Raw genomic sequence first — 72089 nt, 5'->3', positions numbered from 1 at the left:
ATGCTGGGTATCTAAAAGGTGATGCCTGGCAAGCCTGTGGGTGGAGATGCAGAGTGTCATGATTGCAGGTTAAGGGAACACAAAAGCAAGGACAGCACCTGCAGCAGAAGAGCTGCACTGTGTGATGCCAGGAGGGCAGTTCTAAAAGGTGCCAGCATTCAGTGGGGCAACGGACTGCCGGCTGCTGGCTGAGAAAACACAAAGAGCAAGCAGTAAAATGAGAGGGCATTGCAAGAAAGCTGATCTCAGCCAGAAGTTCCTTGACCTGTGTCTTGGAGGCGAATCAGACAGGATGAAACTGCAAGTGGTAAACATCCAGCATAGCAAAAATGTGGAACTGCAGCATGGGGAGAAAGTCATTTGCTGCAGAGGCTGATAGCACAGAAAGGCACATGGTTTGTCACAGACATGCAAAGACTACTAGAAAACAGCCACTGCTTGATGAGCTGTTTTGCCAGCACCTCTTGTTTGAAATGCTTTCAAGTTACAGCTGCACTTGAAGGCAGATCTGAGCTCCACTGTGCCACAGAAAAAATACGGAGAAAGAGCTGTGAGCAGGATCCATGGCACAGAGCACTCGGCTGTGCCAGGCAGCTGATGCTCACAGCACCATGCTAAGAACAACAACAGTTAAAGCTTCCTCTTTCAGAAACGTCTGCTTTTTCAGGAAAAAAAAAGAAAAGAAAAAAGAAATAAATGCTCCGTGTTGTTGCATTTCATCCCTCTGACCTTCTCAGCAGAATGGATGTGGCTGAATTTTTCCTGTCTCCTCTGCAGCCGTGCTTGCCTGGGATGCAGGCAGTCGGGCTCAGCTGTGTGGCTCCACTGCCTGCCATCCCTGAACGCTTGTGCTTTGCTGCTTCACCAAGGTGCAGTAAGTCAATGCAGGAAGACAAAGGGGCTTTGCACCTGTTTTGTATCAAGCCCCTAGCACCAACAACTAGTTCCACGTGGAAAGGACTGCCAGATACAGACCCAGGATTGTTACAGAGAGCACCTCTGTCACTGAAAAAGTCCCACACCCCTGCAATGCCATGCTCTGCATTCATTTCTGCCCTGTGAGATGTGTCCTACCAAATTCCCAGCAGCAAACCCAGCTGTGTGAGCATCAATGTGTTGGAGTGGCTCTGGAGGGGAGGTCAGGCTGAGGAATAGGATGGAGCCACACTGGCCAGAAAGGAGAAAGACTGGGGTCATGAGAGCTGGAAAGGAGGAGAGCAAGAGGGAGAAAAGTGGTCAGTGACGTACAGAGGGGGCAGGAGGCTATGTGAGGAGAAACCCCAGAGATGAGCCGTGGGAAGGAGAAGGACGCATCCCATGGCATCTAGTCAATCCGATCCTTGGGAACACTGACAGCCAGGGATCCCCTGGGAGATGTGGCTGTCTCCAGAGGGAGCCTGCGCACGTGCTGAGCAGCCTTGCTGCTTGGTGAGGGAGGCCAATTAGAACTGAAGGCAGTGCCCCCGGGCTTTGGGGCAATGCACTGGGACCACTGGAGGAGCTGTGCCGAGCACAGGCCTTCAGCACCAGCCTTCTGCTCGGCACATCCCTAACCATCTCTATTACCCTGTGCTTGAGATCCACAGTGGAGAATCACTTATGTTCTCTCTGACTAACATAAGCTAAAAATAGTGCTAATATTGCAAGGATGAGCGATAAATTTGCAAAGTAGAGCAAGAAAGCCCAGAAGCCCCTCATCGTCTTTATATTCTCCCACAGCTCTTGGCTGTGCTTGTCAACAGCAAATGCTCTTGCAGTTTGTTAGGGAAAGAAGAAAATTGACTGAGACAGTGGAAGGCATCGTATGGGAGTGATTTATTTCTAGCCTCTCTCCTTTTAACACACCCCAGTGCTCTCCACCTTGCAACACTGCTTTCTTCAGCCCCCTTCTCCCAGTGGGTTTAGCTGCTAGCAGGCACACACAGTGCATCTGGTAAGGCACCACATCAGACCTTGCACTGGGAAAGAACAGGCTGATAATCTGCCATTTTCTAAGTCAGCAAGGACCTACAAAGAAGCTTTTCTTCCTTGCCAGAGTCAGACACTGCCAACAACACCCACAGGCTCTTTGGGCTGACCCTGGGTTGTAATTTCTGACCAGTGTGAGGGCCTGTCACTTCTGATGTGGGCTCATTAGCAGATCAAACTTTAAATAAGCTCTACAAATCTGGTATATCTTTAAGCACTTTTTGTTAAATGAAAAGCAGAACCACAGGAGAGGAAACAGCCAAGAGCTCAGGCTACCAAATTAGCTAGATCCCTGGTGCAGCTCAGCTTCAGACGAGGAGCACAGAAAAAGACTTGCACCACACCAAACCAGTGGCCTATATGCCTCTCCCAAGCTACAGGAGCTCTGAGCTTAACAAAAAGGTCACTTTCTCTCAGGAGGTCAGCCGTTCGAATCCAGAGACCAGGGCAACAGGTGGACTGCTCGCAGCCATCTTGCACCCATGCTGGTCCTGCTCAGCGCACTGTACTGTACAGGCACTAAGCAATCCCTGCCCCTCTGAGAGGCTAATGCAAAGGAAACTGGACAGTTTAAACTCTCTAAATAATTCTGGGGGCTTTTGGGGATACTTATCTCTCCTGTTCTAATAGGTAGGGGCTCCAGGGAAGTTACTTTGGAGCGTGAGCTGCATCCAGAGTGACAGGCAGCTGATGCAAAACAGGCTCAAAGGCAGTTTGGGAAAAATAACTTGGGTAGCGAGAGGGCTCACCCGCCCATAGCCACAATAAAACGTTTGATGTTTCCCTCCCCTGCACTTCATCACGTTCCCACTGCCTCTGTGATTCCTATTATGCAACCGATTGACTTTGCAAGATATGAGAACAAAGTGTCTGCTTGTCTGTTCCCTGATGTGCGTTAAGTGTGTTGGACTGGAAGGCTGAAGCAGAAATCAAAACAAGCCCCCCAAGCCTGGTTCTCTGCTCATCCCTGTGCTCACACCCTTGTGACGCTGAGAGACTCAGCACGGCAGTCATCTCAAGGCAGCGTCCCAGGCATGCTTTCATTGGTCTGCAGTGCTGTTCTGTGCGCTGATGCTTTCTGTATCAAGCAAAAATGTCTTCCAACAGGATTTTTCTCTTTGAAGATTAATGAACAACTCCTGAAGCTGCCTCTGACCAACTAGATGTGAACTTAGCCAGGAGGCAGAGGCAGCTACACTCTTATCAAACAAAAGTAAAAAAAAAAATAGTCACGGGGAATCATGGACTGCAACCACGGGCATCCCCTGCTCAAACAGGGCCATAACCCCTGAGAGTGTGGCTCGGGCAAGGTATCTCCCATGAAATCTCAGCCTGCTTCTGCTCAAGAACTCATTGCCCTAGGGTCACCGCATTCCATTTCGGTGTCTTCTGGCCAGTGACACATCCCTAGGGTTGTTCTGTCAAAAGGACATTGTGTCATGATGCTCGTACTGAAAGGGTACAGGTACCGCCAACAGATGACACCCACATCATGTATGTTCATAGACAGGGTACATCAATATGACAGCACTAAACTCAGATGTTTTATTCCACAGGTATTGACTGGAGAGGGTTTTGCTCCTGTTTTATTTCCATTTTCCTGTATCCAACTGTGGATTGCCTTTATATATAGCTCCTGGATAATACAGGCTGAGTCCTGCTGTGCTGTCCGACTGTTCTTTAAACTCTCTAATTCATGCACACCTGGTCCAAAAACCACCAGTCCAGTAGGAGAGGCAGGTTGGACTCTATCAGCAGCAGAGACCAAAGTGGGCTCAAATTTTAAGGACATTAGCTCTAAAATCAGTTTGTCCTGTATGAGTCACACAAGGTAATGCGCAGTGAAGGCTGGAAGGGGAATGGGAACAGCTCTAAGAGGGGAACAATTTTTTTCTTCAGTTTCACTTTTGTATAGATTTGTTCATGAGAGGGAAAAATATGCTACCTGGAGCCTGAGATCAACAGAGCCTGACAGCAGATGCTGCAGTCTGTAACAGGAGGAAAATGGCCGTCAGTCTGTGCACTGAGAAGCAGCACTAGGACTATAGAGCCAAGAGCCTCATTAAGCTGTGACAATAGGGAGCAGCCCAAGGGACAGCAGGTAGCTGCGAGATAGTGACAGCCAGGGAGAAAAACAGGCAGCTGGGATGCAGCAGTGTGAAAGGTTTGCAAGAGCAACAAGAAAAAGGGAATGGACTGCATGGGAGGAGCAGCAGAGATCAAAGGAAAAAAAGAGCTGGAAGTACAGACAGGAGAACAGCAAGGACTGAGGCAGTCCAGTGTTGCTGGAGAAATGGAATGGAAAAGGTTCAGGAGGTGCAAAAACTAAGGCTTGTCAGCTTGAAGCTATAACAGCATCTTTCTGGCTACAAATAACATGGGCTAAACAATTCAGATCTGAGAAGTGTTTAGGACAGTAGATGCAGGAGAGAGGGCCTCTAGGTGCTGTAGAAAGCTATAGCCCATTGCCATCCTACAATCTGCTCATACAGTTCAACCGCAGTCAAGAAATATTTAGTTATTTAGAAACATCCCCAAACTGCTCTGAGACCTTACTCTCTTTTTCTATCTGAAGTATTATTCATGCTAGTGGGGGTTCATTCGTGCTGGCTGATACCAGATGTTTGCTAATAATACTAGACATTTCTCACTATGAGTAGAAATATTTGCACAATATATTTCAATGAGAGTTCTTCTGGGAGGAGAAGATGATAGTGGGGATTTTGAGTTGTTGTTTTTTTTTTTAAACCCTCAACAACAAGCTGATTTTACACACACACAATCCCACTCTTACAGGTTTCTTTCACCCAGACCCTTGCATCCTCAGAAGAACCATGTTGTGAGAGCCCAAGAGGCCTGGGTGAGATCAGCCACATGCAAAGCAGAAATCATTGGTTGTTAAGGAGTGGTTCTGTACCTCAGAAACACACCAACTTGCTTCCAGGCTACAGCCCACAGTCTGTATTTTCTGCTTTGGATATGTCTCTTTATTTGGTGGCCTGTCAGGAAAAGCAATGGCATGGGATTTGCTGCAAGCTCGTTGCCATCCTCTCAGCAGAATGTAGGATCTGCTGATGAATTGTCTGTGCTGTGATCTTATCAGGCAGGGCACAGGCCATAAACACATCCTCCAGTTTTACCAGGAATGGCATCCCAGGAACTGGGCCCTGGGATGGGAGCTCTTCATTATCACTACTGGCCATTCTTTCAAAATCCATTTGCTTATTTCTCTCAGTCTTACTCACACATTCAGCAGGAGGTTGCAAGACAGGTATTGCTCTTCAAGAGGGCTGTAGACTAACTGGAGAGAGTCCAGATCACAGATCTACAAGGAAGGATGGAAGAATGAGAATTTGTTCCATCTAGATGTGAGCAAACCAAAGGATCACGGGTTAATGATACATGAACTACCCAAATGTCACATCCATAAAAGGCTGCAGTAGCAAAGATGAAGACGATAAGCTGTTCACCATGTCCACGCTGGCTAGGACAAGAAATATTTGTCCTGAACAAGAAAGGATTAGACAGGAGACAAGATTTTCTAGCTGTAAGATCAGGAAGTACTGGACTGGATCAACTGGAGCTTGTAACAACCACGTAGGAAAACTCCTACTACAAGCGCACTTCATTTCTGTCCACCCTGGTGAGGCTCTGGGTGATGAAGCTCATTGCATTTCCTCAGCTATGGGTTATCAGGAGATGATAAAACAGAAGTATAAAGTCCAGCTTCAACACTCACGTTTAGGTTTTGGTTAAACATTGTATGCACAGGATCTCCTGCTCCTAACGACACTGCCTGGCTGTCGCAGAGACAAACACTAGGCTGCTGCTGGATAGCAGGAACTCGCTGGTTCTGAGCAACCTGCCTTCAGCTTGGAAGGTGCAGCTGCCCTTTGCAATTCAGACTGTTCCATTCGTACCAAGTTTTGTTGCTGTTTTGCCACTATCCTCAAACCTACCAACAGCCAGGTCACTCCCCGCTTGGGAGCTCTGTAAAGTTCTGCAGTGCCAAAGCTTCTCTGTGTAAGCCATGCTGGCCCAGGCACATTGGGGAAACTCTAGATATGATATTCCATTCATGAAGAGAACATGGTCTCTAACACTTCACATCCGTGTCTCCCCTATCCAACTTTTTATTACTGTTGTTATTATTTTTAGAGCTGAATATACTTCCAGGCACGCTGCACCCATGGGGAAATAGAATCTGATTTTCTGGCTCGAGAAAACAGTTCATAGTGACCAGTCTCAAGGGAAAAAATGAAATCAGTGTTTCTAAATTTCCAGTTAATTGTGTTTACTGAAGAAAACATAACATTAGAATGCCTTGAGCCTTGGCCAGGTTTGTAAAAGTAAATAAAGACAATTCCAGTCTAATGTTAGAAAACTGACCCTTGAATTATTTCTGAGCTCACTTATTCCAGCAGCTAGAACAAATTCTGATGCTTATGATGTTAAATAAGGAGCATCATACCCATACCTTGTTTTTTCAGCAAATAAACACATTCAGCTGCTATAGCTGGAAGGCAGCTCTCCTCCAGAAGAGGAGACCAGGCTGTGCTCTCAACTAAGAGGCACCATCCCACAAGGTCTGCGCAGGGCAGGCAGCCCAGAGAGCTACTGACAATCTATCTACAGCCCTAGGGATTCAGGAAAGCAGAGGACATCCAGAGAGGCCTGTCAGAAACAGCAGGAGATGGGCTTAGAGATAGACCTACAAACAAGAAAGCTCAGGAGAAGGGCTCCAAGACCCCAGTGTAAACACAGCTCCTGGTCCATGGGCAGGTGGAGGCAGGTGAGGCTGACTGGTGCAACTGTGCAGAGCTGCCTGCCTCAGAGAGGAGGACAGCCATCAGGTGCTGCCACGTCCTCTCTGATCCTTCCCAGAGCTTTACCTCTTTGCATTCTGCCTGGCCACATGGTATCAGCCGGGGACCTGCTGATTTCTCCTGTGCTCTCCAAACACATCTTGCAAATTGCTCACACCAATCCTAATACAGCCATTTCTGCCCAGTGGAGTCCCATTAACTAGCAGCTCTCTCTTCAGTCTCTAATGATTCAAAGCACAAAGCCATTTGTCATGACTACATCTTCGTTCCCAGGGAGTAAAAGTCAATTAGTGTTTTCAGTTTGGCTCTGAAAGAGCTCTGGCTCTCTTGTTTCTTCATGCTACCAGGAAACCATCTACAATAATGACTTGTTTGGATGTCTAGTGCTCTGTTAAAAATTTCCTTTCTGTGTAACAAACACCTTAAGTGGAAGGGACACTGGGTGTGCTTATCTTCATCCCTACTCAGCAATGGATCTACACATTTGCTTAAATTTCATTAAAGTTAATCAAATGTGGTTTTGAACCAGAATCTGAGAGGAAAGGCTGGAGAGGGGCACACAGAATGCGTACACTGAATGTGTACACCTTAGTCTCCTTTAGCAATAGCTGTTAGTCATCTGCTGATAACGGCTCTTATTTCTCAGCAAGACTACCAGACAATGACCAAAGTTCCCTGTGCTGGTACAATGTGACACAGATTTTGTTTTAATGCTGCCTCTACCTTTGCTCCTAAAAGAAAAAAATCCCATTTGGCTTTAAGGCTCTTGTCACCTCCATTTCTCTGTGGGCATCCCGCACTGAAATTGTTAGCAATCCTGCTCTGGAAGGAATTGCCCCTCCTGGGCAGTTTGTGCTGTATCACCTGCTTCAGATGGCCCACAGAGCAATTCCCGGCCTGTGGCTCATGCATGAGCAGAGATGTGAGCTGGTCTGATTTCCACTGCATGTTTTCTGGTACCTCATGGTGTAAACTGTGTGCAGTGCCAGGCCCTTAGTGCTCCAGTGAGCGCGTACTCCAGCACCCACTGCTCATGACTGTGCAGGACTTGTCTTGAGAAGTCAACATGGGAGGCACAATGCAGCCTGAATCAGTTTTTGGGAAAACAGCCACTATTTAGATGGGGCTGAACACGTGCACATTGAACTGTTTGTAGGAGATTTGCTCATCTCTGATTCAGCTGAGGAAGTAGCCTGCAAAACTCACCCAGCCTGGCTTCAGGCCCAGCTCACACAATTAGAAAAGTATTAGCTGAACTTAGTAGGAAAATCAACATTAAGCAGATAGGAGCTGCTGCTGTTGTTAAAGACAATGTAGTGTTTTTCCCTGGCAGAAACCCAGACTAATGGAGGGCTTCCAGCATCCAGAGCAGCCTCTGAATGAAGGCTTAATTGGCCTCAAAAGCCACTCATATAATTACAAATACTTGTAATGAAACATGAAAAATACAAGAGCTCAGGACTGCAACTTAGTGGGAAGAAATGGTCTCAACTGTCTTGGGAAATAAATCAAAGCTCTTTCACCCTTTCCCTTCCACTGAGCCAGCTCCTCTCTGGCCTGCAGGCTCCACTCTGCTGCTAGTTCACAGGGCAGCGCTGAGGCCAAGGGGCCACCTGGCCACTACCTGAGATCAGGAGAACAAGGCAAAGTGCATGCTTTCCCCTGGCAGCTGGGGACACTTTCCCACTCTGGGTGCAGCTGTGTGTTGGATATTGGGTTTAGACTGCCCACTGCTGGTATGCCACAAAACATCTGCCTTGGTGGATGTCTCATGTTTTGATTCTGCCCATCTTCAGCTAAATACTTCTCCATGATTTCTGTTGGACAAGAAGAACAGAACATAGTCTCTGTGTAGCTGCAGCCTGAAACATGCAACTCTGCCAATTGCTCAGATACAGCAGCAGCTGTAGCACCTCACCCTAGCAGAGACAGGTACTTCCCCCAGCCCTCATGCCAAGGACCTCCAGCTCCCAGTAAGGCCTGATGAGGAATCCAGGGTACGATTCCTGAAGCTGCTATGCTGGATTGAGACAAGGATCAATGAGATTTGAGCCATTTGTTGCTCTGCAAGTTTCTGGCTCACTGGAGACATCTCAATGGCTTGTTTGTGCTGGGGAAGTCTCTCAAGCTCTGCAGTGAGTTCAGAGTCACAGCCACTGAGGCTGCAAGGGAGCCAGGGCCCATCTAGTCCAACACTTACACAAAGCAGGGATAGCTTTGACATTTTCTGTGCACACTTTCTGTGAAGCAGATGGCACCTAGTCCCACTGAAAGGAAATTTCAACCAAGCATGCTAGGGAGCGCCTAGAAGGTTTTTAACTTTGGTCAGGAAGGATTCCTTGCCACAGATACCAGCAAGACAACTGTAACAGCACCACACCCAGCCTTATCCAATTAGCAATGCCATTACCCTGGCTAATTAGACAACTCAAAGCTTTGCAAGGCCACAGCATTATTGCTCATTCTTTCAATATCAGATGAAATGACACCAGGTCCATTCACCTTATGCTTTTTCAGATTGTTGGTCATTTAGGGGACAGAAACCATGCACATCTGTCACCCATGTCTCTGTTCCCATGTCTCACAGCTGCTAAGGTAGGGAGAAAAACAATCAGGAGGAATATCTCAGTTCCCTCCTAAGGGAAGTGAAGGCGTGGCACAGGGACTCTAGCCCCAGCAAGGAGGCAACATCCAGCTGGGTGCCTGCTGTGGGGCATGCATCACTTTTGTTTGGCCTGGTTTTCACCACAGTCTTGTGACTCGAAGTCTCACTTCTCTAGAGGCACCTTGGCCTCCTGGCCTTGACTGGTCTCTGATGCTCAGTTCTGTTGTGTGCACATACAAACCCACTGAGTCCTTCTGGGTAGGGACGAGATGTAATACATTTCCATTCTCTCCAAGAAACTCATTTTGGCTGGACTTTATTCAGCCTCCTGCTATCTCTGTGGCATTCGGTTGCAATTAAACACACTGAGGGATGAGCCTTGGTCACTGGAGGACCATTTGTTTTGTATGACTCATGTCTGTCAGCAACTTGATCGAAGAGAGTCCTGCATGAGCCAGATTGTGTCAAGATATACCATAGGACAGTTTCACGTTTAGCATGTGCAGCCTTACAGTGCAGCAGCTGGCTGCTGAAGCAGGCAGTATTCTAGCAAAGGGGGGAGCATCCTAACCCACCTAGAAAGATGGTGGTTAATGCAAACTGCAGCTTCCCAAGCACAATTTGGGCACAGCCAGTCCCAAAATCATGAGATTTTCCTTGCTTGCACTGAGTTTTGTATCGTTTTACAGCTTCAAATGCTAAAATCTGATCAGGTCACAATTAGCAAAAGCAAGACCTCGTGCAATCTTAATTGCCCCGAAGTGATGATAAGCAGGAGGTTCAGATAAAGAAGTCACCTGAAAATAAGCGTGTTTTGCAGGAGCTTGAGAGACTTTAGAGAGGATCACCTGTGTGCAAGAGCTTTTCCTCCACTTGCTGCAGGCTCAAGCCTGGTGTTTTACTTTGAAGAGCCTGCCCTGGCTCTGCCCTAGGGATGGGGCTAGGGCTCCTTGCTTTCAGCTCTGCTCAGATAACCATCGCTAAGTGTATACAGCACAGCAACCAGAGGCGGAGCAGTGACACATGTTTCTTCAACAGCCATAAAAGGAGCCCGCTCAAAGCCCATCTGTTTTTTGCAGCTGAGATTATGCAGGTTCCTGCACGCACTCAGTTACTTGAAAATGACCCCAGGTACAAACATCAGGAGCAGTCTGTGTGTTTTGCCACGTCTGCATGGTCCTGCCATGAAAGCAGCAGGAACAAAAAACAAACGGCGTGCGTGCCCTCAATGCAGGCAGGGATTATTATTGATGGGGCTGTCACTGGGAGAGGGTGACCAGGAGAGCTGTGCGTTATCAGAACCAAAATGTGCAGGTTGGGCAGGTGTTAGGGAAGAACACTCTGTCAATTCTCAGCAGGGACAGAAGGTTTCTGTAGTACGGATGATTCTTTCTGAGGTCTGAGCATGGCAATAACATCAGTGAACAAGGGTGTGAGAGGAAATACTGCACAGCAAGGAAATACCAGGAGATGGAGTCTTGATAGCCATCACATGGGGCAGAGCCACCCAGGCTGCCTTGTTGGGCTGGCAGCACGCTGGGAGCTGGAGTGCCCAGCAGAGCTGTCATGGTCTTTTCAATCAGCAGAAGGGACTGCTCGGTGCTGGCAGCACCCAGCATGGCACTGTGCTCCTGCCCATAAAATAACATGGTGGATTTGGGGCTCTCCTCATCCCTGGGCCTGCTGCCTTCCTCCCACAGCCTTTCCTGGAAATAAAGCAGCTCCTCTCATTGGAGTACTCACTCGGCAAAATATTCACCAGAGATCAGACTAAATAATTCAGTATTTTAGGTCTTTTGTGTACTGCTCTGTATTTCTGCTGTCAAAACAAAAACTCTCTGATGGGATCTGTCAGGCAAGCCCAGCACCAGACCAGAATAAAAGGAAGGAAAGCACCTGCCACTGAGGAGTGCACACTGCGCCCACAGGGCGCTTGGGCTTGAACAAAAGCGCTGTTACCCTCATAGGGCTGTCGGTGTCCGTTTTCTGAAGGACAAAGGACGTGGCAGAGTTGTTCCAACAGAGGGAGCACGGGGACAGCTGTGGCTGTTCCACTGCTTGCCCCTTCCCTGGGGGGCATCGCTGGCACTGAGCCCCTGCAGCTGTTCTCACCTCTCTTTTGGGGATCGAGGCATAATCTGGTCATCAGAACGCAAAGATGTTAAATGTAAAAAATTTAAAATTTAAAATAAGTCTTAAAATTTAAAATAAGTCTTACTTAGCCTCGGTGACAATCTATAAAGCTAGGAGCTGAAAGGCACACGTGGATGCAGTAAAGCAGTCTGCAGATCTTTGCTATGAATTACAAAAATAGTGTGTGGCCACTGTGAATAAGAATGGAAATTATTTCATAAATGCCACAAAGACGAGCTCCAGACTTAATAATTTCCATCCTCAGGCAGTTTTGGCCAATTTGGAACAGATACAGTATTTCAATTAGATTAGGGGGCTACAGAAATGGCAGAATTATTAAATACGTTTATCAAATTGACAGGGTAAACTGACAAATGCTCACCTCTTTTTCCTCAACAGAGTGACTGGAATAGCTTGCTTCCTGGTGTGCATACTGAAAGTATCACAGTTCCTCCATTTTGGGGAAGCATTTTTTGCAATCTTTGCAAAACTTACTTTTGCAATTACAGTTTTTCTAGATGTGGCAGGGAAACTCAGGCAAGCCAGGACCAGCAGACAGGACCAGATGAGAATCAAGTTTAGAAATTAACGTTGAAATAATAGGATGGCATGATCAACATTCAGAAAAGTTATGGACTGTGTTGTATCAAAACGGCAATAACGAAGCACACCCTGATGAGGGCTAAAAGCTAGACAGTGCCCAGGTGGTAAGGTCATTTGTCATGAACACGATGGCAAGGGTCAAAATGGGGAATCCATAAAGGACATACAGCTGCTAGAGTACAAGGTGAAGAGTGGTTGCTCATATCTACAACATACCAAAACATCTCAGATTTTACCCAAGATGACCATCTCCAATCCTACACAGCAAGTTCATCAGACAAAATCCATAATGTAGGAAATAAAACGGCACCAACTTACATTTTAGAATAAAGCCTTTCTTGGTCCTCAGAGAATAGCTGAACCTTCCTGAAAAGTTCCCCAGTCATTCTGAAGATTTGATACCCATGGAAATTTGACCTGGAATTAAGTTCTATCTAATAGCAACGGTGAATTTCTTTTGGGTAATTACTGAGGAGGAAAATCAAAGTAAATAGTAGCTTTAAAATCTTCAAATGCTGTCTTTTGAGAGAGAGAGATTTTGGAGCTCATTTTATATATTTTTAGAAATATGTTTTACAATATATCAGAATGGCTGAGAGATGCATTTTTTCATTTTTTGGCATTACTTTTTTACTGCTCTGATGAGCAATTCACTGTACTGCTTTTTAACCTTAGCACAATCAGCTAAATCAGGACATCAGAACAGTGCACTTTTAGGAAGAAGAAACGATTTGTATTGCAAAAATCTTAGCTGTGCATTAAATAAGCAAAATTCGGTATGTCTGTATCAGTGTGGACTGATACAGAGAGAGGGCTAATATGCTGAGGGAGCACACAACACAGCACTGCAACCATCAAGGGTGGCTTTACAATTAGACATCCTTCTCATTCCATCCTGAATACCTAAGCTATGACCTTCAGAACCCGTTTTGACTGCTCTCCCAGCCCTGCGGCAGCTCTCTTCCTTGCACAGCTGCTGTTTAAACATGAAATGCTCCTTACAGCCTCGCTAGTTCTGTGCTATGGACAATGCCTGGCTGAGTAGTTCCACCTGTGCTGCAGGCATCTTGCAGATATCTCCAAATCATCTGAGTGGGAAAGCAGTGAGATTTAGATTGGATATAAGGAAGAAGGTTTTTACAATAAGTGGGGTGAGGCACTGGCACAGACTGCCCAGAGAAGTGGTGGTACCCCATCTCTGCAGACAGCCAAGGTCAGGCTGGATGGGCTCTGAGCACTGATGGAGCTGCGGGTGTCCCTGTTCAGTGCAGGGAGTGGGACCAGATGGCCTTTAAGGGTCCCTTGCAACTCAAACCATTCTGTGACTCTAAGCCTAACCTCTAACATCTGAGGGCTCTGCTTGAGCCACACAGTAGTTTACTGATAGTGGACTCAAGTCTGAGAAAAGGGATTTTATTAGCTTGTCTGCTGTAGGGAATTTGATCTCATGACTTACTGTCTGTGGACCAGGACTCACTGCTTTCTAGCAGGAGGTTACTAAGCCATAGTTTCTCCATTCTGATTTCCCACACCTTTCACAGAAGGACCAGAAAATGCTCAGCCCAGTACATGCCATTGCCTGCACTGTTAGCGAGGGCTGACAAAATCTTTCCCTTGAAAAACAAGAAGGCTGTCACGTGGAGAATCCATCTGGGCTTGTGTAAGTAATGCCTAATTCTGGTCGGATATTTTGGGCAGGATTTAGAGTACATTCCCGCCTTCAGCGTTTCCTGTGGATGCACACCAGGAAAAAAAAACAACACATTTTAAAATGTGTTAGAGTGTCCAAGGTAAGCGCTTCCGGAAGCTAGGCATTAAAACGCAATTGTCTAATGAGTGCTGATGTCATTGCAATACACTTGTGGAAAGCTAGTTGTAAACACGGAGCGGTTCGGCTGGGAAACCAGCTTCCTGCAGATTAATTGTGACAGTGATGTATGCACAATGCAAACAGAACTAATCAGAGATGCAGGCCATATAGCCATGGGAAAGGCAGGAAATGAATGCTGCTGAGGACTCTGCAGACTCACTTTCTTATTTTGACCTTTCAAAATGAAATAATAAATTTAGTTCAGCACAGATGAGAACATTTTTCATAGCAGAAGTTGTGCTGGAGCAACAGAGATTCCCAAGTTGGCACCAAGTTCAATTTTTCATCGCAGATGCCTTACAAAATTCTTTGGAGAATCCTGTCTGACAGAGCACAAGTGCAAATCATTCTGCTTGTGTTTTCAGTGATGCATATCTACAGCAATGCAGCTTTGTTTCCTTCCTTTTAAACAGCAGCAACAAAAGGTTTTGTAATGTGAACTACGTGCGGATATAATGGCTCTCTTCCACTGACTCGGAAGTATCTCACATGCCAAATTCCTCCATCATGATGAATCTTTTAAGCGCACCAATAAAGATATTCACAGAAGTAGCAGACTGCAAGCTCCTCTACTTGAGGTGTACAATGAAGTTCTTTCCCTCCGGTATTGGATTATGAAGCATTTTTTTTTTTAATCTGAAGATAAATAAAACAACAATACATTGGATCGCAATGTTATTAAATTGCAGTTCCGAATAAGGTTTCCAAAAATAGGTAGGCATTAAATATTGATGAGTAATAAATGTTGAGGCATTTCAGAGGAGTCGCAGAATTATTTTTCAAATATTAGTTCACCCAAAAGATGTAACTTTCATTTTCCATTCTTTAAATACCATAGCAATAAGGAGAAATATGGAAGTACATTTTTACAGCCCATGTTCTTCAGTGAAGGTTCTTGCCATGCTTACCCTTCACAGGACAGTAAGGACGCTGTTGCTTTTTTTTTTTTTTTTGGCATAGAGATGGGTATCACTTCCCTTCAGCAGAAAATAAACACAACCCCACAGAAGGGATACAGCTGGTGGAAGGGGATTGAGTAAGAACGATGGCAGAGCTTGGTTTTGGAGAAGCCTGGGCAGTGCTGGAACATGAGCATGGATGTGAAGGTGGCAAGGTTTGCAAGTACTGGGCCAGAAATAAAATGTGTTTGAAGAAAGATACGGGGCAGTCGCTTAGAAAGAAGCACTTCTGGTTGTGTTCTAGTTCCTAGTGCTCAGCTGAGCTCAGTTAGGACTTCACTTGTTTTCAGCTGAACTGAAAGTCTGAATTATTCAGAGCTCCCCTTTAGAAAAAAAAATAATTACATATTCAATGTATAATACAAAGTCTCTATAGCTAATGCTATCAGTAAATATTTCTCTCACAGAGAGTAGTTCTCAGTTCTATCTAACTCAAGCATGACTTTATCATCAGCTGAGCTGGATCCCTACCAAATCCTGACAGCAGCCTGTGCAGAGACATTTCAGCTGAGGAGCAGGCCCAAAGAGATCAGTGCTTCCCATCTTGCACTTTGTGATCTATTCAATTCTGCTGTTTGTGTCAAGTAAAGGTACTTTCAAAAATACATATTCTATTCTACTATCTGTGAAAGGTTTGCGAATGTATTTCAGAGGTCAGATGAGTGGTTGCTAATTAAGACATCAGTTCTCATCCTGAATTTCTTCAGAGCTTTCTAGGGCTGTAGTCATGTCATCAACATAATATTCTGGGTCTGTTTTTTCTGGCTTAAAATAACATACTCGCTTTTCTAGCTCGTCATCTTGCAGTATATAAACCAGCCCAGAAGCATTTACAGGGTCATTAATACCGTTGCTATAACAACTGCAGCCTGCAGTGCAAAACAGAAATGCTTATTAGCACCAGCACCATCGCTGACAGAACACAGGCTGACTTTAATGTAATTTGGCTACTTCAGGGACAGGGCTTAATGTTAGCTTTCTTTTAATGGAAAAATAATAAAAAAAAAAAAGAGAGAGAGAGAGAAAGACTGATTGCAATGATTCTGTATTTTCTTTCAAAATGTCTAAATAAATTCTCAGGAGATGCATACCACAGTGCTCTGTTTGGATTGATACCACTGTCACACTATAGAGCAGTCGTATTTCAAGAAACATCGTTTGCTTTGGAGTCATGTGAGAATGGACTGGACAAGCCCTCCAGGCATATGCTGACAGATCAACACTTAGGATTACAGAGCTGTAAAAGCTGAAAAAAAGCTTTCATGTGATGATCTCTGCTACAGAAAAGTGAAATAAAATAATGCATTCTCTGTTTATTTTTTACTGACTGGTAAAAGGCAGAATATGTTATTAAAGGCAGCTGTGGTTAAAGAGTTCTCAATAAGCAGGATATGATACATAAGCCTACTCTGAAACTGAAAAGGTAGTTTAAAACCATGACCCTTCTTCTCAGAGGTCCTCAGGCTACAAAAAGCAGTTTTGCACTGAATATTTTCCATTCAGTCTGATTTTAAAATGTGTGTCACACAGGTAAGACAGAGTACTTTTCCTCTTCTCCTTTTTAAGAAAACAAGATCAGTGTATATATATATATATAGAGAGAGAGAGGTAATATTTCAGGAATTTGGAGTTGCAGCAGAAGATTTTTTAAATTCGTTGGACTTTGAGTACTTCCCCTCCTCCTTAGCTCTGCAGCCACAAGGAAGGGGCCATGGTAGGACGGGAATTTAGCAGCATGTCAGTAAGTGCACAGAACTGGCCAACACTGTGGGAAGGGGATGAGGTCATGCCTTCTCCTCAAGGCCAGGTATCTTATGTGGGTTATCAAAATGAGTCACTGGCATCAAAAAGAGGAAGACTCAATGAACTACGGTATCACTTAACTCGAGCAAGGAGACTTTCTCTGGGACCATCATGCCAGTTGCTCTTTTCCAACCTCTTATTCAACTAACAGTGGTTTCTTTGGTAGATTTCTTTTGGTAGATTCTAGAATGAGAAATTTAGCTGAGAATGAGATTGTATGTTAAGAGCTAATTTGTGACAATTTGCCTAAGAAATTAGTGCATTTAAGTTATGCAAACTGAAGTAAGAAATTTTTGGCTATTCACTGTCAAAATGAGAAGAAATCTTTTCATGTGTGTGTGTTGAAAGACTTTTTATCCAGGCAGGGACACTGTAAGTGAAAATAAATCCATAGATACAAAAGATAAATGAGAAACTGTAAGTGGAGAAGCTTGAAATTAGAAGTAGGTGTTCGCCACTTCTGCAAAATGGTGCAAAAATCAAAATTTCTGCTTACAAAAATATTTTATCAACCAGTGCTTCACCAGGTTCTTACAGAACAGACTCAGAAATGTTGATCTTCCAGTTAGCATATTGTAGGTAGTGCTAATTTTGTATTCAGCATATTGCATCTGAGACTGTGGAAGGCAATTTAAGGTCAGCTGGAAATTCTTCTGAGAGCTTAAGGGTAACGTTACCCATTTTGTAATACAAAGTAATTCTCATTAAAGTTCATTTTAGAGGAGCTATGCACACTCCTCACACATTTCTGGGAGAAGATGATGGCATCATCCTAATTATTCTAGAACGTGGAGTTCCACAAGTACAAAACCAGGAGTCGCTCTGCTAAAAGCTGCATTTGTCTGCGTGAGCAACGGCCATTTTGCAAAGTTGTAATCTCACTTCCTTAAATGACGACTGTAAAAACAGAACTCTACTTAAAGTCCTGTGTGCGTGCAGCTGCAGTGACAGCTAAGGTGGCAAATCTCCTTCTTCCCACTACCTGCTCTGGAAACTGTTCAACAGCCAATTGGGGGAACCCAGCCCGAGACAGCATGAACACGCCTTGCTGAGCACACCACTAGTACAGATGAAACCTCTGTAAGGAAGTTAGAGAAGCATTCTTTAAAACTGGGAAGCTTTTTTAGAAGATGGAGAACCCACTTCTTTTGTCCCCTCAACTGAACATTTCTGCTTCAAAGGATAAATCCTATTACAAAGTCATGAAACCAACAGTCAAAGAAGAGCCAAACAAAGCAAGCAAGACCGGGTAAGTTTTAAGGTCATGCTGACACTTTGAGCGTTGTTTACACAGAGGATTCCTCTAACATGGCTCATGGGTGTGAATTTAGGGAGCAGATCTTTCTAGTTTTGACCAATGTATGTGAAAACTTGTGAACTGCAAGCCTGGGAACTGTAGGCATGAAATATTCATTCATCAAAGAAATAGTTTTTAAGTACAAGAAACAAATTAATAAACTAAGTAAATAAGAAAGGGGGGTTTCACAAAGTTGTGAATAATGCTTTTTAAACTCTTAATGTAGTCCGGAAAAGATTCTTTGTAAAGACTTCAAATCTGAGGAAGCATTGCTTCCCTTTTTCTTTGCAGAACTTTAAAAGTAGAAGATGCTGAGCCAACTGTTTCATGTCTTCACAAAGTGTGTTCATGTTCCCTAATATGAAATTTCATTCTTCTTCTTCACAATAAGAGGAAAATGTATTGAAAACAAAAAGATTCCCACTTCTGTTTGCTAGTGCTTCATATGTAATTCATGTTAACGTCTGAAGAAGAAATTCATTAATGTGAATAATATAAATAGCAGAAGTAACAGAAATATTAGTGTAAGTGAACATTTGTGGATCTGTGGTGCAGAGGCAGAGATATTAGTTGAAGAAGATATCTGGAACAAACCCTTTAATAAAGTTGATTTAAAAGCTACTTGAACTCTGTTGTAGAGCAAAGCAGAAGAGAAACAGACTGAGCCTTCTCCTGCAGAAATCTGAATTACACGAAGCTGAACATCTTGGTAAACCAACAAACTTGACACAAGCATCAAGGTAGGCATTATACAAGACAGAGACGATGGGGATTCCCTCTAGGATGTGTTGGTGTGACTCAGAACGTTTCCTGCATATGTGTGTGTGCATTCTGACTTGGCAGAGAGTAATACTTTCAAAATCTATTTCATTTCAAGTTGGCTAATTCAAGCATACAGATAGTATAGAATTATCTGATATATAACAAGGGAACTCACCACTAGTGTTTTCACACTGCTAAGTGCAGACTGTTGCCCACACATGCACATATATAAAAACCTTTACTCATGTCAACAGCATTTTTTTAGTCCGCTGGTTATACCAAGCAAGCATTGACTCAGAAATGGAGCTGAAAAATTACTGTTTAGAAGGAAATCATATAGCTCCTGGGAAAACAGGTTTTCCAAAGAATTCTGGGATGCATGTCAAATACTGGATGTATAGTTCCTTGATAATTGCTGTAATTGACAAAACAATGTCTTGTCTCCAAAATTCAAATATTGATGTTTAAACACTGCTTGATATTGTCTCTGTGACACTATTTCCCATAAAGATGTAGGGTAAAATATTGTTTTTGTTAAATTCAGTAAGAACTTCTTGACTTCACTAGGACAACAGAATCTCAATGATACATGAATTACATTTGTAGGTCTTGACTGAAAAGTACTGCAGAAGCACTGCAACTCCAAGGCCGTAAAATTAGTAGCTCCTTTCTTTCCACCACAGAACACTTCAAAGATTCCCATCTCATTTTTAAGTCTTGTTAACGCTGTTTAAGCACTTACTGTTTGGGGGGCCAAGCTGTATTGCTTTGACCAGAATGCTCCCTCATGTGTAAATATCATGGCTATCCAAATGATAGCATGTACTCATGATCTGGAAGACTTTCTTCTCCACAGTCCCAGGGGAGGATTTCATTGCCTTTTTCCCCCCCTCTCTCTTTCTTTCTTGTGCTGGCAGAAACTTTAATCCAATGGTTCTACAGTTCACTTAAAAATAGAAGATCTTGAAGGAGTGTTGTGAACAACCTTTTTCAGTTCATCAGTTCCAGACATGTAAAACTGTGCTAAGATTGTACCTAAAATGAGAAAGTGCAGTCTCCATGCCACCTGTAGGCAGACGATACCTTTTCAATGCTCATTTTTATTTAAGTGGTTGATTACCACTGGGTGTTTCATACCCAGGTTCTGGTTTCTGTTTGTTACTGCAGCACTCCCTGGTGTGCCTATGTCTTGGGGATCTGTGAAGCTACTTCCTTTCTAAAAGAGAATGAACAAATCACACTAGGAGTTTCCAAAACCAGCAAAGAACTTCTCCAGCATTCTGTGCAGTATGGGACTGTGTATGTGCTCTGAAGCTGTCAGGGTTTATCTTTCACCATCACCAAGTTCATTTCTGTAGCTGTAGTAACCCATTATTCCCAGATGTACAAGCACACACAGTTCAGAGAACTGCACTCTTTGTACTTCCCATAATTAAAAAGCTCTGTAAGGGAGTGAGGCCTCGCTTTCCCTGACTCCAGAGTTCCCCTGCTTTTTTGGCCTATGTTCATTTTTCACATTTCAGTTCTCCAGTATTTGTAAGCCTTGAGAACTGTTTGTCTCTCCCTAGCTAAAAATTTCATTCCTATAAGCAATCACTTCAGCTAGCAGACCCATGACACCTGTAAAAGCATAAAATAAAAATTCTCCTTTTACTTTTTAAACAAAACCAAGAGCATTACTGGCTTAAATTCCCTCTCATAGTCCTTGGAATTTCCCTTCATCTAAAATTCATGTGTCTTCAGATTTTGCCAAGGGAACACAAGCTATGTAAATTAGGCAGCAGAAAAAATGTGAGCCTGGGGCAGGAAAGAGGCATCATTTCCAAAAGTGCTCAATCCATAACAAGTTCTTCTGGTTCTCAGCTCCACTATCAACTAACCCCGGACAAGCTGCTTATAGGAGGACATTGCCACTTTCAGAGTACAATGCTATGTCATCAAATGAAAATGGCTCTAAATGTTTATATTCATTCTTCACCTTCAGGCTTAGAACTAAGACATAGTCCTGGTGTGATAAAGTTAATGCCAGCCTTGTGCCAATTCCTGTTTACCAAAAGCAATGCATTGTCCCGGTGTGTATGTGCAGGGATAATCTATACAGCACAAAAAGAAAGAGGTTCCTGAAATTTTATTTGGAAGAATAAAACTATTCTTTTTTTTTCCTATCAGTATTGTTCTCTAAGACAGAATATTTGAAATAATTGAGAAATACATGTAACTTGGCATAGTTGATGAAGAATACGTGGAGTTTTCTAATTGAGTGCAGTCTCTCAGAATAACGTGATATTTGAAACATGTTTGTGGTGAACAAACCAGACTATACGTGTTAATACCCTTGGAAACCATCACCTAAATCATACTGCTACAACTTCGTCTTCAGCCTCTTGAACTTCCTGTACTTCATTACGAATAGGCTGTGGTAATACAGCCTCAGAACCACATCTCTGCAAGAGTATTTTTTAAGACTAACTAGGTGACTGACCTGCTTCCCTTGTAAGTTTTGCAATACTGCATCATCTCTATTTCCTCAAAGATTCCTCACAGAAGTACGACATAAACATTAAAAGAAAAATCTCTGCTCTGATCTTTTATTATTTGTAAAGGTAAAAAAAGTTGGCAACTCTTCAGGAAAAGGTCAGAAAAAATTATACTGAATGTTTCTGAAGTCTGTAATAGAGCTCCTTCAGCAATAATCTTATCATTGTGAAACACAGCAGAGCAATAATAGTAATTGATTGCATATCAAAACAGCTTGATGAATACATAGTACGCACAGTTCCACAAAACCATATTTTGTTTCTTAAACAGTGTGTCTCCTGAAGAAGCAATGAAATGGGGTGAATCTTTTGACAAACTGCTTTCCCAGAAAGGTTAGTACTCTTTTTTTCTCTTCCTGAAGACTATGCTTGTGGAAAATTGATGGAAAACTACAAAACATGGTTGTGCACTTAAATAGATCTGTCAGTTACCTAAATTAGGTATGTTGGGTCATTTACAGCAGCATGTGTTTCTGCTCTGCTCATGTGCTTAGGCTACAGCATGCTGTCAACTACCGAAAGTAGCTGAAAATAACTTTTAAGCTTAGTATTTTATTGAGCAAAGTGATAGGAAGTAAAGAGTTCCTGCATAGAAAGGCAGCCAAAGGTAATTAAATTGTTCTGTAATGAATACAGTGCTTTTCTGCTGTATGAATTCTAATCAGACTCTTGGAAAAATCCATTATAATAGTGGCATACTAATCAATTATTTAGAACATCACTCACATTAGCAGAAGACTATCTTATCTTTTCTAGACTACATTTTTCAATATTGTCAAAAAGAAGAGCTATGTTCTGATGAGCTAACTGCTCTATTACCATAAAAATCCTGAATGGCAGTCTTAAAAAATGGTTGGAAATCTGCTGGAAATCTCATCCATCGTTTGGCCTCTGCCCAGTATCGCACTGTTCCTGACCAGACTTATTATAAAGCTTGTATAATAAAGGCTGATTTTTTGTATTATCATCATTATTGGTATTTTTAGCCCATCTTTCATGAAGTGACAGTCTCTTTGTTCTTAAACATTTTATAGAGATTATTTTTCTATTAGGGATAACTAGCCATGTGTGCCATAGAGATAACATTAAAATGAACTTATAGTAGAAGAGGACTTGAAGAAAGAAAACGCCTCTCAATTTTTATCCAAGATAAAAACAGCAAAAAAATTCTGAGTTTGCATGGAAATCACACTGTATCTTTGTACAGTGTCTGTGAACTTCATTCTGATCTTAGTCAAACAACTTACTGACAATGGGAATTTGTCTGCAGACCAGAACATGAATTACTTGATCATTATGGAAACATTGCTCTCAGTGGAATGTGTTGATTTTCATACAAAATGTAGAAAAAAATTTGCCAGGTCATCCTTTAAATGTTGATTTAAATGTTGATAGTTACATTGGAGCTAGATTATGTTAGTCTTCTGTTAACTTTGGGAAATTAAGGGACATTTAAATGGAGTACAGAAGATGTAACAGTTTGGAAATATCAGGTCACTCACTTAGGAGCATCATTGCTGGTCCACATCCTTAGTAATCCCTTTCAGACAGATAAATCCATTCAGAACCACAATCTCGGTGTTTTAAACTCTTGAGAAACAATGATCGATTCAGCACTGAGAGTATTTAGCGGTAGGTTTGTGGACATACAAAGCGTCCCAAGGCAACCGACATTTGCTTTACATATAATAAGAGCTATAGGAGGCAACATTTGGCCAAAGAACTTATTCTTCATGATGGCTATGACTGAGATTTATTACATCATTTCCATTTGAATAGTGTTCAAATATTCCTGACTGCAAGAGCAAAATCATAAAAGTAAGAACATGTTCAATGGACCTAAGAAAAGAATTTGTCACTTTTGATGCAGTTTGCTCCTGAAACAGTGATAGGATTCAATCTGGCTGTTATTTGAAATGGCCCATTGCTTACATAAATACCAAATGCACATACATCATCCTCCTTCCATTCTGGAGGGACACGTGTATGATCCAGCTGCAGTGAGCTGGAGGATGCTCTACTTGTGAGCAGAGATTCTCATTGCATTTGGGTTAACCTAATGCAGTCTGCTATTTAGCAAATTCCATCGCTTTCAGATACATACAGATGTTTTGATTGCTTCCATTTATAAATTCTGAAGGTCTTGGTAATCAATACTGAGAATTCTGTCATGGAAGTTACAGCATGCAGTTATTTTAAAGCCTTTATGTAGTTTAAAATAATGATCTATGATGCAATGTAACTCAAAGGGAGCACAGCCCGTTTCGTCACTTTGCCTAGACTGCCTGAAAATATTGACTGTCTGCTAAGGATATATATATATATATATTTAACACAATTCAATATTCCCTTCTGTAGCTGGATTGGATGCCTTCACAAAGTTTCTGAAGACGGAGTTCAGCGAGGAGAACATCGAGTTCTGGATAGCTTGTGAGGATTACAAGAAAAGTAAAACTATGAATGAACTTTTCCCAAAAGCTAAGACCATTTATGAAACATTCATACGGAAAGATGCTCCAAAAGAGGTACAGTAAAAACGTTCTTCAGTGTACACAGTGTTTTCCACAACTGCATCTGATGAAATCTGCTTTTAAGAAGTGTGTGTCCAGAAACAGTAACAACCATTAATTGTGTTGTCACTGACTTAAGGAGACTGTATCTTATATGTCAAAGCTTTGGAAGAAAGCCTGGAAATAACTGCTTAGTTTATTCATCTCCAGACTTCTTACAAAACCCACTCTACACTGCTCTTCTAAATATAGAGCTCGTTCAACTATTAGATCACAGGAATCAAAGATTCGTAGTGTTCTATAAAGCCAGGGTATATGCATATATATGTACATGCATATATACATATATATGCACACAGAGTTAATTTAGTGAAAAATAGCAATAATAAATGTTAATGCTGCCATGTGACATATCAGCTGGCATTTGTGAAGAAGTATTATCTGTCTTTGTTTAATGCTGCCTCCAGAACAACAGAATAGTTCTCCCATTCTCTTAAACTTCTAACTATTTGTCAAATCATTACACAGCTCAGACTCAGAAGCTTTTATTTTTAAATAAGCCAAAAGACTGAAGGAGGCTAGAAGAATTAACAAATTAAACGTATCTCTTAAATAATAGTTATAATGTTTTAAGCAAAGATTTTTCATGATTGATGTCCCCTCCATCCTCAAAGCTCTGGCTGAGCATTCTTGCTATGTTACTGACAGCACACACACAAAAACAAGTTGATATGTCAATACCAATTAACGCTAAGGCCTTTTTTTATTATCATAGTAATGCAAAAATTCTTAATATTTACAATTTCTTCATACTGCTGAAATATGTTATGAAGGAAACATATTGAAAATGAGAAGAAAAACATTTTTTTTTGCTCGCTTTGGGAAGGAGATGATAAACTCTTACTGAAATCAAGCTCAGCCTCTTCAGTAGGTCTTTTGTATTTACACTTTCCTGTAATTCTGTCAACTTTGAGAAGATCAAATATGTCCCTTGCCAGTACTCCCTTTCCCCTGTATTTTTTTTAACTTGTCAGAATAGCAGAAGTTAAACCCTAACTGCTACTTCCCTATAACAAAGGTGAAAAAAAGCGTAATTCTCATTTTAAGATAAGGATTACAAAATGGTGCAATCTGCACCCATAATTCCCACAGATTATATATAAGGTTCAGATCCACTTTTGACAGGACAGGAGGCTGACTTACTAGGTCCACTTTCAAAACTTATAGCCCTTTTTACTTCTTCTCCTGCAGCATCTTAATGGGTGGACCTTACGTAAAAGAGAAAAACCCATAATTTGGTCTAGTGCTTGGCAGACCTCTCATGGCAGGGTACTGGAACTGGATGATCTTCAAGGTCCCTTCCAATCCAAGCCATTCTATGACTTTCTAATTATTTGAGCTGGAACTTATCATTGCCAAGTGATCAGTCTGTGAGCAATTATGGTAGGACATCGAGCCCTGATACTGTCAACTCTTGAGACTGACATAAGCAAAAGGAAGAGCAGGAAGAAAGCTGGGGAGGGGACAGGATGTGGAAGTCATACTTTGATCAACAGTAATATAACGATTTCTGTGTGAAATCTTCCCAGGAAGAATGCACCAGTGCATGGAATAAATAATCATTTTGATATGCTTCCCACATCTCTAAAGCCTCAAGAAACCCACTAAAATTATTTTAATATTTTGTTAGAATTTTCTCACCTCCTGCCACCAAAACCCTACACAGGATCTAGAAATTTTGAATAAGCACTGGTGTATTCTAATGAGACAAAGTTCTACATGCATCCTAATAATAAAGAAGGGACTTCAGCTGGTGATGCAAAACTTGACAGCAGGAACTATTCCAAGATTGCTGTTATTGAGTTGCTTCTACTCAGATGCTACCACATCAAACTGTATTGGTTTTATTTTAACTGATATTTTATCAGTTCTTCAGTGTACCAGTGATGCATCTGTGAACGCTTTCAGGCAGCCATAACTGTAAAGGAACATACTAATTCTGGGGCATTAATATTGAGTTATATAAGGGATTCAAAGTACTTTTTATCAGAAAACACTTCACCAATGTACAACATCATTGCTATGGACTGCAAAATAACTGTGCTTATGCACGTTAAATAAATACTCTTTTCCTCATTCTCCAGGTGAATTTGGACTTTAAAACCAAAGAAGTTACAAGTCAGAATATTGAGCAGCCCGCCATCACCACCTTTGATGCAGCACAAAACACAGTCTACAGGCTGATGGAGCAAGACAGCTATCCACGCTTCCTAAGATCTGATCTTTATTTGAATTTGGTTAAGGGGAGGAATCCTGGTCGCCCCGCTCTTAGGAGACGATCACGGTCTTTTACTGTCAATGATTTTCAGGGTGTGCGGCCTGACTTCACCATTTGGCAATAGGGAGCTCAGCCGTCATGAATTCTAGCTACTGCAAGCAAATTGTACATGTGTTATAAAATACAAATCCTTAGATGGTGTAAACAAGTGGCAAGCAAAGTTGTATGCATTCTTGCAGGTCATAGTTCTGTAGCTAGTGAGTAATCTCATTTGTTGTAGCTGACCAGGCAACATATTGATGAGACATGTCATGTGAAGCTTTTGTACAGTATTTTTTTTAAAACTCAAGTAAGAGCTGTTATCATATTAGAAAGAAGAATCTGAGTTTCCAGCATAAAAGTGTTGTTTAAAACGCTATTTGATAACATCCATCGTGTATTCTGATCCTGTATTGTTAGACAGTTTCATCACAGTTTGAATTTATGTAGCTAGCCTTTGCACATGATTTTGTTTTTGCAGTATTTCCTACACTAAGCACAGAATATTTGTGGTATTTTCTTATACTGCAAAACACATGGGAACATTAGTTAGGTGAAATGTAAAAATGACATGGATTTTAACTACAGCTACTGCATAATTAAAATTTAGCTATTGCATATTTCAAGAGGATGATAAGAATGCATATTTAATTTTAATAGGGATATATTTTATACTTTTCTTATTATGTACATTTTTTTCTCTATATTTAAACTATGCTGTATAAATTAGCTTTGCTATCAAATATTTGTATTCTCTTGTTTTTTGTTTTCCCAGCCAAATGAGCAGCAGTCAAGGGCCAAGAATGCCATTTTAGCACAATGTGTACCATTAAATATCTGGTCATGTGGGTGTGTATGTCTGTCTAGAAGGAAGCGTCCTTTTATCCCCATGCTAAGCTAGGTATGAAGCCAGTTAAACAGCTGAATCAACTGCTGCTCTCACTATGTAGTTCTGTGCTGTAAAGCTGACTATCCATTACTGCACCTAAAATGCTCCTTTGTGTGCTCACCTCCATGAATAGCATCCTCTCAAATGCCACACTTGATAGTTCACTTGAGAGATAACAGTGTGTCTGTTACAGCACAGGCGTAGAACCTATATGTTTGCAGCCAGATTCTCAACTGGTGATCATGTTACTTCATACCTGCTGAGAATCTTGGTGTTTGCTCTTGCCATGGATGAAATACATGTAAAAGAATATGTACATTTACTGCTGTTCCAAAACCCAGACAAATGACAAATACAGTGCTTTGAGTAAGACATTTCCCTCTTAGCAAAAAACCCTAGCAGTTAGTCAAAAGTGTCTGCAGTGATAAATAGAAGTCAGCAGGCGCCTTTGTTTCCTTTCACAGAAACATGGAAAATGTTGCTTATCTCCAGGGAGGCCTTCCTCACAGCCATCATTCTGTAGTACTGACAGTGCTAGTCCCTTACATGAGTTTTGTGATTACAACAAACAAGTAAGCTATTCTTGGTAGCTACTTATGCATGTATGTTTTTCAGAGATAATTATGAACTATAATTTACATCAGACTAAGGCCATGGGAACTACTGTAAGAAGAAAGTCAAGATAAATTCAGAGAAAGGAAGACAAAGGGCACAAAGATAAACCAAAACAACAGAATTATCTGTTTTCTGGAGGAGGCTGCTTTTTGTGACAGAAAAACAAGTGCTCTACTATAATTCTGGAAGATGAACTAAACATAGGTTTAGTACAAGTCTGTGACACTTCTCCATGTTTCAGAGAGACAGGATTGATCAGACTGAAGGCTAGCTCTGCACGGATGTATTTATAGCATAGACCTCAGAACAGTGCCAGCAATCATTGCTGGGCTTCTCTAGCTTTGGCAGAGTCAATGTCACAGTTAAGCAAATCCTCTTGGTTAGCTGGCCTGGAGCAAGTAATGCGTACAAATCCTACTGGGCATATATTTTTATTGGGAATTATGTTATGTAGCAGATTTTGGATTTCTGTGTGTTGTTCAGCATTCAGTAAGAGCTCTCAAAATACTTCTTACCAACACTTTACCCTACATAAACACTTCATTCTCTTCCTTACATACATGAAGACTCCAGATCCAGTGTATGAGGGAAATAATCTGCAGAACTCTGTAGCACAAATGTTTGTTGCCTGTTTTTTTTTATTTATTTTTTACCTAGCTCTAATTAGATGCATTGAATTAACTAAATTATTATCTGCTGTTCTTAGTTAGCTTGAGGGAGATCAAAATACACATCTTCACAACTTTTCTTTGACTTTTGGGATTTGATATTGTGCAAATGACAACTTGATTAATATCCGTGCTGACAAGAAACAAGAGGAATGAGCTCAAACATAATGAATCTCAAAGGAAAAGAAAAGTTTCCATCTACTACAACTGTAGGCAACTGATAATGTAGCTCTTAGAAGCTGTGGCATATAGAGGCACGTAAGTGACTCACAAATAGCAGGTTGTTTTTTCTCTCCTTTCTTTTTGTCCCCAGCTGCTCAGCTGCCTTAATTAATTTTGAATACAGTTCCCTTTCCCTTCCAAATTATTTTCCATGTATAACATTGAAAGGCTCCAGCTGAAAAAAAATGCATAAAATCATCTTCTCTTCAGCGATTCATATGCTCGTGCATGAACACCTTGCTCAGATACTTGTCCTAGACCCCCCTCTGTTGTTTTGCATTATAGTCAAATGTCTCAATCAAATGACAGTTTAGCTCCTGTGTGGCTGCATGCCGAAGATATAAATATCAGTCCTCTATGCAACATCCGCCTTGCCTCCATTCCTTCTTTTCTCCTGCTGTCTTGTTGCCATCTTCTTTTACACCAGCCAGTGAGAACTGAGCCTGTGAAGGCTGCCTGCATTTGCTTTAAAGCTTCTGTCTCTCTTTTCCTAAATAGCATGTGTTGGTGTAAACATCTCATATGTCAGCTCACAAGAGAAGGAGTTATTATTATGATTTAGACTTTACCTTTGACTTCATTATGAAACTTAGTTAAAATTAAGTAGCAGGAAATACAACCCTATGGAAGTCAATATCTAGTTTTCAAACAGAACAGAAGGTTAAGTTGAAGCCTAACATAACTACAAATCCTAAACAATTGTTTCTTCACCATCTATTTTCTTGTATTTTAGAAACTTATTTCTACACAATCAAGGACACTGGTGTATCGGTTTTCCCTTTCATGCATTACATAGCCCAGCTTGGTTTGGGACACACCACAAGCAAGGCACAACTCAAGAGACAACTGATATGGGGAATTATGGCCTACTTCTCATATATTCTTGTGTTCTTGTGCAATTTATACCCACTTCCGAGAGCAAAGTTATGGTACCGCCCCGTAAGTTTGTACTTACCTAGGCTTACATGTACATAGGCTTCTTGTGCAAATAGGAACTTTTGTTAATCTGATGCTATGTAAATAGAAGTTTGTTCATCCAGGACAAGATCTGGGACAAACAATCTGCTGACTAGTACTAATTTATACTCTTCAAGCTTGCTTTTTTTTTTTTTTTTTTTTGAGAATTGTTTCCAGTTCTCCTTTTCTCAACATTTGTGTTTGTATAGCGCTCAGAAATCACGTATATAAGGAGCACAACATGATGTAAAACATTTTGACAGACTGTTCTGGAAATCAAATCTTTTACCTGAAGGGACACATTGCTTGGGTGGAAAATAACAGCTAATTTCCTTATGTAAAATAGCTCTGTGGCATACTGAAGATACACAAAGTTATTCACATGGAAAAAAAAAAGTGTTTGTAAGCTGTCCACAATGTACTGTTGGAAGGTGGAAGATGGGCATTTACATAAAGCTGTGATTAGAATGTATTTGCATCCGCTATGACAGGTGGTTCCATTTCACTAGGATGCCAGCAGTGCCCAGGTCATCTTCCAGCTTAAGAAAGGTGGTAAATCTACATTTACTTGAATTGCTTGGACCAAGAGAAGCTTCATTTTTCTCCTGAGGTTATGCTATACAGAGCAGTATCCAACAAGCCTGCGTGTGGAATGGATTCAACAAAGGCCAAGTGCTGAAAGGCATTAAGGTTTTGAACCTGACAGAAGCACACTAAAACTTTTGTGGGAGTGTGGCATTTTCTCACATTGCACTAAGGTGAGTACAAGGCAACTCTTTTAGGAATATATAGAAATACAAGTGATTTCTTAGGTTAATACACCAATAGCATGAGCATGAAGAGTTGCTTTACACTGCCTGTTAAGATAGTAGTATCTAGCTCAGGTGTAGTTCAGTGGAACACAAAATGATAGGCTTAATTGCTCCAATCAGCCAATACCTTTTCATAAAAGATGTTGATCCTTATCAAGTAATTGGGGCAAAGGATGAAATGTGTGCAACCAATAGATCCACATTCCATTTCCAACAGTTCTAGCTCTGCTATCATCTGCCAAAGGCAGCACACTCATAAATTCATTGCACAGTCAACAGAGTTGTAAAAATTTAAGTCAGAAGCTTCACAGATCATTTTTTTTTTCAAAAACACTGAAATTAGCTGAACAGATACGGACATGATCTATTTGCAACTCCAGTCTGGGTTATTAGTGAACTGAATCTGCAAACATCAGCAGTGTCAGCTGGATCAAAATTTCCAATAAGATTGGAAATAGCTCTATGTGCAAGTTCCTGCCCCCCCTTTTTAACAAGTTCACATTTCTCTTTGTTTGCTTGATATAGTATATTATGAATAACCAAAACATTTGCTCAAGTAGTTGATGGGTGTGTTGTAATACCGAGACAATTTTTCTCCTTATGAAATTTCAGTAAAATATTGGTCTTGTCTGGCACTGTTTTATAGTCCACGGTACATATTCTGCGGAAACGAGACAAAATAACTAATTGCAGAGAATAAAGTTGGTAGTTCCTATTTCTGTCATTCTATTATTACTCTTGGAAGCATGTGGATTAAAAGATAAGAAATTTGCAGAAAAAAAGACAACAACTTCATTTTGCTGCCAGAAATCTTGTTCAGTATTAAGAAAGTAGGGCTGAAATGGGTATCTTGGGCCATCATTCCTATTTTCCTGTTATCAAAGGTGACAATGTAAAATAATCTCTTTCAAAAATATATCAGTCTCTAAAGCACAGAGAAATAGAGAGGACAAAAACCCTACTGGAGGAAATTATCAATGGCGCTTTCTGAAGCCTTCTGTCTTCCTGATGAAATTTTTTTTTAGTGTTTATATCCATTTGTTCTTTTAGCAATATTCTTTTTATTCTTCTTAAGCTAAAATTCTTTTTTTTTATCTATTAAAGGAGAATAAAGGAAGGTGGGTAAAGGCAGCAAAGGATTAGGCAGCACCACAAGGAGAGAGGCGTGAAAGTAAAAGCTTTGTTCAGGAGAGCAAGGGACACAAGGAATATACTGAGAATTAAAAGTGTTGAGAAGAAAAGAATAAAGGAGGAGATATCACAAGAACAGCAAAAGGCAAAGTTATCTGAGAATGTTTCTGGGGCAAAATAGAGCTCTTAGAAGAGAACACACAGAGTGAAGGATCAGTAAAAGTGGAAGAAATTACTGCATTACAGATTTCAAATACCACACGACCCCATTGTTTTTAACAGCATCAATGTGAGAAGACTTGCTTGAATAAATGAGAAACAGCAGTTCAAGGGCCTTAGACCTTCAAGATGTATAAGATAATGGATAAGTTGCAGGTGTGCTTAGAGCAGATATAATAGAGCAAATAATACAGTGAAGAATTTTCTAGCTAGGTACACTGAATTTATTTTCCTTCCTGCTTTTCCATAGTCGGTAAGCCAATCATAAGATGATTTCTCTAATAAGATGTTGTTCAGAGCATAAATATAGAATAGTATGTCCACTGTTGAAAAATAAGCCATAGTTCTGAAAGAGGAAATTGTAAAGGAGGTGTTAAAAACAGTCTGTCAGCTTGCACTGAACTGTGTGGGGATGCATGTGCTAATTGTATTGTTCCTGCTATCATATCACCTTCAGCTTGAAGATCAGTCAGGAAAAGAAATTCTGCCCTACCCGTGCCAGTCAGACAGTGGAACAAAAAATGCCAGTGAAGTGAGTTGTTTTTTATGGCTATTTTAATCTTAGGCTATTTATGAGATGGTCAGCTTTTGAATAATCTGGACTCTTTCTGTTTTCCTTCCCCCTTAGAGTGTACATGATGATTCTGGTTCCTTGTTGTCACTTCTGCTTGCCATTCCCATCTAAATCCAGCGAAATCAGTGAGATCATTCTCTGACTGATAAATATTAAATCAAATAATATTACTGATGAGGAAGAGAAGCAGAATTAGGTTTATACTGTCTTATCTTTGTCTTTCATTTTGCTGAAGCACCAAAAAATTTGTTAAATTTAATTAGAGTTTATTACTGTCACTGAGAGAAATTCTCTGCTGATTAATCCCATTAGCACCCGACGTCTCACAGAGCACTACGTGATGCTACATTTAGCTTTCATTTGTGTTTTCAATCCAGACTGGATGTATTTGCACTCCAGTTTCATTCCTGTATGCGTGCATGCGTATGTATAAATACATATATAATTTTCCTCTATTTATTTAAATATCACTTCTTGCAGTCTGGATACAAGTAAACTGACAGCTCCAAAAACACTTGCTGTTAAAAATATCAATGAAAAAATCAACTGTAGTAATTATAAATACAACTGCAGTTACACTGTATGGTGGCAGAGCAATAGAATCATACAATCACAGAATGATTTGAGTTGGAAGGGACCCTTGAAGGCCACCTGGTCCCACTGCCCTGCACTGAACAGGGACACCCACAGCTCCATCAGGAGCTCAGAGCCCTGTCCAGCCTGACCTTGGCTGTCTGCAGGGACAGAGTACCCACACCTGTCTGGGCAGCCTGTGCCAGTGCCTCACCATCCTTAGTGCAAAAAAAAATTTTTCTTATATATAACCACATAAGCTCTTGAGAAATTTACATAGAAAATATCACAAATGGCACATGGGGTCCTTTTCCACTTTGTTGCTCACATAATCTGACTTCCCACCCATCATGACCATGGACATTGCCAATGGCTTGTGATGCTCTGCCAAACCAACAATGCCCTTCTCCACCTCTAGTTCTTCCTGCCTGCCCTTGGGCACAGAATGCCCAGCCTCCACAACAATTAATTTGTGAGGCTTTTTGAGAAACAAGGGCTAGTCAGAAAATACAATTTATGTGTCTGTAAGAAATTCCAAGATTTGTTTTGACTGCACTGATACAAAATATTTCCAAACTGTTCAATTCCCCCTTACTATCAAATGAGAGGGAAGAGGCATACAAATATTTCCAGAGCTGCCAGAATGTGCAGTGATGACTACGTTCACATGGAATGTAAATTCAGTTTCAAATCCCTATGCTATCTTATCCTATGTGAGATAGATAACCACAGGGTGGGAAACTTGGTTTCCTCTCAAGATATTTATATAACAGTTTCAATAAAAGCAACGTGAGGCAGGGGTCTGTAGGATACCTTTCCAGGTATTCTGTATCTAAAATCTGGGGGGAGGGAATAATCAATGACTCACTCACTTACTCTGCTCTGGCTTTGCTCTTTGAACTATTTGTTTTATTTCCAGTTCTTTGTCAAGTGCAAAATGTCAGCAAAACCTTTTCTTCATTCCATCTGAACTTTTGTTTTAAAAAATCGTATTTTAAATGTGCATTAATTTCACTAGAATTTAAAGGAGGTTGGAATAAAACCTCCGACTCAGTGTGTTTGGAGTAGATAACAGGATATCAGGTTAAGTAAATCCTTTGTCTTTCACTACCTGTCCTTAGAGGTTACATAAAGAACTGATTAACCCTTGAAATGATCTGCTTGCTTGCTAGAGGACATCTTTAAGATTTGATTTTTTTTTTAAATTTTCCTCAGAAAAACTATTTCAAAAATTTTTCAGTTGCACACTACTGAACTGAGCTTTACTGAAGAAATATACTCCATATAAAGCAGAATATGACCTATGTCACCAATCAGATTTATTCTTCCTTATTGCCAAATGGTAGTTACGAGACTAATGTTCATTTGGAGATGCCTGAAATTGAGAAAATTAAATGGAAATATAGTGTGCAGGAAAGCAGGTTGGCACACGTTGATTCTGCCAGAAGCTGTGTGCAAAGGAGCACATTTCTACACAGTGCTTCGTTTTTAAGAAAATATGTTCTTCCAAACAAAAATTGCAAACAATAACAGTAATACTGGCAAAGGAAGTTATTTTTCTCTGCTGGAGGTTTAAATTAAAAACTCATAAAGTGTTAATTTCAATCAAAGCAAAGTTTAGTAGGAATGAAAGAGTTTACTTTTATCTTCATTTACATTTATTCAAATTTTTATACTGCTAAGAAACTGAGGAAAAAAAGCCCATAATGCTACCACTATCATGATAACTGTTCTAATAATTCTACTCATTCCAAGCAAGAAGTGTCATATTGATGGTTAATCCATTTGAACTTGACAAGGAATTCAGTAGTCTAGAACATTAATATCCCTCCTACGCTTTTACTGTAGTTCAACAAATTGCAAACATTATTGATGCTTTTTCTTGGATTAATTTTCCAATGTCAAAAAACATTCTGCTTTATGAGTCCAGGTTCTCTACTCCCCCCCATCCCGCAAAAAAAAAAAAAAAAAAAAAAAAAAAAAAATCCCTCAATGGGATATACAAATGATAGAGTAGCTACCACGGCCTGCACAGGCAAAAGATCATGATGCTATTTTCAAGGATAGATGTTGTTTCCATAGGTCAAACACAGAAGAAACACTGGCTTGGTCTGACTCTGTGGATACACTGCTAGCTAATAAAGGTAAGAGTGCATGAAAAATGTTAAAAATAACAAAACCATATCCTGTATATATATGCACACATGTACAGAATCTAGACACTGATTTTTCAGCTTTCCTCCACCTCTGAATCTCGTGCATTTTTCTCCAGATGGCCTGGCAGCTTTTAGGAAGTTTTTGAAGTCAGAATTCAGTGAAGAGAATGTAGAGTTCTGGCTGGCTTGTGAGGATTTCAAAAAAACCAAGTCCACCACCAAGATTGCCGCCAAAGCCCAAAAGATTTATTCTGACTTTATAGAAGCTGATGCTCCAAAGGAGGTAAACACTTTTTTGCATGTACTTTGGGTACTGACTAAGGATGGGAACCAAGTGGAAAATTCAAATCCAGAATTCTTGGAATGACAGAAAACTCATTTCAACTTGGCTTTCCTTCCACTGTGATGTCAACAATTTACCAGGTGGAAAACTCTGTGTGAAATAGAGCCTCATTTCCTCATCTCTAATTTGCTCTTTGGTGATCTGTACTTCATAGGATTTGGTCTGGCAGAAAGATGAAATAATCAAAATCAAGTCTTCCACTTCTTTTTTTCAGTGATGCCACCTTTCTAAGAACCAAATAAAATAAAAAAATTGGTATGCAAGAGAAGGAAGGGATGACCTCCCTGCCAGCTGGCATCAGCCAGGGTATGTGGGAGGAAGTTCAGAAGCTGACTGCGTCCTATACACAAACAGACCTCAGCATTCCAGTCTAACTGACACTGACTTTATTCCTCCTTCCCTCCTACAGATTAATATTGACTTCCATACAAGAAATCACATCTCTCAGAACATCTCAGAACCCACCCTCAGTTGCTTTGATGATGCTCAGAGGTTAATCTATAGTCTCATGGCAAAGGACTCTTTTCCTAGGTTTCTAAGGTCAAAAGAGTATAAGGAACTTGCAAAGAAGCAAGAGAACAGAAATGAAAAAAGGTGGCTCCCATTTTTGTGAGAAGGTAAAAAGCTAGAGTTATGAATTTGTAGATGCCTCCTGTTACAATTCAGTATGGGTAAGATTTTATTAAAGTGATCACAGAAAGCAGAACTCTAACAGGCTTGTTTTTAATATATGCAAGGTTGTTTCTGCTAAAGTTGGTGGAGAAGTATTCTAGAAATAGAATGGAATATGCTAAGAAATTTGGGTTACATTTTTAGTAAAAATTTTGCAATTACTATTTTTTTTCCAATTGTTTCTTCATTTGTTGCAGTGATTTTGCATTTTGTAAGTGAAATGTTCTGGTTCTACAGTCTGCCATCAGTTTTTCCTAGAAGTATGACCTCAAAGAATAAATTGCTTTCATGGGACTTGAATACACTTATTCCTTTGTTCATTTACTTATTTATAAAGAAAAAAAATTAGAAACCTCTTTTAAACGTGCTCTGCACCACTTAAAATAGAATAAGAAATAGGGTAGGTGCCATGCTGTGAATGACCATGAATTAAGGACATTACTTAATAAAAAGCTGTTTTCTAACAAATGTTCCTGGCATTCAGAGCAAAGGGATGTTTCACAATACATACTCTTTAACATGACTCTCTTCAGTTTCCTTTGTAGTTATCACACTTAGTTTTTTTTCACTGAAACGTCTCATTTGTTGACTGCCGAACCATTTGGAGAAAAAAGAAAAATTCTTTATACATTTTCTAGTAATAATTAATTTTCTTCTCTAAATGTGTTAGTTGTAACGCATGCTTACACTCATGATGAAGTAATGTTAACAACGGCTCCTTTTTTTCCCCCAATTAAATACAGAACCATAGAATCATTAAGGTTGGAAAAGACCTCTAAAATCATTCAGTCCAATCATCCACCTACCACCAATATTGCCCACTGACCACGTCCCTCAGTGCCACATCTTCAGAGTTCTTGAACACCTCCAGGGACAGTGACTCCACCACCTCCCTGGGCAGCCTGTGCCAGTGCATCACTGCTCTTTTGGAGAAGTTTCTCCTAATATTCAGCCTGATAAGCATCAAACAGTTTTAGTCAAGTAACCACATTAATCGGAATTTGTCATAGTGTCACAAGAAATGACAAGATTCTAGTGCAATTTTTGGGTGTCTCCAAATGCACACTCTGATCTTCTTCATTGCTCCTCAGAGATTTATAGAATGTTTTCAGGTGAAGAATGAGCTGTAGTACTTCCTGAAGAAAAATATATTCTAAACCATACGGGGAAGGAGGAATATTTGTGATCACAAATAATTCTAAATACAGGAGATAACAATAAGATTAAACGAACAAATAAAAAACATGGTAACTTTCATTTTATATGAATTTGGTCCTTTTGCTGTTCTCTGATACCCATAGCCTATTCTATTGCCTACTTTTTCTTCTGGCTTTCTGCATTTCTTTTTCATTTCTTTCTTCCTCAGCACTAGTGGTTAGCAGAGAAATGAACATGAGAGCTGAGGCTGGGCTACAAGGCGGATGTGGTTTTGTTCGGCAGTCCCACAGCTACCATTCATTTTGCAATGATACTTCAGTGGAAAATCGCAACTTCCGCCTGAGCGCCGCCTCGGTATCCTTTCAGCACTGGGGAATTTCTGCTGATTAAATTCACAGGGAGGACAGCCATCAGGACTGCTGAAATTATATAATTTACTCAAACAGGTAGCTAGCCATTTTTTCCCTCTTACAAGTCCAAATCTCGTTTTCAGAAGAGGTGAGATCAAGTCACCTTTGTTAGTAGGCCAAGAAGGAAGCCCAAAAAATCTGCAGCACCAATGGTTTGTGATCTAAGGAAAAGAGTGGCTTGAAAATCGTTGCATGATCATGAAATCATAGACGTCTTTAAGTGCTCTTTTTCCAATTCCACACTCCTGACTTTATCACAAAGAGAACCAGAGAGCAGTAGAGATGGAGGTTGCCAGGGATCTCTAATTCCTGACGAAAACACAGGATAAAGAGAAGTTAAAATACGCATACAAAAGTCCAGCTTGGTAAAAAATAATGCAATGTATTTTTTTCTGATAACTCTATAAGGAAATAGTGGGAAACCCTCAGTGGAAATACATACGTCTGCATAGATGAACAAGGACTGTGTCCGCAGAGATGGATATCTGGCTAATCCTCTGACCACCAGCCTAATTATCACCAGAAAAATAAACTTAGGATATTACTATTACTTCTTGACATATTACTATTTGACGATCATTTTAATAATTCTGTAATAAAGTATCTTTGAAGGTTTTAACACTATTTCAATAAATTTAGGATGCTTAAACAGAAATGTACATTAATTGTGCTTTTAAGGGTTATCACAAACTCCAATATAATATAGCGTACTAATTTTCTCATAATCTTCTAATTAAAACTACATAAATGAAGTACATTTGTTGAGCAGACCATTCAAATCTTTATAAGTTAATCTTTTTCTCCTTTTAAATATGAGTAGGCATTTTGCATGATCGCTTTAAATTCATATATGATAATTCGATATTCATTCGCAATTTTTCAAATCATTAAAGCACTATCTTACAATATAATATGCAATTAAAAGAATTTACAGCATAATGTGGTGTTTTGGAATTGAGCAATCAGATTTTTGAATATTTATGTAATACAAAATGTGCATTATTAAAGATCCATTTCAGAAAGCATCTGAAAATGTCTAGATGTGAAAGATGGCAGTCAGTCATCCTTATTCCTGTTTATTCTCTGTATCTAGAGCTTTCATATGTAAAGAAGTCATAATCAAGCATCCCAAACTGGGTAATTTGATAGAGGAAGAGGCCGCACTGAAGTACAACTTGGAAGACCAAAATTTGCCCAATAACCTGTTGTGCACATACGCGAAACGGAGAAGTTACCTCCGTCTTCCATTGACATGTAGTACAGAGGTGACCATTAATATTTAAGGAGCGTGTAAACACAACAGGAAGGCACGAGGGACGATCAGGCCTCTGGGTGATCCTTTGGACCAAAGCCTCTTAATATCAGACAGAGAAATATCTTCATTGCCAAAGCCATTTTTTTTCTTTTGCTTTGTCCATAAGGACAAAAAGTACTGTTGTACCTAAATAGAAAGCACTAGCAGAGAGTTCTATTAGAAAGAACATTCGCACTGCAAGTCTCTTGCTTGCTTTCACTGAAGTATAGTGGTGGTTCCTTTTTTCACTCATGCAAAAAGCTCAATTCTGAGAATTGATGTATTTTAAAGGACTCAGTCTCTTTCAGAACAACAGAAGTGGGTTTGCAAAAAAAAAAAAAAAACCAACTAAAAAATACAAATGGTAGGAATAAACAAAATTGGAATTTATTTCTTAATAATGCAACTTTACTGGAAAAAAAAACAACCAACCCAAATCAACAAACACAACAAAGGCTGAATTCCTGCACGCAATCACACTTCTAAACCTCCATCATGTGCACATCATGACTGGGCTTTCCCAGAATTACAATTGGAGGTGTAATAATAACACACATAAAATAAATAAATAAAAATATACTAAACAGAAATAATTATGCAGATCATTCTAAAATGCCTCCACACTCGTAGCAATCTGTACCAGTGGAGGGGACCCACTGACGCCACTGCTGAAACGCACCACCCACCCCTCACTGTGCTCACATCCACGGTTTGGTCTCTCAGTAAGGGCTGATGAATGTCCATGGGTGCCATTTTTTTCTGCAAGGAAAAATCCAATGACACCTCTGCCAATGTTGGATCTGAAGACTCAGCATTTTGTTTTGTCAGGAAATTCCCTGTTAGAACTACAGTGCATAAAATGACTTGAACACTCACACACTGAATCACAGAGTTTGCACAAGAACCTCCCCAAACTCATTTCAGTCTTGGAATTTGAACAAAAAGCTCAAAAGACAGAATCCCTCCAGTGTTGTTTACTGCTTAAATGAGGTGAGCATCACGTTAAGGTGACTAGAGAGCAGTTCTGTGCCATTAACTTTGTATAACACCTTTACCCCTGAATGACAGTTACACTTTGTGTTACACATGGGACTTTGAAGCACATTATGGACCTGAAGTATTAAATGCATTTCCTGCTTTTTGGCATACTAAAAGCCAAGGGTGGAAAAGCCATGGAAAGAAGAAGAATCACATTTTCTGACATTGGTTAAAGATCTCAGGTTGCTCGAGAAGTCTCAGTTTTCATACTTGAGTAACAAAAACAAGAACCTCAATCACATTCACCTTCAAACAGAGTGTGATGTCCTGTCTTTGCAGTACTTAGGAACTGTAATTGTTCAATACTGTAATTATGAAGTAAAAATGCTCCACTTGAACCACTCATTTAGTGACAGACAGAAACGTGACACTAAAAATACCACTAAAAGCTTTACTTCTAATATTCCTAAGCTGTTCACTGTGAGAGAAAATACCTCCTAGAAAAGTTTCTTTTCCATTTTCTACAGTTTTTCAACCTCTCTAGTGTTTGGTCTTAGAAATTGGACTCATTGTATTCCTAGATGTTTCGGAGGAGGCCCTCTAAGCTTTGATCTTTAGTGAGAAAAAGGAGACAACACTAGAGCAAATAATTATCTTCTTTTATTATTTTGTTGCCATGGGTTCTGGCTGCCATGATGTCATTTCTCTATATGCATTTATATTTGCATATAAAGTGACTACAGCTGGATTTGTCCCTCCATTTACACCAGTTTGCATTTAGGTTTGCATGTGAAGCTATATTTTGTTCTATGAATATGTTCCCATCTACGCATAGCCACGCTGGAAAGACAAACAAAACCTTGTACAAACAAAACCTCAATAAAACTCCAGGGAAACCATTTTTTTCTAACACGGTAGTTCTAACTTAGAGACTCATAATGGGAGAAAAAAAAAGAAAAAACTTCTTAAATTATATTTCTTGAAAAGCTTCGTGTGTATTATGTTATCTTCAAAATGTTATGTTTTAGCAGAGAGAAGATGGCAGGAAGAGAAATCATGAAATGCATGATGTAGTATTTTGGATAAAATATCTTCTATTTTCATTTCTTTTGGCAGTAACGTTCCCATGCCTGCACAGTGCAGGAATACAGAAAGGAGAGACTGCCCAACTCAGTCATCCACACTTGTCAATCATCCCTAGGCTGAAGCTTCTTTGGTGAGCTGCCCTGTACCCACCTTTCAATTTTTCACCCAATTAGTGTGAAAAAAAGAAAAGCATTACTTAAAATACATTACCTCTTTCTCCCTCTGAAATACAGAACTGGACTACGTTAACTACAGGCGATAGTCTCTAAACTACCAGCATGTGTATGTAATGTTATTTAGTAATCCTTCTGATCTGGATATAGATATTTCTGTGACTAACTGAAGCAAATAGACAGCATGCAGGGCACAAGGGCCATTTGCTTCTAAACAGATAAAAGACAAAGAATCTAAAAAAGCATATATAGTGAAAGAAAATCTCAGTCTCAAGAAATTCAGGCAGCTAGCAGGATAAGCTCCTTGGACAGGCTGAACTCTTTATTTAAAATGCCATATTCATTAGAGAAGGTGCATAGGCAAATTGAGGCTGAAGGGGCTGACACCAGAAGACTTGGAATGCTCATTGCTGTGAAATGATGCTACATAAACTGGAGGATGCCAGATGAAATGCCATTGGCAGGCACTAAGACTAGTTCTTGTACTGCTAGCACTTGCTCCTAAGTTCTGTATTTGGCCTTCCTGCCTCGGCTCATTGATGTGAAGAGAATTCTTCAAGTCTCTTCTGCACTTATACAGCGTTATCACTTGCCTTGAAGCACTATTAGCAACCATACAAAATTAGAAATATAAAACAGGAATATATTTAGGTATTTTTGTTATATATTTTTGTTATATATTCTGGAGTTGGAGGAACGGTAAAGCTAGACATAGGAGGAGGACTCCTGTTATGAGGAATGTTTGGCTGCTCAGCAGTATCTATGAATGTAATAATTACAAAAATAGAAACATCCACTGTCTCACACTACAGTATTTTAGTAATAATTTCCAATATCCTTTTTGTGTTACTATTTATTTTTGTAATAATTATTCATTAAAATTTTCCTTGGAAATGATACTTTTTCTGTCAGCCCACGTGAAAAAAGAGAAATGACGAAAGGAAACAAAACCCATTCGAGATGTTTAAGTTCTTTGATCATACAGAGTGAGGGAAATTCATATGCAAATGTAATCCAGGGCCCTTAAGAAGGTGGGTAGTACAATGCAATTGCATGGAAACTGCACAAAGCAGAATAAAGACAAAAATTATAATGAGACAGTTCCATAAATGTGAGTTAACATATTGAAGGGAAAAGAGTTTCAAATACAGCTGACTGGACAGATGTGAGCTATCAATATTGTTGAAGAATATTTCTCGCCTTGGTGTAAGATCTTGCTCATTCAACTGTATATTTTAACTGCTATCAGAAACAAATTTCAAAGACCTGAACTAGCAGGCAATGGTCATACAATGTCCCTTTAGGCTTTGGCTATAATGAGGAGTACAGAACTTGAGTACGAAGGGGTGGCTTTCATTAAGGCCAGAATGCTGCACTGAGTTCTGCTTCGAGGACTGAAAGCAGTACGCATAAGTCTGAGCACACAGGCCCAATGCAACCCTGGATTTCCATAGACTCCTTGAATGTTGCAGCCTGCGGATCTATTTAGGGATCTTCCCCCAGATACTATTAATATGGAGAGTGTGAACTGATCTCTCCAAAAGTTTCATACATTATCATTTTGAAATGAGTGGCACCTCATTCATCAGAAAAAAATTACTAGTGAAAAGGCTTAGTGACTGAGGAACTAGGGCAGCAGATATTTGATTTATTAACAGGCATTAAAGAGAGAATAAATACAGCAGTTTGTAATGCACTCCATCCTGACACTGCTGCTACCCCTACAGCAGTCACAGCACACAGAGTATGTGCTCAGATCCCATAGTGCACAACTGTCCCAAATTCCCACTCCATTAACTCCTGAGTATGCCACAATTTTCAGGTAAATGCCTTTAGATGGTCCAGGATCAACTGTCCTCCCAGCAGCTCGTGCCATGGTAGGGGTAAATCAATGGTCTGTGAAGAGTGTTATCTTCAAATAAGTGCGTTTTCTTAAGAGAATGGCTTGTTTTGCGTACCCACGTCTATTTTACCTTACACTGATATTTGGAGTGTTTTGCTTTTGATAGGCTCCTTTTGACACGTACAAAATCCTGTGGTACCACCTAGTGGCAGCTCTTCAGACAGCACTAAGACTACGGGTATTTCAAGAAAGGAAATAACCGGGATTTGTTCTGATGAGAGGCTTGAGCTATGCTCAGAATCATCTGCACACCGAGAGAAAGCAACGTGCTTCATGGACCTGTGGTTCTCCGTGTTATAGAGTATTTGAGATGAACGCTGAGTGTGTTTCCATGGAAACTGAACACCAGTGTTCCAGCCCATTGGAAAATCAGTTTACATACGTAAGAAGACACTGTTGAACCTTCTTGATCTGGAGTTGCTCATGTACACAGATATTAGCTAACCTAGGGAGCAAGAAGACACTGAAACAAGGTTACCTAAGCTGAGTGGAGACATCAGACTAGAGCAGTCAGTCCAGGTGACCTGGCTGGGTTAGTCCTTACTAATGAGCCCTTCTGTTCGCTTCTGTTTTTTCCAGAGACCAGTATTTAAACAACAGCACTGCTTCAAGCAGCTTTTAGTTTACTTCTCTCACAGCCACCTTCACCCTTTTTCCACATCACTGCAGGAAATGAAGATTCTGTTTAGATTTTGGGCTATGGTGTAGGTCCATCTTAGGGTATTGAAATTTAGGTACAAATCTCTCTGACAGCTTTGACTGATTTGAAAACACAGAGCAGGAAATAGAATTTCTCTTGTTTGAAAATGGGAGTTAACAGGCTGCTTAGTGTGTGTGCAGGGAAGCTCTGGATGTCTTCACATTAATGTGGCTTTGGAGCCACTTGCCACATTCCAGCTCCAACTCATGCCTGCTCCTGTTTCATTTGCCAACAGCAAGCATCAATTTTGGTGAAAAAAAAAAAAAGATTAAAAGCTGGCACAGAAACTATACACAAATAAACCAATTTAAAGCAAGAACTTTGGGCTCTCCGAGATCTGTGTCTCCACCAGTATCCTAGTTTATTAAGTCTGGCAATGAAATAGGAAAATGCCAATAGATGACATGTTTGGGTCAAGCTGAAGAAAAGGCAGAATAGTAAAATGTAAGGCAATTTGAAAATTAAACGAAGGCTCTGACACCATCTCAAGACCACTCTTTGTTTAGCAGTTTTCCCTTCGTACTTCCTGATCTCTCCAACCAAAAACCTCTGTTGCCTCTCTATCTCCAACTCAGATTAAAAATAAAATGAAATAAAAACGACCCATGGGGTGATTAGAGGAATAAAAACAATTTGTCCTGCAGCAGCCTGATGGATACATACTCCTGCCAGAATAGCCAGATGGACTTTTTGGTATTTCCTTTGGTTTTGAAAGCCAGCCCTTAAACATCCACCCGGTGGCTTTGGTACCAGCGGGTGTCACAGCCTGTTACTGGGGTGAAACATTTTCCACTAAGGAGGCACTTATGTACCTGAGACGTTTGTTTTCCAGACTTTCTCACACATACTCAGTAAGGCAATGTTGACTGCAAGCTGTCAAATAATCTTTGTAAATATCTATCGTTTATGGTAACTAAACACCCGTGCCTTGATGCTATTTTAAATAGTTGTAACTCATGACAAGAGGAGAAGCAGAAAGAGGAGATATATTGAGCTAATTAAAGGAAGGTTTCTTAAACAGTTTCTTTAACCTTAACACACTAAGCTCCCATTAATCATCTTATGCTGTACACTTGGGATACACTGCATCACATGCCATCTCCTCAAGAAGGACAGCAAACACAGAATACCCTTAAACACACGCTCACCTAGCAGCTGGTGGGCAGAAAGAGGAGTGGGAGAGAGGGAACATGACAAAAAACATGAGGAGAATAATGTGTAACAGAAATTTAGATTTCTTCAGAAACGGTCTTAGAAATCGGCTTAGATACGTGCAAGAAGATGGATGAAAATTCTCTTCTCTTCATTCCCTTCTCCCCAGGATTGATGGAAGGACACTATCACAAAGTTGTGTGCAGTAACTTGTATAAAGAGAACTGAAACCATGAGGGCTTAGTGGGAGTCTTCAGGCTGCTACAGCCCTTGCACACTTCCTTATGTGCTTTTTAAGCCAAACACAGGCTGAATAACCCCCCAGCAGAGGCACTGAACAGAGAAGCTGCACATTGCCATGCGCTGCCCAGATGCAAAATGGAGCACAGAAAGATGAGAGAAAGCTGGATGAAGGAGAAGAAGAACAACATCTATTTTACTCACTACCAACATATTTTTTCTCTCTCTTTGAGAGAGCCCCTGATTTACAGGCGAAATTGGGGTGCAGGGAGACACACATAGAGCACAGAACACGTGCCTCAAATCTCCCTCCACGCATCCTGTGACTAAGTGGTGTCTGTCTGTCTGCTGGGGGTATCTCTGTGAAAGCAGCAGTTTCAGTTCTTCCAGAGTGAAGAGCAAAAGAAAACACTGCAACTACCACATTTTTCCTGAGGAAGAATTCTCACTTTCTGATCATCTCCTAGTCTGACAGTTGCTTCTTGTCTTGGTTTCAGCTGGGACGGGGTTGATTTTTCCTTCACAGTGCCTGGTATGATGCTACAGTTTGGTGTTAGGAAATAACACAGCGATGTTTTAGTTGTTATTGAGCAGTCCTGCACAGGGCCAAGGACATTTCAGTCCTCAGCTTCTCATGCTGCCCTGATATTGAGAGGGCCTCAGTGGGCACAAGTTGTTGGGAGGGGAGAGAACCAGGGCAGCTGGCATGAACTGGCCAAGGGGATATTCCATACCATATAGCATCATATGAAAAAACTATAAAATTGAGGAGAGTTGGGCAGAAGTGCAACTGCTGCTCAGAGACTGGCTGGGCATAGGTTGACGAGGGGTGAGCAATTTTTTTGTTTATCACTTGTTTTTCATACCTATCTATAAATATATCATTATCATTACTGTTATTTCTCTCTTCCTCTTCTGTCTTATTAAATGGTTTATCTCAACCTACAAGTTCTATTTCTTTTTCCAATTCTCCCCCGTGTCCCAGCTGGGGTTGGGAGCAGTGAGCAAAGGGCTGTGTGGCATTAACCTGCTTGCCAGGTTAAACCACAGTGCTACTGAGTCCTTTTTTAACCCAGACTCTTTGTCCCCCCTTCACATTCTCCACTTGCCTTTTCATCTTTATTTAGCATCTTTCATTTTCTGAGCTCCTGACAATGTCCTCCTTGCTTCCTCCTCTGCCCACAGAAGACATAAAGCTCCCCAGTGCAGGGGTGAATTCGTGGCTTCACACGCCTTTTTTTTGGTTTGTCTGACTTATGGGAGGAAGTGGGAGATAGCACTCTGCCCACATTTGACTCCCTTCATCTATATAAAAAGGTATTAGCATGTAAGTGTGACATTTCCACTACTGATGGTTTTAAGGCCTATTTCAATAGCAGAAAGGTTAGGACTTCAAAGGACACTGGCAACATGCCCACCCAAAGGTGGGGACTCGGAGGGACACTGCCAACATGCCCACCCATGAACGTACACTGGGGTTGTCAGCTGCATTCTCCACTCCTGAACTGCCCATCCTAACCAGGTCGGGTACGTAACCCCTTCTCCACTCAGGGAAGTCTCTCCTCCTTAGGCTGAGAAGGAGCAATCTGGCAATGGCATCTACAGCTGCATCTTTTCAGCAAGGTGTGGAGAGAACACTGGCACTAGCGAATCCTGTTCTCAGTGTGGAAATCAGCATCAAGGCCCACCTCACTGTCACCTTCCACCTCACACCCTATGCAATGCTTCCGCTTCCTACTCCCACAGCTCTTGAATCTCACACCTTCTCCCTCCCACGGCCTGTAGGTCTGTGCAAGGCAAGAAAAAGCAGAAGCTGCATGTGGGTTAGAGACGCCACCAGCTCTTTCACCCTAATCAGCCTTCCCTGCTGGGCCTCTCCACCATAAGGCCAGAAGGACCATACCCCTCTGCCACGGCCATGAATGGTTAAAACCATAAAGAGTTACTGTGCAAAGTGGCTTTATAGTTTTAAAGGAACGGAAAAAGAGCAGCTTGCAGTAAAATAGGCTCAGCCAAGACTCAGAAAAAGGTGTTTCAGATTTACTTCAGTTACCAGCAGGGGACAGCAAGGCTTTATACATACAGAGAACTTTTCCTGCTCTGATAAAAAACATTCAGTCTCCAGATACCATTGGGCAAAGACTTCCAAGGTGAAAGAGTTCTGAGTGCTCCAGTTCAGCCAGAACTACAGGATAACAACGACAAAGACCCAGAGCACAGATCTTAAGGCTCAATCTTGGATTAAAAACACAACCACTATCACCCTATTCTACTTTTCAAACTAAACAGAGAGAGATTTGAGTTTTTAAATATACATATTTAGTGCTATTTTACATACTGAATGTGATACTACCTGACCTTACTGCTATCTGAAAAGCATTTTGGGGATACAATAAGTTTAAAAAAACATAAGTTACCCTGTAAAATCTCCAGATACTGAAAAATGAATGAGACAATGTGGAACTAACTATCAGGGTACGCACGTGCTGCAGATAATTAACACAAAACTTCTTTTGAAAGGAAGTTTGCATAATTAAAAAAGAAGAAAACAACCAGTTATTTGCATAGAAAAGTGCATTCTTTCTAAATCAGGAGCCGTTTATACCCCACTAAAGGAGAGCGGACACTGGACCCACAGACCATAAGCCCCAAATCTCTTTATAATATACATGTGTGTATATAAGTATATGCAGGTATACATTATATACATGCACGTGTATATTTTCTGCTTTCCAAATATGACTTTTTTTCTGTGTTTGGATTATTCATATAGAGAGATATTAATGTCCTCGCATACAAAAGCCATAAATCCCATCCCATGCCTGCTTTTGATTTCCATGTTTACAAAAACCGTTTCCAAATTTAACAGATTTGTAAGAGAACTGAGACTGAGTTCCAGCAATCTGTCTTCTAGGAAAAGAATAAAGAAAATAACGTTTAATGTATTTATCAAGGAACAGATTAGTAACTATAATGGATTAAAAAAAAAAAACAACAGAAAAGCAAGACAACTTCAAATTAGGATGAGACATTTCTTGATGAAAACGGCACCGCTTCAAGACATGTTAGACTTATTCTGAGACTTCAAATCTAGTCTGGATAACAAGCTGAAGTGTTTTACATGCACATCGTTCTAAAGCTTTTATTTTGCAGCAGGTCAGACTAGGTTACCAAGCTCTCTTTATCTATTGTAAGAATTTCTACTGCAATTATTTTTCAAACGCTGTATAATCACATCATTGCCTCTGTGATTTGACACCTAAAATTATGGTAGGATCCACTGTAAGCTTTTTCAATCTCGTGACTACTCATGTGGACTTCAGAACCAGCAGAACCCTTCATTGTTTTATTGTTATGCGTGATGTACATGAGGTGGTACAGTTGTGCCAGATATCTCTTTTTCCATCAATAAATCCTTTTTAATGCGAGCTGAGTGCACTAACACTAATAAAATAATGTTCTCTAACAGAGAAAACCCAGAACACCCTGGTTGTTGGACAGTTATTCTATGACATGCACCAGTTGCTATTAACAGCCAGAAACAGTCTTAAGCTTCTGGCAGTTGTATTGGTTCACTGTCAACAGCATTTGCAAGAAGTTGAAAATCAGACCAATGATTAATGTGCTTGATTAAGGAGCTATCCCAGAGTTATGTTTTTCCAGATCCCAGGGAAGTGAAGTCAGCTTAAGGGCTGCAGGCTCACCAGCTTCGGCTAAATCTTATTGCTGTATATGTATATATATATATATATATATATCTATCTTATAATCTGAAGTCAGAAATTGAACTATAGGTTTAAAATAAAGATGAACAGGTTATGCTGCATCTAGTATGTAGGAGAATGCACACCCATAATTTAAGGTTATGTACAAATAGAGGACAATGATGAATGTTTGAAATTCTCTTTAAGATTGCATGTAGTTTTGCCCAAAGCAAAAGCTAGTAAACTCAACAGGAATTTATAGTCATGCGAATACAATTAAAACCTACATCATTTTACTATTCTATTTTTTTTTCTTTTCTTAGTCATTTGTGTTGTCAGAGATAAGCAGTAAACTGTATTTCTGCAAATTGATATGTGCAACTGTTCAGGTAGGAAATGAATTCCACCCTTCCATAGGTAGTACAGAGCTTTAGCTCATGACAAATATCACATTGAGGGAGAACAGACAGAAAATGCAAAGTCTTTATGACAAAGGAGAGAGAAGAAATGTAGGAGGATGGCATTGGCTTCAGAGTCAAAGAACTAATACTGAAGTGCTTCTCTCTTCCTCGAAAATTCTGATTTTTGTTGAGACTCAAAATGTATCTACCAGCCTAAAACCATACCTTTCACAGTCCTGAATAAGTATTCCCCAGATCTCACCTTTTCCAGTGGAAAGTAGATGGAAGATTTGCCTCATTTGTGATTGGAAAGTAATCCCCCCCTTATTCCTTATTTCCCCCTTATTCTTTGTTTTCAGACTTTGCCTTTTTTTCCATTAAATATTTTAATCTGAATATTTCACTTAACCAAAATCTTTCAACTCCACTGAAGTGTGTTTTTTGTTTGTTTTTGTTTGTTTACTTTTGTTTATTTTGCCTTTTTTTTTTTAGTTTGGCAAAAGTATTAAATAAATGTGTACTACCCATCCTCTAAGCATTACGTCTCACAGTCCAACTGTCAAATGTGAATAATTTCAGACTGGAATTTTAAAAAAGTTTTAATTACAATTTGATCAGTTACATATTCCTTTATGTACTACCTTTTGATTTCACAAATCACCACTGTGCTTCTGGGCTTGGGCTTACAGCAGTACCATAATGAATGCATTTTAAAGAATGACATTTAAATACCTTGAAAATATTTCTTTCAGTATCAAGCTTTATAAAAGCCTTAGATCCAAATGCTAGAGTAACTGAGTTAAAAATTCATTTGACCTTAACAGAAGATAGAGCATTTTTTCCACAGGTTTAAGTGTAGCTACATTTGTTAAAGTAGGTCAGGGAGTAGTATTTTCATAAAAACCTGAATGGCATCTACTGAAGACACACAATCTATTTGCTTTAAGATCTAGCATGAGCTACCACTGATCGCACTATAAGAAAACAGAAGGATATTATTTTTCTTTAGAAAAGGGCATACGGTGTAATTGGAAAAAATATAGTTCCAAAATGTGTAATGAAGTTCACTAAATAAGTTGATTTTTTTCATACCAGGCGACAGTGCGTAAGACCAGATTTGAGTCTGTCTGGCAGAAGTGTGTGGTTATGTGGGACGTATGTCTCAAACGCACTTTTTCAGACTACTTGTCCCCGATTTCCTTTTTTATGTTTGGTCTCCTCTGCAACGTGGTTCTGGGGGGGGGAAGTCTTCTGCTTCCGTTTTAAAAGACTGACTAATCAGTTGGGAGTCGAGTTACTCATTTCACTCACCATTTGTAATCTCATGGTGAGACAAAGGAAAACGCTGTGTAGGCAGCAGACCTTCAGGACATATGTGATATCTTGTTGTAACGAGGGGACACTGTAAGAGTATGAAAGAAGCATCATCTCCCTGCGTTCGCCTCGTAAAGGAAACAGGAGAGTACAAATATGGATGGCAGGACATAAAGTCATTTATGTACACCTGAAGCTGTAGAAAAGGATAGCTTTCTGTTTTCAGTTAATTAAGTAACAACAAAATAAAACATTTTAAAAGGTCTCCTTGAGTAACCAGCTAAATTAATCCATTGTTAACAGCGATGCAGAGTCGGTCTGTCTGAAGCTGCCAGAAGCCTGAACTTTGGTTACTCACCCTCAAAACAAACCACTTTCAACAAATCTGGTCAAACCCAGGCCAAGCGCCTTTGACAGATTCATTACACTCATCAATTCACTTCATATGTGCATCAGGTTGGACTAATAACGTTTAGAGTCCAGCTCTCCTCACCCAGGCTAGACATATCCAAACTGAACAAAGGTCCCCTGAAAACACCAAATATGCAGATATCCTAAAATTCTGAGAATAAAACTCAGATAGTCTTTGCTCATGTGAAACTGCACCACAATTCCTTTCACATTTTCTCCTTTCACTTTTTCTCCATTTATGCTTAAACCTAAGTTGTTCTACTACCTACTGCATGTTTGCTCAATTCCATACAAATCCAAACTACTGACTTCTGTTCTTGCCGCTTAGTGGCTAAAATGGATGTAAACACTTGCAACTTTTTTATTCATTTATATGAATCACGATGAGTTCTGCCTTCCTTGCAACAATACACAAGATCTAGGGCTGTGACTCCAGCCTCTCATTTTGCCCCCAACTGAAGGAGGTGTTTCCATGGCTGGCAGAAGAGATTCAATGCCTGCAAAAGGCAGAGCATGGCACCGGAGCACCTCAGTGTCTAAAGCAGACAGAAGCAGGTCAAGACTTCTGATATCACTGGCACATAAAGACTCTAAGTTAGAAAAACAAACAAACAAACAAAAAAAACCCACAATCAAATAAATAGAACATCCTTTTATGGTACTGATAATGTTGAAACTGAAAATTATTAAAGAACTTAAAAAAACCTGCCCCTTAAGTGAATGAAGTGACAACTCATGTTCAAACCTTCCTACTCACAGTTAAATTTTTCTGGAATAAAACTTTGCTATTCTGTAAAGCAGTAACTAAGTTGCATTACTTAAGAAAGTAATTTCTTTTTGTGAATGGTCAAGAAAAGACTGCTTGAATGTTAAAGTAACAATCTCTTTGTATTCTATTTGGCATCTACGAACTTTATTTATAATCTCATTAAAGAGAACAGAAATAAGATGGAGCAGAAACAGCTACTTCTTCCCTTATTCAACCGATAGCAAAGAAGATCCGAAGTGTAATACCTTTTGCTATCCACTCAAACATCACCTGATCTTCTTCCATCACCTCAGAAGATCACAGGGCTCCCACAGGTCCTGTGTCATACTTGCCAGCACTGTCTAGACTTTCCAGATGCCCTATTGCATCTCAAATGGGAACAGATACCTATGATGGCAATCAGAATGAATCCAGAAAGGTTAAGTTTTGCTATAACTCGCATGAGAAGTCCACAGCAGACTCAGAAATCAGACTCAGCTCACTTAAGGGTCATCCAATAACCACAAGACCCCTAATGCTTCTGGCACTGAAACATATTTAAACAGATAACCAGCTCTTGGTGGTGGAAAACAGCCTTCTTTCTATACATCTTTCAACACCAAAAACTCATGTGCTCTATCTTCCAATCACTCTAACATGACTTCTCAGCTATTTTTGTCCCTAACATTTGATCTACTTCCTTCTCTTGTTCTCTATGTAGTACTGATCTCACTGCTGTACAGTAAATGTTGCTGAGGCAAGAACAACACCCAGATTAACATCCACAGAAGCACTAGCTTTCAATTGGCAGATGGTTTGTTTTCCTCTTTCAGGTCTCCACAAGGATGTATTTTCAACCAATTGATGTTCTGTCAGGTGAATGGCCACATCTGGTCCACTGATACAAGAGTGAGCTCAGCAGGTTTTAAAACACTAGTGGTGTCTTCTGCAGGTCAAAGGGGAAAAAAACCAGAAAACTCTCTGTGACAAAATGAAAACAAAAGCAGAAGCATAAAGAAGAAATAAAATTCACATGTTAGAGAGCACTCTACCAGATTATGGAGGCTATTCCATGCTAAAATGTGCCAATTAGGATCAAAGCCTGATAATATAAAAGGCAAGTGATATCATTCAGCACTTCCACTGATACTCAGGTATCATGTGAAGATACCTTGCGAAGGCTGGCAAGCACTTATCTGTAGGATCTATTAGTAGGCTATTTGTATTTTATGTTGATCTGTAATTTTAAAATAATTTCCAAAGAATCAACAGAATTTCGTACCACGCAAAGCATTTGGCAGTCTCTTTGAGAACAGGATGGAATGTGAGAAGCTGTTGCAGTCCCATGGACTTCAATGGGCCTCACAAAGCCTAACTAGTTTGAAGATACTGCGGGATGTATAATCTACGGCCCAAAGCACAAGAATATCTAACTACCGTTAGAGACTTGTTTCTTTGCCAAATTTCAAAAAACATTACTGAGGAGAAGCAAACTTAGGGAGAAACTCAACCAAAAAGAAAATGACTTCCCATTTTGCAGGTCCGAGGACCACTCAAAGTAGTATTATCTTGCACTTTCTCTGGAGCAGCCATGCTAGGAGCATACCAAATAGTTACATCCACATTTCTTCCAGGTATTCACAGACTACTTTTTTTGCATTGCAGGTGTATACTGGTATATTTTGGGACTTAAAATCAGTATCAATATGCACCAAAACGTAGTTTCCAAACTTTTTTCTATGACTCCCTTAATGGTTCTTTTAATTTCTATCGAAGAATAAGGGGAGAAAAAATAAATATTTCTCTCTTCTCCTTTTATAAAACAGACATCTATAGAAACCATGGTCAGCAGCTAACCAGAATTCCTACCTAAGTGTGTGCATGTGACTGTGGCAGCTTTCTCACCTGCACGTGTGTTACCAGGTGGGGGGAACGGGAGGGATATCTGTAAAGCTGGGACATCCCTAGCTCCAAGAGGAAGTGTGTGTAAATTGGTGAAGCACGCCCTTAGAAGGAGGAAGGTGTGCTTTTAATGTGCACGTTCAAGTTGTTAATGGAACTGAATAAAGAGTAGAGGATTTTCCCAGAATAAACAATAGCAAGCACAACTAGGCAATTTAAAGCATCAAGCAGGGCAGGGCCCTGAAGAGAAACCTTGCAAAAGGTATTTGATGCGCCTGAAGTGAGAGACCATTGACTGAGCTGGATCCTGCGCTATGAACCAGAAAATTTGTCTCAACTACAAAATTGAAAAAATGCTCTCAGCCTATATAGATGAGTTTCCATGAAATACTTTGGTTTTCATTAGAATTTGATAATAAAAAATACACTGAAAAAAATCCAAACCTGTCTACTGAGAATGATGAACAAGCTTCCTAATGCTACTCTAGCAGTGCCACAGATTTCCCTGGGTCTATGGCCAAATGACTTTCTTTTTATCTGCTTGTGAACTAAGCAGTGCTTCTTGATGTTGGAGGGAGCTCCTAGCAGTTGCTAATTTGTATTTATCATCCTACAGTCCCATGAAAGCTGCATAAAAGTTTCTCATCTGCCTGTGCAAAATATTCACTAATAAGCTGCTAATTCAGCAGAAATCCCAAAAAGGTCTTTGCGTTCATACATGAGGAAGGAAGTACAGAAGGGGAATGTGAGTCAACAAGAAACCTCTATGTATGTACTCTCTATAGAACAGATGACAGCTTTCCAAGTTTATTCCAAAGAATCACAGCTTCAGGTTAATCTCAGAGCTCACGAATGCCGTCAATACCGTATCTTGTTATCTGGCATAACGGTGATAAGGAGTCATTTGTCTATTGAAAAAAGCTGAAAAACATTGCATAGACAGCGGAAAACCACTTGTTCTGAAGTGGTTTCCTTTTGCCAGCCCCTAGGGATAGCAGCTGCAGATGCTCTGGTGGCCACAACTGCTTCAGGTGTTCCTGAGCATTGAGCGCCATGGCTCAGATAACAAGAAAAAGGAGAGAAAGGAAGGCCTTACAGTTTTAGTATTAATTCTAGAACAAATAGGTTTGTGCAGGTTGGGCTTTCTGCATTACTCCTAGAGCTGTTTGATAATAAGCAGATCTCACCAGTACCCTCAAATGCTGAGAGGTCTAAAACAATGAGTCATTTGTTCTAAAACCTCACTGCACATATCCTTGGCACACCTTATATTTAGGACAGTACTGAACTTTTTGTTATTTTCAATGGAATGTGAACATGAGAAAACTTTTTCGTGAAGATGAAGACATTTCAGTCTAAACTCCACTATCATGTTGAGGGAGAAAATGAACTCACACACCTCTCACTGAAGTCTACTGACCTGAAGAAGTGCAGGGTTTGTATCTTCATTCCACAGCGGAGCTGCAAGTCATATAGAGATGCATTCTCTCACTCTATTCTACCTTTTCTTTTCCTTTCTTACCAGCTCCTTTTCTTGTTTCAGTCACCTGCTACCCATTACCTCACATCCAGAAACCTTCCACACACATCATTCCAGAGCAGTGATAACATGAAGTAAAGGCTAAGCTAAGAGGTCTAAAGTGCTACAGGCACTACTGTCAGAAGTGCTTCACAGAAAGAAGAGGATGAGAAGCATGACTTTATTAAGGCTTCAAATTGCACCAGAGGAAGTTCAGATTGAATATTAAGAAAAATTTATTCTCCAAAGGAGTGGTAGTGCACCGGCACAGGCTGCTCAGGGAGGTGGTAGAGTCATGATCCCTGGAGGTGTTCAAGAACTGTGGAGATGCAGCACTGAGGGATGTGGTCAGTGGGCTTGGTGAGGGGGGGTTGGACTAGCTGATCTTAGAGGTCTTTTCTAACCTTAATGATTCTATCCTATTTATTTTTTTAAGGTATTTAAGTTACTTGCTTCCTGATCTTAGCTTTAGTCCTCACTTGATTTCTTGAGAACGCAAGCAGCAACTACAACACTGAGTGAAGTCCTGTGGTTTGGCTTCAGAAACAAAAATCCCTATTGAGATTCTTACAAATTGTGAGTGCATGTCTTTACGAATACAAGGTAAAGCACAGAAGTTAAGCAAAAAGGAAACAGGTGTGAGTCCGCACCAGTGAAAGCGAGAAAGTAAAATTCATAGAAACGACATTTTCAGAAATAGCAAGATATACTGAAAACTTGTCTGCTCCTGAAAGGAGCCAGTTAACAGGTACATCAGGTAAACAGCATCCTCCTTCAGTAATGTCATGGCACACTTTGTAAATTCCATGTGTCATAATGTTTTGAGGTCTGTGATAGTCCCTCGGGTTCTGAGATCATATTTTTCCTATTGTTTTGCTCTGTGACTGGAAACCACATGGAGTCCTGGGTTCTGTCATCGTGCAGCTCCCTAATATTTGGAACGTTCCATAGCAACACACAGTGAGATTAAGCCAGATGACAAGTGAAAGTGGTGCTGGTTATTCAGTGAGCGCAAGAGGTATCAAAAAGGAAAAGGGTGGCTTATAAAACACAGGTCTTGCTGAAGTAGGAGACAAAAGCAATTAAAAAAATGAGAACAATACACAAACAATATTCTGAACTTCAAATGACGCAAGTAAGTGTTGTTAGGGATATTTTGTTAGAGGCTGATTTGTATGAAACATGAGAGTACAGTAAGGATGTATTAAGTATTCTTCCAGCTTCACTGCAGTTTTCTGTTCAGTATATTCTGCTTAAACTGTCCTTGATGGTCAAAGATAGAGATGCCATAGCAAGCAGAATGATAGAATATCTCAAATGGGAAGGGACCCATAAGGATCATCAAGTACAACTCAACAGCTGATAGCAGCCACTGCAGGAAGCCCACTCCTGTTGCAGACACGGGCGTCTAATTAAACTCTTTTTCCTCAGTATCTTCCTTTTTAATTTTCTAAGCAGCAATATTTGTTTACATGAAGTACAATCAACCACATTCATGATTCTAAGCAAAATGTAACCAAACAAAATCATTCTAATGGGAAAAATTCTCTCATGAGAAAGAATTCATGAAAGAAAAAAAGTCATCAACAGTAATTGTTTGAAAGAATAGGTGGTGTGGCATGGTAATTTACTAGTAGAGCATAACCATAACACAAGAAAATTCCTGCCATTTTTTTTTCTCTTAGGAGGAGAAATTTCATCAATAATTCACTGCTACTTATCTACGTTGTTCTGGTGCAAGTGGAAGCTGTCATCTAATACTCAGCTCTGCAATTAACTTGCATATGCGCTTAAACTATTGCCTTTACTTATTTTGGTCCTAGGTCCCAACCTTTATAACAAGAAGTCCAGGATGCCTTTGCTCCACACGCTTTTGCCTTTAAACAGAACAGCAAAAAAAAACCCACAGTAAATTCATTATTATGTTCCTCCTTCTGGAAAACAATAATGAGAGAAAGGAAGGGAAAAGTAAAAAATAAAATAAAAATCTCTGTGCTGATGGAAGTCTCTTAACATTATAATTAAGGTTTCAAGGTCAATCTGTGTAGCTGCACTGACTTTAACTCAAAGCGTGCTGTTACCTGACATTTTTCATTAAAAGTAAATAGGTTGAGGCCTATCCTGCAGTTTTCAGAAAAATAAAACAAGTGTTAGTATTTCAAAGGCATTAATGAACATGAAATATTAGGAAGTCATGGCTGACAATCTCATCACCTTCTATTTCCTTCACTTTCTGGGGATATCCCTGTAGTAACAGAGTAAATGGTACAACTACAGGATGTAATCACACCCCAAGCAATTCTACAGAAATCACACCACTCTATGCCAACTACTATTTTATTACATTGTTCTTTCATCTAGCTGCAACACCAACACTGGGTTTGGTGCTTCTGACCGTCACTGAGCACAGCATGTTCCAACACTTTGTGTGTGTTAAAGATGACAACCTACTCTCAAATGAAAACCAAGAATAAACTGTGTTTGAGAAGACTTGAAAGCTTCAAAGCTGCTTTAAGTTACACCAGCGGTGACGCACATGTAAAGATCTACAGACTTTCCTTAATAGCTTGGTTTTCATCAGACCTGTTGGAAATATTGTGATGTTGGGGTATATCATGTATGTAAAAAACAGAACAATTCTACTCTTCTATAGGAAGGAATATTCAAGATGAAGTTATATACACATGCAGATCCACACATTAATCCAAACATCTTGTACTTGTAAGGCAGAAAAACAGCAAAAAGAGAGAGGTTCAGAGCTTTTTTCCTTCCTTTTACATTGCCCAGGCAGTGCCAACCAGTAGGGAAATCATCTTTACATGGGAGCTATGATCCTGTAGTTTCCAGGTGCCACATCTTCGGCTAAGGTAAGGAGATCACATATCAATCTATCACGATTGCTTTCAGAGCAACTCAAAGCAGCACAAAAATGCCCAGCAGTGTGCAGCAAAGCTATTACTGTCATGAAACTTGGTGAGTTTCGTTTTCTGGTGCTCTTATGAAACCATCCCTGCACGTTCGGTTATCTTTGCTCACATAATGAATTGCCTTCTGTTCTCATCTTCAAATTCATTTGAAAATTAAATGGAAACGGCCACGCATATTAAAACTCACCTGGTTTACAGTACAGTAGTACTGACATGTACAGCACACAGTCAACGGGAAATTCCAGGCTGCCAACGTATAGACCACATTGCAGAAATGAGCATGGTTTTCTTAACCTTTCTATGGACTATCACAGAAACTTGGCTGAAAAAATCAGTTTTCCCCACTGGTGGGATGCGGCAATTCCTCTGTGATTTAACAATCACAAGTTAGGAAAATCCATTTTAAGGATGTGACTACTCTCCTTTGAGCAAAGATTGTATTTGGTACATAGAACAGTCAATGCCTTCTTCTGGGAGCAGACTCTCAGATGATCCTTGAAAAACTGCACAGTGGTTTTGAATGACAAGAGCCCACCTTTCTATGCTCTATAACTTAGAAGGAAATCAAGGCATTTCGCACTCACCGTTGATAGGCACCCAAAACTTCGGGACCCAAAGAGGCAAATATGCATTTTGATAAAACCATCAGCATCTACACAAGTTATCTGTATAACTGCACAAGGAGAGGATCTGCAAAGGATTAGATTCTTCTTAATCAAACCCATGCTCAGTATTCAGACTGGCATTCTGAATGATGCATGCCTGTAAAGCAACTCGCAAGCAGGTGCAATGGTGAAGTGGGAGATACTTTCAGGAATATTTGTCTTGTTATACTTCTTTGTTACAAACTGTGTTCATTAAAAGCATTCCATTACACAGAATTTCAGTTTTCAAAGAAACCTGGTACACTTGTGTTGCCGTAATCCTGCCCTCATTCTCACTAGTGACAGGACAAGAGGCAATGGCCTAAAGTTGCACCAGAGGAGGTTCAGGTTGGACATTAGGAAAAACTTCTCGGTGTGATGAGGTATTGGAATGAGCTGCCCAGGCAGGTAGTGTCTTTCAGTTGCACACCTTCTAATAACTGATTCTAACAGAGCATCCCAGAAAATTTCTAGCTCTTACATCTTTTATACACTTAAATGAAGAATATATAGCTATCTTCTGTTTTCCCATTTCTTGAAATATCTTGCAGCTACTTCACCAATATACCAAGCAAGTATTTACTGAATATCAGGAGACAATTGCCTTTTCCTCCACCCTGTCTAGTTCCTTCTGGAAGGCAGCCCTGCTCTTATACGCATATCTAGTTCTCATTTTGGTGTCAGCTGCAGAGAGTGCACCTCTTTGTCCCCTTCTAGGATCTTGATAAAGATGTAAAATAGAACAGGTTACAGGACAGGCCCTTGCAGGGCACCACTTGTTTCTACCTTCCAGGTACACCATGGCCTAACCATTATTCATCTGGTTGTCCATCCATCCATCCAATTTTAATGTCTTTATGGCCCATAAGAATACTATGGAACACATCATCAACAGCCTTGCTAAAGTCAAGGTAAGTGTTATCTGCTGCTCTTCTCTCATCCTCCCATTTTAGCAGACCTATTTCCTTTCACATCCCATGGAAGCCTCAATTCTAGGTGAAATTTGGCTTTCCAACAGCATCTGTACACACCTGGACAACATTTCTAAATTCCTCCTCTGTAGTCTGTCCCTTCTTTCATTCCCTGTGTGGTGCTTTTCTGGATCTAGACCGTCCTGAGTGCCCTCCTTAGCCAACACAGTATCCTGATACCTCTTCTTCTTCTCCTGAGTGCCAGGATGGTCCCTGCTGCTGGGAGCAGCTTCTGGTAACATAAAGCAACTTTGACATGAACCCATCTCTGTGAGAATTTTGTAAGAGTGTGAAAGCTGAGTTTGTGTTATGCATTAGTTCAACTAGAAAGTAGATACCTGAAAGTGTTTGTAATTCTACAAAAACTCTCTGTCAGCATAACTCCACCTAATTCTTTGGTTTTATTATTATTCCTATTCAAAAACACCTAAACCATTTTCAAAACGGAAGCAGAGTTTTGGCTTGTTGTCTATATCCAATAAAAAAAAATCTGCCATTTTAAAAATGAAGGATCCAGAATCTTAACACCAATTAAAACAGAAAAGAAGCATCTGATTTTTCTCCATTACTACTGATGTGAAACTTAAGACTGCTAATTTCAAAAGCTAAACGGGTGTTGTATTCACATCTCATTTCCATGTTCCCAGAGAACACTCAGCAAACTCTGCTTCACACCTCCCCACCTCAGGCCCTCTTCTCACATTTTTTGCTTAGTAGCATACACAAGAAACACAGCACTGCTTCAGCCCACCAATGTGCAAGCGCATAAGAAATGTGAAGCAGGCAATGAGAAATGCATGCGTTTCCCAGATAAGTGCTTGCTGAACACATTTCCTGCACTGCTGAGCAGCAGACACAGGAAGCATCACCACCAGCAGCCAAAACTCACTATGCTTTTTTTTTTTTTTCTTCAATCCAGGTGTCAGTTAGCACAGCTGAGAACCAAAAATCCCCTGATTTCAAAGAAATAAAGCAGTTAATTTATTTCTGATGGAAAGCCCCAGAATGAAAAGGATCTGAATTCTGATAAATTGTATAAGCTTCTTACAGTCTACAGTATGAGAGATGCGCTTCGGTAGAATGCAGAAATAATGCACATACAATCCCTTGCACTGACTCTACAGTATAAACAGAATTGGTACTGCTAACATTTGTCATAAAATCTTTTTAATATTTCTCTGTAGAGAGGAAATGGCGTAGAAAAAGATTAGTAACTTTGTAAAAACAACAATGTATATTCACCATTTTATAAAAAATTTTATGAGGACTTCCAATAATTACTGGTGACTCACAACAGCCACATGAGGTAGCCAGAGAAACCAGTAACGTGGCTGGAGTCACACAGGCTGGCAACTCAGAGCCCACTGCAAACTTTCAGAGGTTGACAGGCTTTCCCTTTGTGCATCTCAATCTCTTTACACAGCTTGTAAAGGCATTCCAGAATGGATGCAGTGGATGGACTGTATTTAACCTCCATCTGATCCATACGGAAGTGTCACTTACAGGCTGTCTTTTCCAGAGTCACTTCAAGAGCTCCTGACAGGGCACTCCTTCACTATCATGATGAGAAACTCCATGAGGTACTACTCTGTGGAAGCTGAGGGGATCCCTAGAAAAATCCCTTGAGAGTGTTTTGCTGGTAATTCAGCAGAAACACAAAGCACGTCCTTTGTGTTGTCCACAGAATAAATGTAATGGAACGTTTTCAAGTGGAAGACATTTAATCAAATTTTAATGTGTGGCATTCCTTGCTGCAAATTGGTATCAGGCTTCACATAGTTTCCAAATATTCAAGTCCTCTTGTATTTTCAGCGCTGGTTACATCTTACCGATTGCAAAAATAAAATTCCCACTGAATTCATTAGGAGCAAAAACTAACACAATGAATATCTGAAAATTCAAGCCAAATAGGTACGTCACATCAATCCAACATCAACAGTGAGACCATTAAATGCACATGCAAGATTTTAATCTTTGTCTTCAGGGCTGCATTCCATAAAGCATTCACTTGTAACAAACTATATCTAAAAGAAAATTCATAACAGATACTATCACTCCATTATGGACCAGTTAATAATATTAGATAATAAATTTAACGTTCCACAATATTACCCCTACCACTCAGTAGTGGACCCTCTGCCTTTTGCAAAATGAACACCATTTCCTCTTCACATAGAAACTAGTTTCTATTTCCTTTAAGTGTCTCTTTTGCTTAAGAGATGGATTATCAGTAGTTTATCTCTGTAGGTCATGTAAGAGACAGTAGCATTTCAAAGAAATCACTTGTTTTCATAGCTAAGCTACAGCTCAGCCAGCGGATGGATATTCTCTATCAAAAAAGAGTACCTGGAAAACATAATTCAAATCCTGCATAACACCAGCATTAGATGGATGCAAGTGAAAAGAATATTACTCCTTATTTGCCCAAGAGAATGTTTGTTGCAAGAAGATGTACAGTGCCCTTGCAGTAGCACAAGATAATCCCTTTCTAGAAGAAGGTCTGAAACAACACCTGCGACACGTATTGATATTTTTAACATATCCCCTACGTAAAGATAGTAACTTCAATTCAGATGGGCAGTAGGCATTCCTTGTTGGCAAACAAACTGTCAGCAGTTCTGCATTGCTAATAAGTAAAAACAAGCAAAGCAGCCTTCTCTTTGTAAGTAGTCCCTCTTCCTAGACTCCCAGAACCTGGCTGGTGACTTACTGATAGCTGCTTGTAACTGAAAGTTCAAGTTGTATCCTTTGACTCTTGATCTGTAGCGACTACCTAGCCCAACTACTGAGAGCTGGAGTAGCTTCACAGCTGGATCAGGCTGCTCATGGCTCTGTCTGCTTTGAGCATTTCCAGGGGTGCAGACTGTACAGCCACCAAGTAACCTGCTCCATTGTTCCATTCTCACCATGAAATTTTCCCGGAAGGAAATCAGTGGTGCACCTTTCTGAGTAGAGTCTGGATCTAGCATCCCTATGACCCTCCAGTAATTCACTGAAGATAGCTGCTACCTGAAGGCATTCAGTTCCCTCAGCTTCATTGTTCATGCTAGGTATGAAAACAAATACAGGACTGATACCATCTCTTCTTTCCTTTTTAGCCCTGTTCAGAGAGAGGAAGAGCAGTTAGCAAATAAGTCTGTGTGTGTGAAGGTCAGTGTTTACCTGATAGCGTGAAGATAATTGTTTCCTGCAGTACAGCCTATGCAGATGCATTTATGTCACTAACAGCATTCAGAGGATCATCTGCCTCCTGTGGTCAAACCAGCCTGATGCAGACAGGCTGTCCTGCGTGTGTTGGCTTCCTGAGACCTCTGTACCACAGTCCATTATGAAACTGTAAATAAGAGAGCAACTTCTCTGTTACCACAACCATACACAGCCTGGCACAAATAATTCATGAGCTATTTATAGAGAATCAAAGTTGTAAGCACTATTTTAAAAAAGTCTTCGAAGCTGTCCAGAAAAGCAAAACACTGAGATGTCCAGGGATGAGATGAAGTACTTACACCTCTAAAACATCAACCCAGACAAATAAACAGAGCCAACTTCACTCTCTTCGAGGTAACAATTCATCTGCTTTGTATTCATGGAGTTTTCTTTGCAGAGGAATTCAAGTATATGTATGGAGAAAGAATGGATGCCTCCCTCAGAAGCATTATATTGATCACACTGCCTTTAAAACATTACCTTAAATTTGTCTTTATACTATTCTGAATCACCTAAGATTATCATAGAATCACAGAATCATGGAATTATCTAGGTTGGAAAAGACCTACAAGATCATCCAGTCCAACCATCCACCCACCACCGACAACCCCACTAAACCACATCTCTCAATGCTATATCTAAATGTTTCTTGAACTCCTTCAGGGATAGTGACTCAACCACCTCCCTGGGCAGCCCACTGCAGCGCCTGACCACTCTTTCAGAAAAGTAGAATTTCCTGATGTCCATCCTAAATCTCCCCTGGCACAACTTGAGGCCATTCCCCCTCATCCAGCCACTAATTACAAGAGAGAAGAGGCTGGCCCTCAGCTCACTACAACCTCCCTTCATGTACTTATAGAGAGAGAGACATATATTACATATATATAAGTCTCTTATTACATATATAAGTGTTACATATATAAGTCTCTTATTATTGAGACTTTCCTGAAATATGGCAGTGAGCTTACAAATAATCTAACTTTTATCTCCTCCAAAACCATTTCCTATCAAAATCACTTAACATTTCCACAGCACATGTGGCTAAACAAATCTAACATAGCATTATTCTTCAGATAGTAACTTTTACGGAGCTGTTGGAGAGTGCCCAGACGAGGGCCACAAAGATGCTCAGAGGGCTGGAGCACCTCTCCTATGAAGAGAGGTTGAGGGAGTTGAGCTTGTTTAGCTTGGATAAGAGAAGGCTCATTGCAGCCTTCCAGTACTTGGAGGAAGCTTACAAGCAGGTGGGAGAATGACTTTTAATGCAGGTAGATGGTGATAGGACAACAGGGAATGGGTTTAAACTGAAAGAGGGGAGGTTTAGGCTAGATGTTAGGAAGAAATTCTTCACTCAGGGGGTGGTGAGATGCTGGCACTGCTGCCCAGAGCTGTGGATGTCCCGTCCCAGGAGGCATTCAAGGCCAGGCTTGATGGGTTTTTGGGTAGTCTGATCTAGTGGTTGGCAACCCTGCCCACAGCAGAGGGGTTGGAACTAGATGATGTTTAAGGTCCCTTCCAACCCAAGCCATTCTGTGATTCTATGTTAATAACATAAAATTTTTTTGTTACATATGGAACCTTGATGTTGGCATATCTCAGAGTACACAGTTCTAGTTTTCATTTGACCCACAAAATCAATTGTAAAGTAAGGAATTCTAGTACACACGTGGTATATCAGACACACAAAAGGTGAATTTTTTCAAGATTAACTGCAATTTTTGGGGTACATTAGATGAACTCAAGAAGAAACACTGATTTGAAGGCACCAGAGGAGGACAAGAATTCAAAGTTCTAGAGGGGATATTTGGGTTTTTTGGTATCACGGACACACAAAACAAACCTAAAGTAAATCAGTCTCATCCGGTTTAACCTCAACCACGAGACACTGCTGTCTGTTTTCTTTCTCAAAAGACTCACGTCACCGCGCACTGAAAAAAGGGAACTTCCACAGTTTGTGGTGAGGCTACATGATAAACAGATCTGTTCACACCAACTAGCGGGGCTGCCTGCGTCAATAAAAGGCAAGAGCAGGCAGCAAGCTGACATTTGGTGCTTGGAGGATTACCGCTGCAAGAGGCGCTTCCATCAAACTTCAGTAAAATGCCAGGATTATTTTTTTCCCATAACAACATGACTGAATTAAGTGGAAAGGAAGACTGCAAGCTCGCAGAAGGCAAAATCCATAAAAAGAAGCAAAAGGCTTTGTAAGTACATATATATCTTAGTATAACCTCTAATGTATTAGAAGTGAAAAGAACACTAAGTCTTGGAGATAAAGAATTTGCACCTCTTTCGGGCTAAAGGACTGCAAAGCCCACCCAAAGACCAGGACTATAGCACTGCTAGAAGCAGCTTGAGCTAATACCAACCAGTTCTTTAATTTAAGTAAGCAAGATGAGATTTTGGAGACACCAGGAGTCTCTTAGCCTTTCGAAAATAACTACATGGATATGTGACTTTCCAGACTTCAGTCATAGGATGGAGCTGTTTGCCTTTAAGTTTTAAGAAATTCACACAGAATAGTAATGCAGCTATAATTTTAATGGATTACATACGTCTATTCATTGTTTTCAGTGGAGCAGATCTCAAGAACTATTTGAAGTGCATGGTACCACATCTCGAATCTGGGATCAAGACTTCTAACTCTAGGAATGTCATGTAAGTACAAAAAAAAAGGAAAGAAAATTTAAAAATATATCTACAGTTAGATTACTAGATAGTCAAATTATTTTTTTAATTTAATTTCTATCCTACTTCTATACCTACAAATTATTTCTAATACAATAATACCACCTGGAATTTCCAAAAGAGGTGAATGTTAGGAAGCAGAAACTATTCATAGAATTAGAAGTTCTTTCTTAACTTGTTTATGTTTGCATCAAATGGTGGGGGCACCCATTCTATAATGATTTGCAAGGAAGGACGCTTCACACACAAGAGAATAGCAGGGATATTACAAGCCTCATTTTAAAAATATGGAAAAACTAGCAAGTATAAAAAATTATTTGCTCATAGTCACAGTAGAAGTTCATCTCTCTGGGAACAGAACTGAGGATAACCATTAAATCCCTGTGTTTCCATTTTTCTCATTATTTTTCTCAGCGTGGGCTCCCACATCTGTGCTGAGAAAGCCATAAGTTTAACAAATACACAGTACATATTTCTGGAAAAGAATAATAAAACCTGTCTCCTTTAAACACACAAATGAAAACATGTGGTTTCTTGCCTGAAACCTTTTCCTTCATTTGTCAACTCAGGCTTTCTGCAGAGGAAGTAATACAGTGGTCCCAGTCTTTGGAAAAGCTCTTGGCCAGCCAAAGTAAGTACATTACTTCAGTATTACTTTGTTCTTGTTCTGAAGAATTATTTTTAATCTAAAGTTCACAAAAAATGCAAAGCTGTAGCATTGTGCAAACACTGCCAGAGAACAGCCTGTTGCCTTTTAGTTATTCTCAACTCTCTGCTACTACAGTCTAATTTCCTTCTACATCCCCCCATTTCCTACTCGTAGTAGAGTAAATAAACTCCTGCACACCCAGATCAATGGTTTTTTGACCAGTTTTCAGCCTGTGTACAACATTGATTCAATCTGGAATTTTGTTTTTAGCTGTACCCTAGGTCAGTCCTTTTAGGGAAGGCTAGAATCCAGGGATACATTTTGGTAGCCAAGTTCTAGCTCTAAAAGCCCCCAGACATCATTAGGAAGAATTCCACCACCCTTAGAACTGGAGTATTTGCAATATGTAAAAGAAGAGAAGAACAGAGCATTTCATCAAGATTTTATACTTGAGATTTAACCAAAACTCCTGCTATGAACTCTTCATTTCACCATCCCAGACACAAATATCATGCTCTATATGTGCATTTATGTTGGGTGCAGGTGGTCAAGGTGTCTTTCGGGAGTTTCTGAAGTCAGAGTTCAGTGAGGAGAACATTGAGTTCTGGCTGGCCTGCGAGGATTACAAGAAAACCAAGGCTGATCACTTACATGGCAAAGCAGAGAGGATTTATGAGGAGTTTGTTCAGTCAGACGCTATTAAACAGGTAAGTACAAAGTTATCTGTATAGCTGCAGTACAGGGATTCTGAAAAATCAGAAGATAGAAGCGTTGTCTCACTGAGATGTGCATACATTCATTCAGTTACACAGGAAGAAGACCCAGCCACATGTCCTATGAGCATGCTTGTACCATTGCTGTGTTCAGCTGTGAGATTATCAGACCTCACAAGCAGAGCCACATGATGCAGCAGGCAGTACTACCAGTGCTAGCAACTGCTCAGCAGCAGCATCAGTGGCTCAACACATGATGCTGAGTCAACCCAGCTTGAATTACTGCTGGTGCTTAGGGTCAGATACCTGCAGTAAGCTTTGCTAGTAGGAATGCAATGGACTGTTACTGCCCTTCCAAATATGGGGGCATGCTAGAGAATTAAAAGTTGTGTATGTCGATTGCATTCCTAACTGGAGACTCATCCTACACAAGATTTTTCCTGCTGTTTTAACTTGAGGTTTAACTGGAGGTAGCTTTTCTACTTTCTTTATTGTTTAGTTTATTACCTCTGACTTCTTAAGAAATTGCATTTCTATTGTGCATAAGTGGGTTACACACTTAAACACTCCCTCATTCTGCACTTCAGATACCAAATGTCATACTGAATTATAAGACTACGAATTCATTTATTGTAAATACCAACCTACAGTCAAAGAAAACATTTCTAATTTGTCACTGACAACTGTTTTTCCCCTTCCAGATCAATATTGATCATCAGATGAGGGAAGCAACAGCCAAAAGGGCTCAAGAACCAACTCACACAAGTTTTGATGAAGCCCAGAGAACTGTCTACATCCTTATGGAAAGGGATTCATATCCCAGATTTTTGAAATCCAAAGCCTACCTGAACCTTCTGAACCAGCTGCAGACCAGCAATTCAAAGTAAGGGGTGTGAGATAACAAAGAGTCAAGTAGACTCTGGGTCAAATATCCTGTGAACATATTCTTCAGGGTGGTTGGATCTCAGCAAAGAGAACAACTGCCTTGGGAGGTAGTGCGAGGGAGATGCAAACAGGCAAGAGAACGCAGGACAAGAGCTGTCAAGACTGTTACAAGTGTGAAAGCAACACATGGTGGAAATCCTCTCCTTACTTACAACATAGAATCAAGACAGGATATGGATACTACTTATTGCTTGAACTCCACTGTGGATGTTGAACCAAGTCTTAGAACCCCAAAGAACTACTGATGGGAAAAGATTTATCAAGGTTCAGAAGAAGGATAAGGATGACTGACAATTTTGTACGTAACAAGTCTCAGATGAGACTGTGTAATGGCTTTTTGAAATCTGTGAATTGTTAATAAGCCTTAGTGCGGCTTCATGATAATATTGTGCTATGTAAATATTTTATATATTGACTTATCTTAAAATTGATATATTCTAAGTTATATAAGAACTATATAAGCTGTACTTTTATTATGTTTGTGCTCAGCAAACACATATGTAGCATCTTTTCTGTTCATTTTCTGTTTAATTTATTGCAAAATAAAAAGCAACTTTTCAATTAAATTTACTTAAAAATACAAAATAAGTATTACGGTCATTTTCAATCATGTTTTAAATGATTTTTCCATTGTAATTACAGAAGCAAGCAAAAACAAGTACTGAAACACACTGTTCTCTTCCATTCCACTAGCTCACTTCTTCCCATCTCTTTATTCAAATATTACTCTTTCCCCACAACACAAATCCTTTTCTCTCTCCTACCCATTCTGCAGAGATATAGCCTTGGTTATCTAGAATAGGGGATCCTACGCAGACAACCGCCCCCTCATTCCACACCGTCCCCCCCAAAAAAGCAGGTCCAACTTTCCTATCTCTTTTTCATACTCCTCCAGCTACCAGCACCTGAGTCAAATCTCAAATATAGAAGTCATCTCACTGCTGCCCTCACAGTTAATCCAGCTCAATGCTGGTGTGTTGAGCACAGCAGATCAATCACGCTTGCTTACGTAGAGAGGCGGTAACTGATGAGACTCACCAGTAGTCACGTTACTTGTGGTATTAGTACTATACAACCTAATTTTGGCAAGATTCAGACTGATTTACAGTACCAATACTAGCAACAATGGACATTTAATTTCACTGCAAATGTTGCACTAAGTTTACTTCGTAAAATATGCAATGTTATGTGTAGTCTGTACTGTAGTGGGACTAAGGAAATAGAAGTTGCAGTTATACACGAACTATGTAAATACATGTTTGGTAGTGCCAATGTCTGAATTTTTTAATATCTTGTGACGTTAGAGTTCGTAATGAAAATAAACCCAAGTATTCCCTGGTCTTGATGAGTTACCAACATGAGAGACAGTTATCATATGACAGGACTTGATCTCACCCCTAGAGATTCTCCCTTTTCCAAAAATAACACGAGCTTAGTCAGGCATAGTGCGCTATTTCATATCAAATGGAGCAGCTGCAAACCCACAGACATCAGCTCCCGGGGACTTGCTGCCACCCTTCGGGGACTTTTGGGCCTCCAGGGGAGGAAAATAGCTCTTCCAGACACAACACAGCTGCGTGGCAGCTGCTGCCACCATCGCCTTGTCATTGCATCCTGGTGGCCACTGTGCAACATGTCCTTCCACTTCTAATACAGATGGATCCCAAACAAAAATACCTGGTCTTGCAATACATGTGTACAGTTTAAGTAAATGCACATATACTGAAGGAGTCTGCATGCTCCTGAAACAATGCAAACAGGTATCCAGTTGGCTCTCTTGGACAAATTGATTTTCCAAGATCAGCAGGAATAAACTGAATTCCTGTGAAGTAGGAATGACAGCTCTGCTTCCTACGTCAGGGTATCCTCACGTTTGTTCTAACACGCTTGCCACATATGAAGTGTTCACAGAGTTTAAAAGCCACAAAAGATAAGAGTACCAGCGCTCGTCTTTGCGCTTAGGGAACTGGGTCTCCTCTGCACTGGTTGCCTCCTCAAAGCAGCAGCTATCTACATCCACTCTGCTCGTCACAGGATGTCCTCACAGCACTTCAAGTGCTCCCACAAGCCTATCAAAGGGAAGGTATAACATTTCTGACTCGATGTAATTCTCAGAGCTGGGTACAATGATCAGGAGAAGGCAGGCTCTGGAGCAGTGCCATGGGTTTGAGTTCCACAGCAGCCACTGCTCACACCAATAGAGGGCTGGCACTGCTCATGCCTCTTCTGCAATAAGAACGTGAGAACTACATAGGTCAGCTGCCTGGGTTCCTACCTCCAGAGACATCCCAGCCCGCTCCAGGGGCCCTAGCAGTGCAACTGTGCAGAATAAACAGCACAGCAGAAACCCGGAGCTGTCTCTGGGATGCTGCCATAAGCGCAGCATTATAGCCCTGTTGCTATAGCAGGGACATACAAAGCTGGTTGTTTAAACATGGTTCAAGTATTCAACAGAAATTTATTGCGCTGCCCATAACAATCTATTTAATATTAAGCGAAGCAGCTGTAAGTAATAGTTCAATGGTACAACTGAAACAATGTAAAAAGCATTCTAAGGCACTTCATTTACGTGCTTCAAAACACCCAAGAGTTATTACAGGTTTTCTAATCATTTCTGCAAAATCTCTTTTCAAAATGCATCGCTCATTTTTGCAGTGAATTCTTCCCTTGAAATACCACCCAAATGGAGTTCTGTTGGGCTCAGAAAAACAACAGAACATGCAGACCAAAGGGATTAAAGACTGCTTTTTGTGACCCTTGGTTCACTTACAAGGCAAATGTACTTCATCAAGTTCATCCATGATTTCTTACTCATCTCCTCCTCCCAACCCTGCACACCAACAGTCCCAGTGCCGCAGACGGGTTTCACAGCTGTGGGCTGAGCCCTGAAGAATGTAGCAGACTCTCCCAAAACCGTAGGTGCTACACAGCCGTCACTTATGGACACAGGCTCTTGCTGCTCCCTAGTAAATCAGGTAGACAGCTGTGGGGGAACTGTCCTTTTTAACGTTCGCTGGACTGCATTAATTATCAGTCACCTGCTAAAACTTTCCAGGATCACTCTGTGCAAAAGTGAATTGAATTTTTGGATGCCTGCAGGCTCTGTCAGGCAAGACAACAAAACACTTAATGTGCTAAACAGCTTAGTTGATTTATTTTTATTTTTGCTTTAGCTTTCCCTTTTTGGAAAAAGAGGAGAGCGAGAGGAGAGCGAGAGGAGAGCGAGAGGAGAGCGAGAGGAGAGCGAGAGGAGAGCGAGAGGAGAGCGAGAGGAGAGCGAGAGGAGAAAAAAGAAAAGCAAACTTGGAGCTCTGTCCACAGAGTCTAAGAAAAACCATCGATTCAGACTGGCCATCAGATACGTATCAGCACAGGAAAACAGGATTCAATGCAGGGAGAAGCTTTATGATTCGACAGCAGTGACTTGGACTTTGCTGTAAGACTTTCCTTCCACTGCTGATGGAAATGTTTTCATTGTTTGTCAGTGTTTCAGTAGAAAAATCATTGTGCCATCTTAGGGCATACTTTTGAGGTGAGTTAACTTCTCACTGCTGCAGAGAGTTCTCTCTATGGAAGGATTCAAGAGGCCAGCTTTGCTCAATCTGAATTTGGAAGCCTGAATTTAGTCTCCCATCTTTCCAAACTATTGAAAGTATACTCCCTGAAATAGATACCTTAAAGCACAGAATTGAAACAGAATTGAAACTATGGTATAACACTGTATTAATCTCTCACATAGAATGAAAGGACATAGGATTGTTGGAGGCATACTGCATGTGAAAACAGGAAGGAAATTAAGGGCGACGCCAAGCTGAGATGTTGAAGAACATGACAAGTTCGTCACCTTAGACTCCTAAATGCCATCTGTCTGTGCCCACATTCTCAAGTAACGGGCTTTCCAGATGTCATTGTCTCCTTTGTGGTTGTGAAATGGGTTTGACAAGCAAAGACTAGATGACAATAGATGGAAAAATTAGATGTTTTCATCTTCCATTCAGAGACAGGGGTTAATTATCTCAGAGTGTAATCTCTCAAAGCAAAGCTCTGTGAAAGGAAGTCTTTATTCATTAGACACGAGTAGAAATGGCAAAAACAAATTCTTGTTTACTGTTCATTGGATGATTTAAATTTCTCCTATATGCTCAGAAATAAAGTCAGAGTTAAGATTGTCCCCTGGTTTGTTCAGACAATTATGGCTCACAAGGTCTTAGTCACAAAGATGTAATATCTA

The 72089-nt window shown here is 40.4% G+C and overlaps 3 protein-coding genes across 3 annotated transcripts; all 3 read left to right on the top strand.

Annotated features, from left to right (window-relative positions):
• RGS18 (regulator of G protein signaling 18) lies at positions 17618–26933 on the top strand. The gene is made up of 5 exons (XM_021405011.1): positions 17618–18016; positions 18703–18804; positions 21635–21696; positions 23722–23888; positions 26018–26933. The coding sequence occupies exons 1-5, from the start codon at positions 17898–17900 to the stop codon at positions 26273–26275; spliced, it is 708 nt and encodes a 235-aa protein (XP_021260686.1). The 5' UTR covers positions 17618–17897; the 3' UTR covers positions 26276–26933.
• RGS21 (regulator of G protein signaling 21) lies at positions 32116–36360 on the top strand. The gene is made up of 4 exons (XM_021404943.1): positions 32116–32235; positions 34868–34994; positions 35123–35289; positions 35759–36360. Exons 1-4 carry the CDS (start codon positions 32116–32118, stop codon positions 35960–35962), a joined length of 618 nt encoding a protein of 205 aa, XP_021260618.1. The 3' UTR covers positions 35963–36360.
• RGS1 (regulator of G protein signaling 1) lies at positions 64838–68455 on the top strand. Its single transcript, XM_021405016.1, has 5 exons — positions 64838–65067; positions 65438–65521; positions 66121–66182; positions 66744–66907; positions 67615–68455. Exons 1-5 carry the CDS (start codon positions 64964–64966, stop codon positions 67798–67800), a joined length of 600 nt encoding a protein of 199 aa, XP_021260691.1. The 5' UTR covers positions 64838–64963; the 3' UTR covers positions 67801–68455.

The sequence above is a fragment of the Numida meleagris genome, chromosome 7, assembly GCF_002078875.1.
Source record: "Numida meleagris isolate 19003 breed g44 Domestic line chromosome 7, NumMel1.0, whole genome shotgun sequence".
Taxonomy (NCBI): domain Eukaryota; kingdom Metazoa; phylum Chordata; class Aves; order Galliformes; family Numididae; genus Numida; species Numida meleagris.
Note: the sequence above shows the minus strand (reverse complement) of the source record. Positions and strands in the feature narration are given on the sequence as shown.

What these genes read in the sequence shown, in the direction of transcription:
- RGS18 (XM_021405011.1), top strand. Translation starts at nt 17,898, where the DNA reads ATGGAGAACCCACTTCTTTTGTCCCCTCAACTGAACATTTCTGCTTCA. An exon ending in AACAAAGCAAGCAAGACCGG is followed by an intron (nt 18,017 to 18,702) that starts GTAAGTTTTAAG and finishes ACTCTGTTGTAG; the next exon opens with AGCAAAGCAGAAGAGAAACA. An exon ending in GGAAAGATGCTCCAAAAGAG is followed by an intron (nt 23,889 to 26,017) that starts GTACAGTAAAAA and finishes CTCATTCTCCAG; the next exon opens with GTGAATTTGGACTTTAAAAC.
- RGS21 (XM_021404943.1), top strand. Translation starts at nt 32,116, where the DNA reads ATGCATGTGCTAATTGTATTGTTCCTGCTATCATATCACCTTCAGCTT. An exon ending in TACACTGCTAGCTAATAAAG is followed by an intron (nt 34,995 to 35,122) that starts GTAAGAGTGCAT and finishes ATTTTTCTCCAG; the next exon opens with ATGGCCTGGCAGCTTTTAGG. An exon ending in AAGCTGATGCTCCAAAGGAG is followed by an intron (nt 35,290 to 35,758) that starts GTAAACACTTTT and finishes TCCCTCCTACAG; the next exon opens with ATTAATATTGACTTCCATAC.
- RGS1 (XM_021405016.1), top strand. Translation starts at nt 64,964, where the DNA reads ATGCCAGGATTATTTTTTTCCCATAACAACATGACTGAATTAAGTGGA. An exon ending in TCTAACTCTAGGAATGTCAT is followed by an intron (nt 65,522 to 66,120) that starts GTAAGTACAAAA and finishes TTGTCAACTCAG; the next exon opens with GCTTTCTGCAGAGGAAGTAA. An exon ending in AAAGCTCTTGGCCAGCCAAA is followed by an intron (nt 66,183 to 66,743) that starts GTAAGTACATTA and finishes TGTTGGGTGCAG; the next exon opens with GTGGTCAAGGTGTCTTTCGG.